The following is a 65987-nucleotide window of genomic DNA, read 5'->3' as shown; positions in this document are numbered from 1 at the left end:
TGCGATTTAAAACTCTTAAACCTAGGTTTAATTATCGGAATATCACCCCCTGTGTTTAACTTGGCCTTGGGCAAAAAAAATGGAAAGATGGTAGCTAGAATTACCACACTGGTGTGTGAGAGCCTTGACCAATTCTGATTATTTGTTGAAAGGAAACAATAATTTTCTGTCTTTTGTGACCAATGAAATTGAAATATATCATCAGAAGTTCATTCAAATTTGATATTTTTTAAAGTCATATGATATACATATAATCTTCTGTCATTGTAAATTGAAATTACTGTGAGGAAGTGTTTGATATCAATGCTGATGAGAATGTATTTGGATTATTGGTGCTGCATTAATGACTATGCACCTCATTTATTTAGTATCAGCAATTAAATGTATTTGAGTGCAATCGTGAACTGAACTGTGACCTAACATGTATACTGCCCTATTTGACTAAAGGAAGCAAGAAATAATGTATTTCCTGTAATACATAAAAATCCAAATGTGTTAGTCATTTTAAATACATAAATGCCAATGGATTGGTGGTTTAACATGATGGTTAATCAACCATATCTCATAGCAGATTGTGTGTTTTTCAATGAAGTGGAAAAAAAATATATTAGAATATGAAAACATCAAAATTTAAATTTGGTTTTCATGTCACTTGCTTCCTTTTGTGTGTCAATGCAGGGCAATATAGATGAGGGCCTTTGAAACCACATTGTTTATTATGATGACACAAAGTGTTCTTCTAAATGTTGTTTGCTTTCTGCAAGAAGGTTGTTAGTTTAATGTTTTATCTATGGCAGTATGTTTAGTGGTCAATTTACATTTGAGGAGGCGCGATAGCCCAGTCGGTAGAGCGTGGGTTTTGGATCCCGTTGACCTGGGTTCGATTCCCACTTGATGCGCTAGTGCCCTTTGGTAATGCATTAATCCTCATAACCAGGTCCCTTGAAGAGGACCTTAAGCCGTCGGTCCTCTGGTTGCTTGCTTACAAGCATTCATGCTTTCTTAGCAATCGGGTAAAAAAAACACAATTTTACATGTATTTTCATTTTTGTAAACACATCATTTCTTTTGGAATGTTAAAGGCTTGCTGGGGAAGTTTCATGATATCGAAAATACAATTTATGACTTTCACCCAGTATTAGATCGCTTTGATCGATCTGATCTTATTTACTGGGTGAAAGCCATAAATTGAATTTTCAACATCATTTTATTTGGATGAAATTAAACTTTGAGTGAATATCTTTGCCCGATATTGGTTGACCACTAGGTCAATGATATGGTTATCATGTAATTCTGAATTCATTTTGATAAGTTGGTTTGGTAATAACTTCATAAATTGAATTTATGAACGATATTTGTAAAAATTTCTTTTTTATTTTGAGAAACGCAACCGTAATTAACCTTTCCTATTTCTTATTGTAATTGTGAACTTTTGCACCTCTCCAAATCTCTACTCCTGGGTATGTAATACAGAGAAAAGAAAGAGAAATTCTTTGACAGTTGTTTGCCCATCACCATTGAGCTTTTCTGTATTTTCTATGCTACATCATTTTATTTGAGTGTTTGGTATAAATAAAGAAATAAATTCACTGTTTTCAATTCCATTTATTGGCAAGAGAACTTGGGGAGAAAAAATCTTCTTGAAGATAAATGTATATGTCTTGATTAACTAGTTGGAGACTAATTGTCCCTTTTCCAATGTTTGCTTTTTGTTTCTTTTTAATCTCCCCAAAGATTTTTACAATTGAGTTCATGTCTATTGCACTATCAACATGTGTGCTTATTCTTTATAAAAACAAAATAGTAGACATCAACAGAGAATCATTTCATGCAACTGCGATGAAGTTTTTTCCTTCAAAAGGGAAGAAAATATGAATATAAAACTATATATAGATTAAATAAAACTAGAGAGCCCTCCAGTTGAAAGGTAAAACCCCAAACATGGAAACTTTCACACATTTTAATTTAATTCCAAGTTAATTGTGCAATGATTTTTTAAAAATAAGTATGCTGCTTTGTATTTTGTTATATCATTTCCATCAAATGGTTTTTATTTGCCATAAGGTATAGAGAGAAAATATTTGGAAGCACATGTTTGATTGTCGGTGTAGTCAATCCATTCCTTTCATGAATTATACAGATTTGCTTTCGTGCTGGAAATAAATCACATTGCTTGGTAAGAAATACATTTTTTTTTCATTCTAAAATTAGATTTTATCATGTCATTGTATATTTTACAGAATATTGGAATTGACTGTATGCTGACCTTTGAACATTTCCTATTTGCCCTATGAACAAATGTGCAAATGTACTTGGTTAATTAAAGGGGAAGTTCACCCTGACAAAAAGTTTACTGTAAAAGTACAAGAAAAATAATTTTAAAAATTGGTGAAGGTTTAAGGAAAATCGATTAAAGATTAAGAAAGTTATTTGAATCTTAAGTTTTTGATTTGTGACATCATATACCAGCAGCTGTCCCATATGTAATGTTATATAAAATGTATAAATTTCAATTTTTTAATGGTTCATGACTAAAAATTTCCTTCTTACAAGAGTGGGTGGGAACTAATTTGTTAATGTACTGAAGGTACAATAAAACCCATTTTCATTTTTTTGAGAAAATGGCATTTCAATAATTTTGTGAATTCACGATACATATGAAACTGTTCACATCACAAATCAAAAAATCAAATTGGAAATTCCTTGATGGAATTTCCAAACACATTCACCAATATTTTCTATCATTTTGTTATGCTATTTTTACAATAATTTTTTTGTCAGGATGAACTGCGTGCCCTTTTAAAAGTATGTGTTGTGTAAAAGTGATAATACAATGAATCAGTTGCAAATTAAGCTCTTTGTATTATAAGGCATTTGTTCTCATGAGTAAGACATCAGAATAAAATTGGAGCCTGAAAGCCAAATTTAAATTTTAAATCACACACATTCATTTTTTTTTTTAATCAGACAAAATAATCTTTAATATTAGTTCATTTGTTTATTCAACAAAGTTGTATTGGAGTTTGGTATGTCCAGCTCAAATTTTGAAGGTTTTATTTTAAATGATAATTGTCAAAAGTATATTTGCTTGCCAACTGTTGCTGTTGTTAAGAGGAAGAGTCCCCTTTTTGGGAGAACCATAGAGCATAATTATTTTCAGTAATAATGACACTATGTTTCAATGTTTGTAATAATCTGTCAATACCAGTGTATAGAATATCATCAGTGTACCTATTAAGATGATTCATATACCGATTTATCCTGATTTCTGTTTTCTTCCTAATCTTTCTAAGGTTTGCAAATATGAGACATACTTTTTTCTCATCTAAAAATATTAGAAAAGAATAAGAATTTGTCAAGTTTTGAGCATAATTAATATGAATGATTTAAAACATACATGTTCCTTATCTTGTTCACAAAACAAATTTTGTCTTCATTTAATACATGTGAACATGAAAGTATAAATGTAACCAGTCGAGTCAGTTACTCTTTTTGTCACAAAATTGCAAATCGTTCAGTATGTACAGAACAATTTTGATCAACAATGACTCAAGATGAATTTGACTTTCTAAAATTTCATCTCCTACACCTGTATTTAATCCAATAGGAGACTTTAAGCATAAGGAATAGCTTGGCATATCCCTCCAGTCAATATGCTGATAATACTTACATTAATGTACCACCACGTGGCATTTTCTCTCTGTTTTTTATTTTTTTTTATTTTTTACTATCTATGTTAACAAGAGCACCCTGCATAATAATTATGCTGGTACCTTTGTAATTACATAAATGGTAGCCGAGACAGGTTTTATCATTTAAAGGAAGTAGCCCTTTTAATATTTAAGAGAGATGGGCTTTTTTTTGTCTTGAGAATGCATCAACTTGGAATACACATGTACACATTTCCAACCAGTCTTTACTAACCATGGACAATTTGCACACAGTTTGTTTACACTGTGGCCCGTATTCTGAAGTGAGGTTGAACTTAGACCATGGTTTAACTCTGCTAAAATTATGGACAGCCAAAAAAAATTCAAAATTTTCTGTACATTGTATGTTTCCTATGTTTACAGTGCTCTTTCCTAACATGTGAATGGGGAAGAAAGCTATCTTATTTATCCTTCTGAAACAGTTGAAAATGATTTGAGAGAAAAATGAGGTGATACATTGAATTTATACTGTTAGAGATTTTTGCCACTATTGATTATCCATAGTTAAACCACAACTTTAAACCAGAGTTTAAATTAAACCGGACTTCAGAATTCGGGTCACGTACACACACTGGAAAGAAATCCAGGATCTGCATTTAAAACTGTTTTGTGAATTCAGGTCATCAAAGGTTATGTTAAGATATTTTACCATGTGCTGTATTTATTGAGAAAAAAAAAAACCCAGCAACTTCCTGTACTATATTGGGGCATATATGTTTTAAAAAGGGGTTGGTTGAAATCTAATTCAAATGTTCCTAATTTGTCCTTGAGTGAATGTTATTTAGCCGTTTCTGATTTTTCTATAAAAAAAACATACCCATATCTGGGTGACCCTGTTCTTTAAAGGAATTGCATTTTGGGAGCATATATTTACTTTTTTACTGCATTACCTCTTGTCATTGTAGTGTATTGAATGGACGAGTGTTGGTCCGTGAAGTTCATGCTTTTGTTATTGGAACAGAAATCAGATTATGTTTGCTTCCATTATGCATGAACAATTTTATCATAAATGGCCTAGCTATCCCATACTCTTTGTCCCTTTTTCTGCTCTTTCTTTTTCTATCTCTGTCTACATTTTCTCTTCACTCTCTCTCTCTGCCTTTCCCCCTTTCTTTCTCTTTCTGCATTTCCTCCTCACTCTCTCTCCTATCATCCCCCATTCTCTCTCTCTTTGTGCCTACCCCCCCCCCCTCTCTCTCAACCAACCAAATCAAATCATATTTACCATTGATATTATTATTTTTATTATACTGCGCTTTTCCCATGATGCCTAAAGCACCGACAATCTTTGAACTATAAGTTATAAATTTTTTTTTTTTTAATGCTTTTCTGAAAATTGCTAGTAATGGAGACTATTCTATGGAGAGTATTCTGTTTGCTCTGATTAGTTTGCAAAACGTTATTGGCAGGTGACGAATACTTGTTTGAACACTACACTGAACTAGGCGAGACTGAACTGTCTTCCACAATTGCTGCTTGCAGTACAAATACTGTAGGCCTATATGTGTACTGTTAGAACCTGAACCGATTATGGTGATTTTGAATTTCCAGTACTACCAATTTAGTATATTGTAAAAAGTTGATTATAATAATAAAGAATTATATTGATATCACATAGCAAACTTGATATAATTTGCCATATTTTGTGTGTGTGTGTGCATGGATGCGTTTAGTTTATTCCTTTCAATGCCTCCATTTTGCCAAAATGAATTGTCCTGATATTAACAATGATAATTCTTGGAATTTCTTCAAATATCCTGAAACTATTCAAAGAGTTGTTAGCGAGGTGAATTATCACTTTTAAGTTCCATCTACAATTTTTCGAGTGAGCAACCAAAATAAGTACAGGTACAGCACAGGGTTTCACTCTGAAATGGTAGATTTGTTTATATGTACATTTATTTGTTACGTATTCTTGAGTTGTCATTTAAAAAGAAACTTCTCAAAACTCCTGAAAATCAGGAGACATGTAAGCACTGCTTCTTTTGTTTAAAGCATGTATTTGCAGCAGTGGAATGTAGATATTTGAACAGAGGGAATGGAGTCTGTGTGTGATAAAAAAAAAAAAGCAGGGCATACACATGTAAAGAATCATCCAGGAAAAATAAGAATTTGTTATGAAAAGCTTTTTTTTTTATTCAACATTGTATTCATAGACATCATTCAGAAAGACCTGGTATAACATGAAAATAATGCAGTTGGATATTATAAAGAATATAAGTGTTACAAAGGTGACAGTTAACATAATAAAAACAAAATCCAACTTAATGCAATTATTTCCATTTTTATGCCAGGACAAAATTGGAACATAATAATGTTTTATTTACTCAGGTAGCCACTTCAGTTTAATAGGAAACGGCTCTACCAACTGGCCCTGCATATTAAACATTATCTTGTCCAATTTCATTCAAATTTTCAATCTCACATGAAAATCACTTAATGGAGGATATAATTTTTGGTCACTCATCAAAATACAATTAAATGTCATTACAAGGGTTGCATGCTATCATCTTTATAGACTATACAAAAATTATCCCATGTATGAATATGTTGAACGGTAGAATTAGTATTCTCCTCTCATTGGATTTGCAAATTTCCAGTTCCCATGAATTATGTCAAATCAAAAGTGATCATTTCAACTTTGAGCCAGCTGAACAATGTTTTTGAAACCTAATACCTACAGTACATGTACTCAAGAGCATTTTATGAAACTTTACCAATGTTTAATAAGATCATTAAATTGACCTTACATGGCTGTATAATTTTCTATATCATCTTCAATCATTTTGTATACAGATATGCACAATTCCTGACCCCTGTGGAGTGTAAAATTGACCTCTACTGTTGAACACAGTATTTGAAGTATGGTAGAGAATGCTATACATGAATTTTATCCATGATTTCAAATAACTATCAATGGTTACATTTATAAAGCTATTAAAAGGCAAACTGAAAAAAAATAATATCTTCATAAGTATCAACAACATGGCTATTAAAGATCTCTTACAATTTGTATACAGTAAGGTACATTACTACTTACAAAATAATCAATACAGTGTTTGCAAAAACATGTTAAAATATACATGTAGGAGCAAAATAAGCCAATTAACAAATTTCATATACAAATCAATAGAGCACATAAAAATTATCCAAAGAGTACAAAATATATGCAAGTCATACAAAATAGGAGACAAAATTTGGAGAAAGTGAGAAAAAATAGCTATAAAAAGAAATACAGGGAGGAAATTGAAAGGGTTATTCTAAAGATCATTACAATGTCATCACAGTACATGTACACTATGCAATCACAATAAATTTTTCTCTTACATGTACACATCAACTTCTTAAATGAACCGACACTACAATAAGCAATATACGTATCTCTAACAAGGTGGTATGTTAAATTGTTCACACGAAACTAATAACTAAGAAGACAAGACAACATTAGCATGCATACTTTTCAGTTTTAATACCAAATTCATTAATGCCATGGTAACGGTTTAATTATTAACACCCCATGTATATCACTCCTATCTGGTCAAGGTGCTAAGTTTATTTCATTAACAAACATTTCATGCCTTTTTAAGAAATAAAGGTCACCATTGAAAGTTGATAAGAAAAATAAATATAATGAATGAAAGAAACTAGCCTCGTCAATAGGATGACCTTTTAAAAAGGAAAGGAGATATTTCAAGATACTGCAAGAAAGGAAGGACTTCTTCATATTCTGGACTATAGTCATATGAAAGATGCCAACAAGAGAGTATGGAAGACATACTTATGGAAAGGAGGTGGAGATGAAATAGAACATGTATTAAGAAAAGAAGCGGATGACATTACAAGGACAGCACTGCAATGGACCCCCGAAGGAAGGAAAAAATGAGGTCGACCCAAGAACATCTGGCGAGGGACCGTGGAGGGCAAAATGTCTAACATCCGACAGACCTGGGGATCCCTACAGAGACTAGCCTATCTGATATGCGCCGAGCTATAGTGGGCAAGTTACTGGTCGCGCGAAGCAGACTGACGGGCGAGGGCGAAGCCCACTAGCCCGACGCATATCGGATAGGCTATACAGAGACTGGCCCAAGACAAACAGGAGTGGAGAGCTTTGGTTGCTGCCCTACATGCCAGGAAGCATAACGGGCAGTAAGTTAACCAAAAGCCACAAGGCCATTGCCAAGGAAGCCCTACTGAATGGCCTCGATGCTCCCCCATTGGCCATCAACATTTTTTAGGCCTATCCCCCCCCCCCCCTCCACCCATTTGTCATGTTATACCGAGGTTTTTTACCTGACTGCTAAGAAAGCACGAATGCCTGTGAGCAAGCAACCAGAGGACCGACAGCTTAAGGTCCTCTCCGAGGGACCTGGTAATGAGGATAAATGCCTTACCAAAGGACACTAGCGCACCATGTGGGAATCGAACCCGGGTCACCGGAATCCGAAACCCCCGCTCTACCGACTGAGCTATCGCGCCTCAGTAAGTAATTTCATTTCATTTCTATGAATGTGCCTTGCCCAAAAAATTTAAAGGCTAGATATCACCAGAGCCAATCAAAAGAACCTCTTCATGTTGTGCAACATTGCATTTTACTGTTGTATAAATACCCAAAGTTACTAGATTACCAAACAGTGGCAGTAATAAAATGGACATAAATAATATCTTACACTGTCTGTGAACATGTAGTATATCACTAGAAACAGACTTAAATGTAACATATTGCTTTCTATGTTCAAACATACATTATACATCAAACAATACCAGACTGATAGCAAAGATTTTTTAATCGGGTCTTTCTTGGGATCAAACGCAAATCTTACTGGTACCACTATCCGAAAAAAAATTTCCTACATTTCTTAGAAAAGGCTTTTCAATGACTAGGCCTATATGGTGTACACGTGTACATGTACAGTATAAATGCCTTTCACTACCAATCTTTCAATTCCCATGTTTGATAGGATGGGGGTAGCAGATAAACGCATCACCTTTTGCTCTGCTTTGTTGTTTTCCAACATAGTAGAGTAAATGTATCAAATTTTGTAAAGATTTTCGCTTTATATTATTATCTGATAATACTTTTGAATAAAGTAAAAAAAAATACAAATTTTTCATGAAGCAGAACTTTTGAAATTTACACGATTGATAACTTCCTTGTGCTAAACAAATTTTAAAAAGTGAGGTGCCAACATAATGGCTACCCTGACATTCCTGCTTTGATACATCTTTATACATATTGCATAGTCCAGGGAGTGGGGGGAGGATAGTCACACACACATGTACACACGACTAGTTCTATAACAAATGTGCAACATATATTGTCAGATCTCAACAATATACCAAAATTGTTTTCAATAAGCCAGTTCACGGTTAGCTCATGATCAACTTTTCTCCAAATGACCTTTGTGATTTTTCATTAGGATAAGCACTATCATTTTCAAATGTAGATGTTGCGTAAGCTTTACGGTAGAGTATTCAAATTCTAAGAACAAAAGGCATTGTATAGACCAGGTGACTAGAATAGTACATCAGGGATAAAGTTTGGAAATCTGTTTTATTGTCTGCCTTTGGCACATTTGACTATTGTTTAGGCTACTGTCAAATACCAGTGATTATGAAGGCTCTATTTATTACTCTTCAACTTGGATGTGATAAATATTTTGAAAGGAATTCATGAATAATCATCAAATCACAAATGCCTATGTCAGTGAATTTGAAAGCCACCTTCATGGTTGTCTCCAATGACCTTTTTCTGCTCGTGCGCAGTTTACAACCGTGAACAGGCTTATTATTTGCACCCATTTTATGCATAGCAGAAGGGTGTACATTTTTATACTAAATCATTGTTCACAATGGTAAGACAGATATTCAATTCACAGTGCATAGAGGGAAATCAAATTACTTTCCTATACAAAAGTATGCAAACCTGCAGAAATAATAAAGTGGCAAATGATATACATGTATTAAAAAATGCCTTAAGGTCCCTAATAAGGCCCAACAAAAAGTACCTCTTCAAAAAATCTCCTACCCTGTACCTGTTTGACTACTGTTTTCTAAATGTTGACACTACTGTTTTTTAATGCATCTTAATTAATAAAAGTGATGTACAATTTAGAAATAAATACATGACTGAATAAAATTAACAAATGACATGAATATCAAACTCAGCCTAATACAAGATATTAATGAGTTGCATAATTTGTAACCTCTTGCATGGGGGAAAAATATATGTATAAAACACACTACAACTACATCTTGAAAATATCTTTTCAACAAGTAAATGTAATTACCAGCAAAATACAATGATGACACATTTACTTACATCAAGACATAAATTTCATAGCACACAAGCTCAAATCATTGAATGATTTCACATTTATAAAAATTGATGTCCATATTGTATGCATGAATCATGTTATCAACATGATTCTATTGAGTATTCCATACAAAACATTTTATCCACAATATGCTGTCCATTTCTTTCAAAATCAATGGCAATTCATCAATTATCTACAAATTCAACATGATTCAAAGTTAATATTGCGGCATATTTCCATCACCTCAACTCTAAGGCCTGATTCCTGAAAACTAGAGCTCTGAAAACCTTGCTTAACTACAGCCTAAATCAGTTATTTTGCTACAGGTAGCAAAATGGGAGACAAAGCCGTAATGTACAAATTTTTAAATTTATCAGCCCATTTGGCACTTAAATGATACCTGTAATGATTTTCTTCAATGTAATCACAAAAGTGTCAAGCGAACAAAGAAAACATATTTTTAAGTTTAGAAATTTGAATTTCACTAATTTTGACATACATGTAGTTAAGACATTGGTTCAAGCTAGAGTTCAAGTGGGTGTTTCATAAAGCTATTCGTAAGTTACGAGCGACTTAACGAATGACGGGTGACCTTTCCCCTGTGGTAAATTATGCACACCAGATCGGTGTTTAGTTCCTAAGAAAGGGTCATCTGTTGTTTGTAAAGTCGCTCTTAATTTACAAATAGCTGTATGAAACACCCACCAGACATCAGGAATAAAGAGCAATTCAACATCCTCAATACGAGTCATCTTGATTCATGATTTCATGTTGCACTATTTAATTTATATTTTGTAATTAAGTCTCAAGAAGAAACAAGTTGGGTGTGAAAATATCCAGGTAATGGTACTGTATATGTACATATTTTTTTCTTCTCAATTGTAAAAAAAGGGAATATGATCTAAACACAAAAATACTTCATGGAGTACAGTCTGATTCTCGGTACTAATCAGCCTACTTACAGTATAGCTTCTACATCTGTCATTCTAATACTGCTAATACATACATACAGTAACATTGCTATACTTAAAGGCTTGACAACCACTGTGTCACCTTAACTAATAATTTAGTTACAATGTATATCATGCGTAGTATAGTTTTCATAACAGAATTTCACCTAACGTTTTACATGTGACATGATTAGGCCTAGTATAGTTCTTAATTCATTTTCTTACTGCTCCCCCCCCCCCATTTAAATTTTCTAATATACAAGGCCTCAAACATACATCTACATACTCGGCTGAACCGATACATGAATTAACTAGGCCTAGATTTAACATATCACAAAAACAAATGAATAAATATTCATTACAATGCATATTCACACGCAACAAACAATAAAAAGATTCAAATTTACACGACTTGTATATTAGTGTGGAGCTAATTCAAAGGCCCGAATTCACAAAGGTGGTTTTGAAAACCCAAGGTTGAGTCAATGGTTTATGCAGATTTCCTGTGTAAATCACGCTTAATTTAGCGCGTATCAAGCGCTTGTATAAAAAAATGTCCAATGCTGATGCGCGCTTTTGTCACAGTGCGCCAATTTGACGCCTGATACCATGGTTAGATACGCTATATTATTCATGAGTCCACTGTTTGAGAGTGGACTCATTAATACAAAACTGTGGACTCATTAATAAAATAGTGTACTTAACCATGGCAACAGGCGTCAATTTGGCGCACTGTGACAAAAGCATGCATCAGCATTGGACATTTTTTAATATACCGGTACGCGGTAAAATAAGCGTAATTTATACAGGAAATCTGCATAAACCATGGACTCAACCGTGGGTTTTCAAAACCACCTTTGTGAATTCAGGCCAAAGGGTATTATATCATACCAGTACAAGTACATATATACATATGCAGATGTAATGGTCAAAAGCACCATTGAGTTTTGAGTCTTTTGACAGGTCAGAAATACACAGATTCATTTAGGAAGCCCAACGTGGAGGGCTGACAGGTGGTTTGACACTTTGACTCATACTAAATTTCACTCTTCCTCTTTCATTGCCTTCTCTAACCACTTCCTCTGAAGTGAGCTCAATAGCAAGTTGGTAACAATCAAAGGATTAATAGTTTTTCATTTTCCCAGGGTATTCATATCTGCTATAATGTGCTGCACCAGTGTATGCTATGATAGTCATTTTCTTCTTTCTTTGCTCCATCTACAAATAAACCGACATTACATGTAGGTCCAAAATATATGTATGAAATAAAAGTGTGATGTTGAAGGTCAATTTGGACGAACAGGTACCCACCATCATGAGGCAATAACTAGTTAGAACAAGAATAAAGCCATATGGAGCCATGTTTTGTAAATTGGTCTACCCTTAGCCGTTCCCAATATTTTCATTTTTTTTATCTTGGCGTGTCATGGAGACCAAGTTTCAAAATAATCAAAAATTATTCTAACCAGACTAGAACCTCCCTGCTTGGATGTCATGATTATTCCCTAACAAAAATGAAATCAGCAGGAGCTGAAAATGCAACTTCCTGTTATTCCAGTTCATTGAACATAAATGTACATTAAGTATTACAACAAATATTAACACATAAGTTATAGTACAGGTGGGATGGTACAAGTGATTGAATTCTGAAGCAAATGAAACACAAATCGTCTTCCAGTGATGTAAAGTGAATGGCAGTTATCACTACACACCAATGCATGTACTAGGTGGGCCTATTACGAGCTAAATCGACTTGCACCTGTGAACTATTCTCTCTTCCTTTCTTTTCTGTGGGAAGATGACCTTGCTCATTTCATCTTCACACTATCAAATCACCGTAATTCACTGCCCACGGTGGACACTGCCTCATACATCAGTAATACTGACTGAAATACTGATCAAATAAAAAAAAAGCATCCTACATGTAGCAACTAGCATCTAGCATGCCTTAGCATCAAGCACAAAACTGGCCAACCCCTACATTGCATGGGTTTGCCAGTAGAAGATCTACATGTAGGGCTTGCTTAACTACGATTTTCCAAATGAGGTCATGCAAAACTGGGCTTTTGCTCAATCATCAGTGTTCCCTGGGAGACATACATGTAAAATAAAACATCACTTGCAGGGGCCGGGAAACCGGTAGGGCTGCGGGGCTTCAGCCCCCGCACTTTTTCCATAACCATGTACAAAAACGTAAGAATTTCCATCAGATTATGATATTTTGCATGATCAGCCCCCCCCCCTCCCCCACTTTCAAAATCGTTCCACTGCCCCTGACTTGTAATGCATTTTGTACAAATAATGACATGAAAGTTCATTTGATAAAATCTATGAATTCATGGACACTGTACATCAAGTTTGTGTCTTGAATAAATTTTGTGTTTCATCATTCATGTAAAAAAAAAAGATGTATTCCATGTATTTCATCATTAAATTTCATAAATTATAGATGTTAAGACACGTCAGAATAGAAGATGCAAATAATCACTGATTTAAAGTTCTCACACTTCAAAACATTCATGTATGTTTGAAATCTATATATTATCTATAAATATAAATATTGTTTTTTAAGGATACGCTATCAAGTGCAAAATACATGTAAAAATATGGGCTGGCTAATAAATCTGTCTCAATTGCAAATCTTGACACTAATTTTAAAGCTAAACTTTTAAAATGTTGCAATTATCACAATTTGAACTTTTCTACAGGCTTCAGGTGCACTACAACACAAGAAACCTGGTTCACTCACCAGAAAATACTTGTTTTCTATTTCTTTGCCATGTACCAGAGAGTGGACTTGGACAAGAGTACTCTCATAATGATTTGTGCTTGCAAGTATCAGTTTTACTGACTATTCTTACCTCCACCTCAAACTATGATTAGTACAGAATGAAATGCATCAATATGCTTACATCTTCGGACTAGTTTTCGTTCACGGGCATGGACTTTGTTTCTCTGATGTAGCCAAGCTGTGACATGACTGGCCCGCAGATCTGCTCAATCTCGGTGATCTGCTCTGTATTTAGCTCCCGACGCCATATATCGATGGAACGCTCTGAGAAAGCCAGCTCATAAGGGACTTTGTAGACGCTGCTTTTGGCAGCTTGGATTAGCTTCTGGAGGGTGGTGGGCCGCAGTGGAATACCTGTTATACAAAGATGAAGAAAGAGGATTTGATTCAAATAAGATTATAGAGAGGCAGAGCATGTTCAAATTAAATGGAAATTGAATACAACAAACATGAGTAAAATATATAAGTCAAGTGGGAGAAAGGAAAGAAGGAATGAAAGAAAAAAAGAAAGAAAGAAAGCCAGCCAGCCAGACAGACAGACAGAAAGAAAGAAACAAAGAAAGAAAAAAAGAATGAATGGTGAATAAAAAATGAATGAATGCATGATTTTATTACTCCATCTATCCATACAGCCAGTCAAACTGTCACCTGCATACTGTATCTATCTAATGGATTCATCGGGGGATTCATTTACCTTTACCTAAATGGATAAATGGATGACATTTCATAAACAAGCAATGATAATTCCAAATATCGGTGATTTCTGTCAAATTGGTGCACGCCAAAATCAGACAAGCAATTGAGCTAGCCAACACTGGAATGGATAATGGTGCTCTGGCAAATGCACCCATAAATTGATAAAATTAAACAATACAAAAAAATATCTCGAAAGGAAATGTGTATTAGGTGTTTTTAATGAAATCATTGAAAATAGACACCATAAGAGAGAAGAATGTCAGTCTACGAATACGAACATAATGATATAGTGTGTGTCTCACCTATATGTTTGTGAATAGCTTCAGCTGTTCTCTCCGACTCTAGTACAAGGTCTTCCACCTTCACCATCAATAAGGCACCAATTGGTAAATCTGATGTTTTCCGCAACATGGCTCCAGTGTGAGCCGCCCAGATAGCGGACAACAGACGCAGAGCAGAGTTCTTGTTGGTTCTGTATTCTGCCCGTAGCTTTTCAAACTCCCAGGCATACTGTCCATCATTTACACAAGATTTTTCTGACTGGTCAAAAAGTTCCTTGATATGTAACTGGACATCCATGGCTTTGTACAATTCCTCAGATTTCCGCAGATAGTTGGCCACAAATGCTCTAGGATCGCGCACAAAATGAATGGAATGGAGGGTGTTCTTGAGAACACTGTTGATCCAGGGAAGCTTGAGAGCCCATCCACCACTTTTGAAAAAGAGGGCACCCTGGGCATTTGGGTACTTTTCAAGATTTCTTCGCACACTGTCAGGGGAGAAGGTCTTATAAATGATGTCATTGAATTCCTCTCCCTTTGGTTGCTCTTGTACAGCGAGGAGACGACGTCCGATCTTTTTAGCTTGGATCATTTCCTGGGTGAAATGCACGTCTGATTGAGGATTCTTGTCTGTTATAGAAGACACAAACAACTCTGGACTCCATCGAAGATCCTGTACCCACTGTTTGAGCTTAACAGAATGAAGGGACTCACTGTCATTCCACTCGCAAGCATCTGTGATAGGATTGACTTCAATGCCATCACCCCTAGGAAGGCGAGCATAACTGGAGGGAGCAACCATGTAAACAAAGTCAGGATTCTCGTGAAATAGCCAGCTGATAATCTCTGCACCTGACCCTGGCAGTGACGTGATCACGACTGAGGGAAGCATATTCTTGTTCAATGTGTTGAGCGGTGGTTGAGGTCCAGATGATCGGGCAGAGTTCTCGGTGTCCTCATCAGTATCACAACCGAAAATTGCACAGTTGTTGATATAGCTAACCCATATAACTACCCACACAAAGCAAAGGCCCATGCCAATGGAATTTATTCTACTCCTTGGCCTCAATCTTGTTTTCTTGCCGAACCAGAAAAAGCCAAGAGCTGACATAATGAAGGCAAACAATAAGATCCATTCAATAGGACGACCTTCCAATTTAGGGGGATCCTCTGTAAAGTAAGATTTTGACACACCAAACTTCACTATTTCTGATGGCTTACTCAACCTTTGAACTGTCGCATGACCAGGATACTTGAGGTACCTTAGACGAGCAACGGGATCTGAATGCTTGGTGCTGACCATTATCTGGTAGTCTTCATCCGAAGTCCCAACAAACATGGTGACCCCATCTTCGATGCTTTCCAGGAACTGCAGATTTTTCAACTTGATTGATGGGCCGCAGAGAATGTAGGCAAGCCTTGTTATACGAGGTGATAGCTTGAAAGTCATATTTACAAAGCTTGTAGGACGTGCCTGATACTGAGATGGTTTCTCTTCTTGGACAGCTGCCACTGTACTCCTTCCATCTGAACTAATCCAATACATACTATACTTTTCTCCATCCATTGTTATACTCGCACCCTGAAGTAATCCAGATAGCTTGTCAAGCTCAAAACTGTATTGTACATTGCGAAAGTATGCTGCCAAGTGGGTCACAGGTGATGTTTCGCTTGCTTCCACATGATCAAACACCAAGAGCAGGTTTGGATTCAAGAGAGTTAAAGATCTATAAACAGATTCAAGTTTCATTGATGGATTGTACGCAGTCACTGCTTCACCGGCGATGAATACAAAATCATTAGAGGTTGCAGTAGTGATGAGGTCACCATGGTACTCAACCAAGTCCGGATTCTTCCAGTCGAGCCATTTAGCACATTCACCAAGTTGTCCCTCCCATGGTTCTTGGCAGTGGCTGGTCGGGGACGGAGCGAATGAAAGAATATTATTGTAATGTGACATCTTGGAAGAATAAAGCCCATCGGTTACAAACAGATGTCCATTGGGCACAAACTCAAAAGTATTCTGATCTGGATGTTCGTGCCCTGGATTAAAGCTATTCCATCCATTCAAAGGCCAAGATTTGTACATGTTTCTTTTAACCACATCACTCATAGCAGCTCCCATCAGTGCACCGGACTTAAATGACAAAAATGTGTCATTTGGATTATTGGGATTTGTACTGCTGTATGTCACTACTCCCCAATCAGAAAATAAATGCATGGTAGGTGTCCCACTAGAGGGTGGAGGGACAGCTGGAATAGTAGCATCATACCAGATGTACTCAGTATGTAATGTGCACCATCTCTGGGAATCAGCGGATTTAAGCTTTTCTGTGTCTGCCAATGGATCAGGACGGGCATTCCGAATCTCCCTCGCCAACCAATTCCCCCAGCCATTCTTCATCACATAAGCATCAAGGAACACGACCTGGCTCTCTGGACCGTAAAACCAATTGTGGTTAGAATCAGCAACACTAAGGGTTCTCTGGAACTGCGGTTTCACAGTGTGATAGTAAAACCAGAAATGCTCCTTCACCCAGATGTCTTTAGTGTGATCAATCCTGAAGTGTCTTAAAGCAAGAAATATATATTGCATCATTGATCTCGATGTGTAAGATCCATAGGGCACCCCTTCATCTGATGATCCATCTATAAGGTGATTGAAAAGCTTCATATTCTGTTCCAACTTATAAACCGCTGTTTCTACCCATGTTTTGGCTTCTTCAAGATGAGCATGCACTACGAGGGCTCCGTGTAAGAACGCCAGAAGATTAGTCGCAACGTGATTCTGTAGGTAAAAATGTCCCCAGGAGCGAATCTTTATATATCGTGCAAAGTCTTTGGTCTCATTGAATATACGCTGTAGGTATAGCTTCTGGCGTTTGCTATCCAGTGTGTTGTACATCCAGTCAAATGCAGTAGCAAAGCCAGTCAGTGAATGGGCCACAGGAACTTCATCAGTAGCTGCAGCAATAACTTGCCATTTAGGATGTCCAGCCATCAAATCCATGTAATCCAACAAAAATATCTTAGCCTTTTTATCTTCTGGATGAAGTAAAGTATACAATGCTAGTGGAGGAAGATTATTGCCGTAATACTCGTTCCATATTCCTCCAAACTTTGCATAGTCAGTAGGGGGTAAGAATCTCTTAGGATTCCCCATCAACATGGTAGCAGCTTCATCAATGACCTTTGATATATGTTCATGAGTTGTGCTGGCTTTCGCGATGAGGTCTGGAATGTCTCGCTTGTTAAAATAAAGCATGGGATGAGTAGTATATTTTGGCTTGTAGTTTGAAAAGTCAACTGTTAGTGCATCTACTGTGCACATAAGTACAGACAATATTAATGCTGATATCACATAGATTTCCATGGTGAATGTACAATTTTCCTTCTCTCTGGCTGTGTGAGTCTATTGATTCTGCTACATTTATCAAGGCTTGATAAATTACTCCAACAGGATTTATCCAATGTATCCTTGGTTAACACAAACAGTATTGTTTCCACTGTCGCTGAGAATGCTGCTAGTTCAACATGGCCGAGGAACCCCAGAATCTCTGGAGAAAAAGAAACAAGCAAAAAGAAGATTATAAAATACAAGTACTGGGATTCGTATGTTAGACCCCTTCTATATACATGTAACTCTAGAACACTCAGGAATTATAAATGGCTGTATTAGGTTACAAATGTACTGGTACCATGTAGAATAAAATTCACAGCCTTGTGTTTGATCTAAGATTGACCGATCAATTACCACCCCCCCCCCCCCCTTTGACTCCAGGGTCTCAATATAAAGAGGCCATGGCTGCATGCCTAACATTTGACTACACATATGTAATCAACTGAATGAATATCTTTTACACTAATATTCCACTATATAGCTTCATTGTTTCTCACCCTCTGAAGAGTTTACATACATGTAAGTGTGCCAAACAAGATTTTTAAATTATGACAGCCTTATGAAAAATCACGGCCCTTTATTACAAGTTTTAAAACATGATGGTTCCCAGTGTCTGTGCCACATTCATTTTTTGTACACTTCACAGGTTTGATAAGGAACACTGCGATTTAGATTTAGGTTAGAGAGTAAATCTCTGGGAAAAATTGAACTAAATAAATTTCCTAAATTTTTAACATTTGAAACAAATGTTCAATTTGCTTGTTATATCTGTGAATGTGCTAACAAGTTCAGTAACAGGACTTAGGCCTAATACAAGGCCATTTCATCATGACTTTCATGAATTTTCTTTTGGTGAAATAAAAAGATAAGTAGGTTAACCATACAAATGAATTATGGCTTGGTGCCCTAGTGCCCCTTGTCCATGCATACCGGGTACATGTATCTGTGAGAAATAAAATGAGATATGCAGCGACCACAAAATTTACACGTACACTTGCAATACAAAGTCATAGACAGATATTCATTAAAATATCTGAGCCAAAATGGTGAAATAATATTGAATTTCAGGAAATTCCTATCAGCCTCAAAATGCAGCCTTTCACATTAAAATTCCTAGACAAAATCACGTGTAAAGTGAATGGGTGCACGGAAATGGGGCACCATTTTTTTTATAATCTGAAAATGACTGGCCATGTTGCAGGAAAATTATAATTAACGCAATATTCAATGAGATTTTTGGCACTCATAGTTACTGTATACCCTTTGAAAGGTATGGAACAATGACAATTGAAAATTTGTGGAGTTTGAAATAGAGGTCTAAATTTACTAAATCCATGTTTGATTAGATCTAACTTGGGCCTAGATCTAATTCATGGTAGGGGGTCCTAAAGCTACATCGTACATGCATATCAATGGCAAATTTAATGCGCACTCTGTGGAACAGTGACTTTTTTCTAAAGTCTGCAATAAATCATTAAATGCATAGAAAAACTACAATTGTTTGGAACTTTAGAATTAGATGTAGCCCTTATCTTGTATAATTAGGCCTAGACCAAAAGCTTTGGTCTCTGTGATATTGGTCGTTTTGCCAAACTCCATTGGCTCCACTCACCAATTACAAAGACCGAAGTTCTAACTCAATCTGTACAGGGACTCAATGGCGATGAAGTTCGAATAAACCGGGGAAGTGGAAGATGCGTGACAGCCGAAGTAAGTCACTGTTTTTTCCTTCCCGTTTTGGTGCACTTCAGGCCAAAACAGAATAATAACCTTCATTTTGGTTCAGTTCTCTTTATATATTTTTATGAAATAAAGACAAAATCGATAAGCCCCGTCGGGGAGAATTTCACGATCACAAGCTGTCTGTGTACGAGGAGAGAAATAAATAACAAATTTAAACTGTTAAAAAACTCCTCGAAACAGACGGTTGCCAGCTGTCTATGGGAGATCGGGGTTAGTTGGAACGCGGGGTAAGTTGAAACATTGTAATTTTCTTTAACACCTGTAAAATAAATTGAGGGCAGTATTGCATAAATTCATTATACAGGCGTTAAAGAAAATTACAATGTTTCAACTTATAAACCCGCGTTCCAACTAACCCCGATCTCCCCTAAATAAGGCCTAGATCAATATGAACTTATTTTAGAAATTGAGGCACAGCATGATAAATCGAGTGTATGGTAGTGGATCGTATTACCGAACACTTTTCATGAATTCAGTCATATCAAACACATTATTTTCATAAAATTCATCAAACTTTCACCATAAATACACAATTACCTACAAAATATAAATATGTAAAAATTTTGCCGAAATCGATTTTCTTTTTTACGATATTAGCTTCCAATCGGACCCCTCTTCGCATGTGAAATATTTTGGTCACTTGAAAAAGGTATCGTATTACCGAACGTGTGTTTTCTATGGGAAAATTGAGAAAACAATAAAATCACCGATGAGCTATTTTGACCATATTTTATTATTTTTAGAATATTAAGACTTTGAAAATGTGTTTTTGACCATTTTTCATCATCTTTCTATTCAAGTTCCCTTTGGAAGGATGTTGCAAAGTTTTGAGCGTATGAAATTATTTTCTGACGCGTACGATGTGCGCGTTCGGTAATACAAGGCCAGTCGGTAATACAATCACTCACTATACCTTTAGGACCCCATCTGTTTCTTCATCAGGCGGAGAAATCAAGAGTTTGTAAAACACGACAGGATTTTCATTGAGTTTTGTGATATTTTCTTTTGGTCAATGATCTTTTTCTTTTTTGGGGGAATATTCATCACAAATTAGGGTAAAAAAATCCGTAAGAATATTAATATTGTCATGGTTTTTATCAATTTTAAACAAAGTGTGTACTTTAAGGTTCCCCCGGCCCCCTGATCCCCCATCATAAATTTTTAGGTGCGCAGACACACAAAACCATTGAAATGAAAACAGACTTGAACTTTATTTAACTTACTAGTAACTTGGCTTGCAATAAAAAATAAAATATTGTGACTTATCACCTAATAATAAACCAGCAACTAACTCTGTAACTATAAGTGTTAGTTCTAGCTCAAATCAAAACATTGGTGAAATTATAATAAGGTCAACTCAGATCTTCTTTGACAAAAGACAATGTTTGACTTTGTTCCAGAAACTTTGTGCGAGAAAGCAAACATGAAACAGATAAAAAGATATGATCATGAGACATTTGTTGTATTAATGAGATTGAGAACAGAGCTAAATATTCATATTCATACCGGTAGATATCATTAGGCAGACTCAAATCCATGTTTATTATAAACAATCAGTCCATAATATCAGTATCAAATCCAAATGAGTTCCACTTCCATGAACAAATGAGGCGGGGTTCCATGAATAACTGATGTGATGTGCCCGTGCTGTTCCAAGCCTCAGGCCTCAAGCTAGCGGGATTTGAAGCGAGAATTCGCGATCGGTGATCGGGGCTACTCTCGGCTGCAAATGGCAGTGGTCTGGAAGAGTTCAATAAAAGTTATCCGCTGCTGGCAGATTTTGCGCATGTTGGTGCCACATCAACATCGCTGATCAATCAACCGTGGGATTGTCTCGCGATATTTGCGGGTAGTGCAATGCGATATTTTTACGTCTGTCTGAATTTGAAAAACGTTGAGTAAAACCCGACAACTTTGTGTGATAATCATGCGAGGAGTCATCGAGCCCATCATGCTATCATTTTTTATTATCTTTTTGAAAAACTTTTGTTACAAAGTGTAAAAAGATAAAACATTTTATGAAGGAAAGTACCCAGAAAATAAGTACCTATTAGCAAAATTATATTTTTGCAAAAAGCGCAAAAAGAAACCTTGTGTTGTTAATGTTAATAAGAACCTTTGTTATGGTTCAACACTGCCAACGACCCATCTTCTTCTTCTGGAAACAGTACAGTCCACCGTCTGGTGTATTAGGTGATCAACAATACAATAAAGAATTATTAGGCCCAAGGCTATAAATATATATTTTTTTCTCTTCGAAAGTTTGCAGCTCAGACATAATTTGATTAGCAGGTTTATTTTTTACCTCAAACCCTCTGGTAGGTGTTTCATAAAGCTGTTTGTAAAGTTATGCATGATGATTTAAAAGGTTAAATGAATATGAATCATTTATACCATAAAAAAGTTACGCATGACTTTATATGCATGACTGATATAGGGATATCACATAGCATAAGAAAGGATCACCAGTCGTGCGTAAAGTCATTTGTATCTTATAAACAGCTTTATGAAACATCCACCTCAAACCGTGTACACCGTGTAAAAATTACCATAAGATTGTGATTTTTAGCATGGTCAGCCCCCCCCCCCACTTTGAAAACCGTTCCGCGGCTCCTGCACCTGGAATTCCTTCCATGCATCTCGATCATCTTCCTCTTGAAGCATCATGTCTTTTTTCAATCTCTCCTTATCAATCTCCTCTTTCACTCTCTGCCTATACTCTACCCCTCTTCTCTCCTGACTCTCTCACAATCTTCCTCCAGCACTTCCCTCCTGATTTCTCACCCCCCCCCCCAGGGGGGGGGCCACTTACATTGACGAGTGGATACCATGCACGACCAAAAAACATGTAAAAAGGATGTCTATTTCAAGATAGGGCACGTTACGTACGTAACGCAATAAGGGTGTCAAAAACACTAAATTAATGAAAAAATAGTAAGGGTATCCATTTTCGATAGGAAAGCTATGTGTTTAGGGTCAAATTTGCAAGGGTATAAAAAATCAAGACTAAATGCTTTAAAAAGGGTGTACTTTTTGCCCCAAGAGTCAACACTACGTGTTTAGAGTACGATTTGTGAGAGTGGGGCTGTACCATATCTCTATGGGCTGTACTAAACCCATTGAGACCTCATGGTTGCGCATGGTATCCACTCGTCAATGGAAGTGGCCCCCCCAGGCGCGAAACCAGCATCAGATCCTACAAAGCATTTCATGGGCCCAATTGTCTGGGGACAAAAGTGACTCTATTATGCTTGTGCATGGGCCAATACTCAATAGCTGATGCTGGATATGCTAGTGCCCCCCCCCCCTGCTATTCAGCTTACCTTTTTTTAGAACACTAATTAACCCAAAATGATACAAAACTCATCACCAGATGACAAAGTACAGCCAATTCCATTTGAGTGTCAAGATTTTAGTATACAAATCTAGATTTATTATCAGTACTGTTGCAAACAAAATTACAACAAAATGATAAAAGAGAAACTTACAAAGGGCTCACAATGAAATTTACATCAAAATTTACTACATGTACAAATAAGGTTTTCTATTAGAAAATACATTAAGAAATTGGTTTAATTGAATAAACTTCATTGACATGGCTGTGGTTTGGATCATAAAAGGTGAAGTTCACCCTGAAGAAAAGTTTGTTCTAAAAATACGAGAAAAAAACATTGGTGAAGGTTTCAGGAAAATCCATCAAAGATTATTAAAAAAAGTTATTGGTATCTGAAGTTTTTGATTGTGAAATCACAAACGAGCACCTGCCCCATAATTTTTGTGATATGAAATGCATAAATTTCAAGTTTTTAGTGGTTCATGATGACTTTTTTTTTCTTCCAGGAGCAGGTGAGATAATTTGTCTGTTGATAAACTGAATGTAAAATAACAAAACATTTTATTTTTTTTTAGAAAATTACATTTCATTGATTCTTTAATACACAAGATATATCACATATCAAAAATGTAAAATTCTAATAACTTTCTTTAATCTTTCATGGATTTTCCTCAAACCTTCACCAATATTTTAATTATTTTTTCGCTATTTATACAATATTTTTTGTCAGAGTGAACTTCCCTTTTAACAATCATTTCCTACATTACCCTAGGAGATAATATATCATGCATCAGAGAATGAATATTTTTTAATCTGATTTTTTTTAATGTGTGAGTGTGCGTGTGTGTTTATGTGCACATTTTGTAAAAATGAATGGTTCCTATAAGATGTCAAACAGGATAAATGTTTGGGGTTTTTTTTGGGGGGGGGGGTGCTTGGACATTCGGTATTAGCAAGTTTTTTTCATTTTTAAAACAGGTTGTTTGATCGATCAATAAGTCTATAATACACATTGATGCTGTTCTGTTTGTTACAAATGACTAGTAATGCTCTATTCAGTTGCAGTTCAAAATAATTGGACTGTGACTATTCCTACACCATGAATGACAATATATAAATGCAATGTACTGTGTAGTTCTATATATATGTACATACACCACACCTGCACAGGTATATAGTACTAATGAGAGCTCATCTCACAGGACTCATTTGAGAATGAGAAAGCACATGGCAATATTTAACATCAACATTGAATAGAAACTAGTCTAACACTTTGATAAAACAACTATATTGCACTTAAATAGTTGTATTCTGCATACACAGTCATTTTGAGGATAATTTCAAGGTCAAGTCCACCCCAGGAAAATGCTGATTTGAATAAAAAGAGAAAAATCAAACTAGCATAGTGCTGAAAATTTCATCAAAATGTAAAATAAGAAAGATATGACATTTTAAAGTTTCGCTTATTTTTCACAAAACAGTGATATGCACAACTAGGTGAGTCAGTCGATGATGTCCATCACTCACTTTTTCTTTTGTTTTTTTATTGTTTGAATTATACAATATTTCATTTTTTATAGATTTGACAATAAGGACCAACTTGACTGAACCATATAGTATTAAACAATGCTAATTCCACATGTTCAGGGAGGAATTAATGTTGTTTCACTTGATGAGAAAATTAGAATATTTCATATAATAAAACACAAAAGAAATAGTGAGTGGATGACGTCACAGTCTCCTCATTTGCATACCAGTCAGGATGTGCATATACCTGTTTTGTGAAATTAAGCAAAACTTTAAAATGTCATAACTTTCTAATTTTACATCCGATTTTGATGAAATTTTCAGTGTTATGCTTGTTGGATTTTTCTCTTTTTATTCAAATCAACTTTTTGTTGGGGTGGACTTGTCCTTTAAGGGGGAAAAACACAACACACACACAAAAATCACAATGCCAGTTTTGAGGCAACTTACAATTTACCCCCTCCCCCCCCCCCCCCCCCCATCCTCAAACTACACACCAATTTAAAGGCAAGACAATGTTTGCAATGTGCAAAAATTCAGTAAGGTCTCATATCTAAAACGAAATTTCTAAACATGAAATGAAGTTTTCTAAAAGACTATCGCTTGGCAAAATTTGCACAAAGATATCATTCAAGACCGTTTCATATTTCATAGCATGATGAAAAAGATTGCCAATACAAAATGTAATAACAACTTGATCATGTGGTGCTAAAGTTCAGAGAGAGAAAATTGCAGGATTCAGCAATTGAATAGTATTTTGAGGTTAAGAAAGCTAAGCAATTCCATGGTTCCATCTTTGCTAGTGGCATGCCATATACAGAACATCACCGCATTTTATCAAACCATGCTAAGTGGAAAGCACTACTGTGTATTAATCAATAAGACTGCACATTAAAAAATCATTTGCGTGTCAGCACTAAGCATGACTTTAAGTCACAATTAACTTGTTGTGAAACACCCCTCTGATTTGGCACCTGGGATCTTGGAAGAATTTCATAAAAGGACTTGTGGAAGTTTCATCCGACAAGTCTCATTTCATCTGACAGTCACCATAGTAACAGTGCTTCTCCACCAATCAAAATCAAGGAAAGTTGTCAGATCAGGGGCCCGTTGCAAAAAGAGTTGCAATCAATCGCAACTCTAAAAATCATGCGCAACTTGAATTTCCACCAAACAGCACGCATTTGGGACTTGCGATTGATTTTTTTACTTGCATTTAAACGCAACTCTTTCTGCAACGGACCCCTGACAAAAATGTTGATGAAACGCTCCCCAGGTCACCAGTCATACTTCAAATTGTTTTAAGTCATACTTAATTTACAAAAAGCTTTATGAAACACCACCCAAGTATCCATTCAGTTTTTCATATTCAAGTGATATGATGAAAACATAATGCACAATCTTCATACACAGTGTTACAAATCATCTCTGCATACTGTTGCATAATGAATACGAGATCAAGTAGCAACATGCACAAAGATGGGCATTATAATGACAGTGGAATGTTTCCTAAATTGTGAAATAAATACACAAAGCTATCATACATGTAGCAATTAAATCTTTTTCACATTATCATCTTAGAATTATGATGATAATCCTAAAAGTTGCAAATCATTCAATTAATAGGCACAATAGCTCAGTTGGTAGAGGGGGGTAGGCATTGTGGGATTGCATACCAGCCCAGAAATTAATTTCTCCAACAAGATATTCATCTTTCTTATGATGCACTCATTACAAAGTCCGTCAGAAAGAACCAAACTGGTCAGACAGGTCAGTCCTCTGGTTACATTATAACACACATTTCTGCTGTCTTACCTGTCTGTTATCAATTAAAACTAAACAAATGTAACTATACCATCATTGAAAAAATAGATGTAATATACCAAAGTCCCCATTCTTCATTAAAAAATTGTAAGATCTATTTACCATTGGTTAATCTGATCACAAAATTCTATAATATACTCAGACCCAGAAAGCATAATTGCATACGTAACATGTGAAAAAATACAACAAACAAATCAAAATTACAAAAGACAACTAAATGTATTAAAATGAAGTAAAATCTAAAAACGTCTCTTTCATGATGAGTAAGAATTCATTTTCATAGCAGTAAGCCAGTCATGCCTTGGAAAAATTCCAAAGAATACCTTAGGCAAAAGCAATAGTAATTACTCATGTAAATTGACTTGAGAGTTGAGACCATCAATGATAAAATTCCATTAATTCCTAAAGATGCCATTAAAAGTTGCATATGTGCTCATAATTTTTTGTATTTTAAAAATACCAGTACTCTCCAACCATTTCGAGTTGTCAGGATCCTCTAAATTAAAAATCTAAACTACGATTCCATAATATCTTGCTTTAATACACAAAATTACTTCATAAACAATCAATATCTGTTGAACAAGTTTTCACTGCTTATATTTTAACTTTCAGTGGCTAGAATGATATATCTTCTTGACACAAACATACAACATAACGAAAATGAAATCAAGAATTCATCTGACAGTAATTTGTACGTTCTGCTATCCAAAACTTTCAATCTATAACACAAATATATCAAGGCTCAGTGTACATTCAAATAAAAGAGGACATAACCAATTGACAAACTTATATCTTGCATTCGAAAGACAAACTATAACAAGTACAACTATGCCTTTCAGTGCTGTAGTATGCATTCCATATAACTCTGTAAGGCTCATTAATACATGATGCAACAAAGCTTAAAAAGCATTTATTGTGAACAATATCAATGGGATATATGCGGTGTCACAAAATGTTGGAGAAAAATAATGGTGATATTTTTTCTCTTCTGTTGCCTGGCTAAAAAAAAATGTTTACATATCAATTTTGTGCAAGGTTGCACATGCACACAAACTCATTACACCATATACCGCGACTCAGAAATCACAATGAATTCATTATCATTAGGTACTCACAAAATGATATTGAAAGTGTTGTGATGTCAAAGAAAAAAATTATGTGCTACTTCTAACAAATTTGTCGGAGTTGAAACATACATGCATTTCTTCAAATAAGCAAGGTGATTTATCTCTTGTCTGAACACTAAAAAAAATATTTTTGAGATTTGTCGCACCTTGTCAAAACTAACATAAAATGCTTGGGTACTAAGTTATATTCTTTAGTCGCAATATGAAAGTTATTATTTAACACTGAAAAGGTCTTTATGAACAAGGTGACAAGCCATTTATTATTCTAAACCATCTGAACTTTGAATCCGATTAAGCTGAAATATGATATTTATAGAATGCTATCCAAGTTTAAATTGCGTGAAAGCAAAATAAGATGACTTCCCACAATAAAGCTTTGTTGATGCATCAGGGAAAACTTTGTGCATTTTGATAGGCACTTCATCTTCCACTCATTTTGTTAACGACTTTAAGAACAGCCCACAGGTATATGAAACCAAATATTTCATAACATAACCAACTTTCTATGTCACTATATCCCATGATTAGTTTGTTCACAGCCTACCTTTCATTTTATGTTCTATTTCCGAACATTTCAAAATCAAGAAGAGACATGAATATTCAGAGTTTTCAGACTCAGCACCATGAGGCTCGACTGTCTCCAGTTAATATGAATTGCACACTAAAGCATGCGAGTCATGTGACTGACAGCACACATGATCGGTCACATGACTTGCATGTCAGCAGAGACTATAAACTAGATATGTTACTCTGTCTTTTGATGACCTGATGGATCTTCGTCATGTATTTCTTCTATCTTTGGACCATCCTGGTCCCTTTCTTCGTCTTCCTCCTCGCTATCCTGGAACTCTGCATCCTCATCCATGGGTTCCGCTGTGCAGATGCTGTAACAGATGAAGGTGATGAGCACGGTCGGCAGGGCAAGTAGAAGGGTCATCAGGATTGGATTAGCCAGCCACATCATCTATGAGAATAAGAAAAATTGACCAATCAAAACAATTGTTACATTCCATATTTAATGTTAGTGCATGGTAAACATTCTCAACAATTATTTTTCTCCCACTTTTTTTTTCCTTTTTTTTCTTGGGGGGGGGGGGGAAGGTATCTCCTTATAAAAAAATAACAGTTCATCTTAGAATATGTACTTAATTTAGTATGAAGATTACTATTTTTTATTCATTAATTGTATTTCTTTGAGCAAATCATGCAAACAAACATGAAACAAATCATGAAGTTCTTTTACATTGTATAGAGCCCCCCCCCCCAAAAAAAAAATAGCAAAGCTAAGTTCAATTTGATTCTTTGTTGCTCGATCCATCCAATCTTTTCACTCTCCTCCTTCACCCATTACATCAAGCAATGCTCATGCACACAAGACTCTTTCATCCATGCTAATGAGACCAAGACATGCAGACATGGCTACACACCTGACATGGCTTGGTCTCATCCGCATCTCTCAATCCCTCCTTCCATCCTTTCCAATCTCTCCTCGTCCTCTCCTTCCTCTCAGACATCATGCAGCTTGTGTCGAGGCCTCGCCCTCTGCCTCCTCCTTATATTGCGATGTGGGGCAGTACGGTAGCAATCATAGCAGGCCAAGCCAACGAGCCCCATAGGGAATAGGACGGCTATGCAAGCAATGACGGGCATTGTGTTCCAAAGCATCTAGGATTGTGATACCATAAAGCATAGAACAGATGCACAAATCACAAACTTGTAGAAAGCAAGTCTAACCCCAAAAGAATCAAGTCATTTGAGGAATTAAAAAAAGCATTATAGCTTCATACTACAGTCACTACTAGTACAGCACACTGGACTGAAATCAAGATCATAAATATACCTGGCAAATTAACAGTATAGCAAATAATAATATCAAGCCAATATTTTCAGTCTAGATACTTTAGATAATCTCAGATAATATTAAAAAAAAAACAAGTGGAATGCCTCTGGCAGTCTTGCCTGCATTACGCAATTCAATATAGTAGTAGTGCTGACTTAGAAAACAACTATTGAATAATTATTCACTAAAAAACATTCATAGAATAGAATACTATATTCATTAACCTCTGACCTTGATCATGTGACCTAAGTCTCCTGCACAACGATCAGTGATACTTGATTACCCTTATATCCACTTTTCATGAACTAGATCCACAAAATTTCAAAGTTATGAAGCGATTAACAAATACCCCCAACATGGCCAGAGTTCATTGACATTAATTGACCTTTGACCTAGGTCATGTGACCTGAAACCCATGCAGGATGTTCAATGAAACTTGATTATTCTTATGTCAAAGTTTAAACAACTAGATCCACAAACTTTCAATATTATGATGGCAATTTAACAAGTACCCCTAACATGGCCAAAGTTTGTTGACCCTAAATGACCTTTTACCTTAAACATGTGATCTGAAATTCAGATAGAACGTTCAGTGATACACCATTACCCTTGGGTCTAAGTTTCATGACCTAGGTCCATATACTTTTCAAGTTATGATAACATTTCAAAACCTTAACCTTGCTTAAGATTTCAATGTTGACGATGCCGCCATAGGAAAAGTGACACCTATAGCCTCACTGTACTATGCAGGCAAGACAAAAACGATGTTTGCATCATTTTCAAACAAAGTTCATGCACGTACAAAATTATACAATGATAACTTCAAACTATAACTAAACCTTTAACATTCTGTAATTCAAAGCTGTAAATCATCAATGCATCCTGATAAAATCTGTACCTGAAACAATCTCTTTTATTAAGTACAACATGAAGTTCTTGTCTAAATGTTAACCTAAATGCATGAGAATTCAACATATTCATTTGATAATACAGATCTTACACAGGACAAAATTACGAGATATTGCCCCTTGTTTAATTTCAACCATCTCCACAACCAAGTGAAAAGCTATTTGCATTTGATCAAAGCTTATTAGATGAAAGTCTTTTAGATTTTGAACAGCAATGTAACGTGTGTACTTAAATCTTTTTATTTTTCTGTAAGGTGCCAGAATATAATTCATTGATCCAGTAGAGCAGTAAAACGCTGTTAGGTCAATAAAAGTGTTCATAAATGCTATTGAATTTCTGCACTTTGTTTTCCCTGCTTCATTTTACAATGCAAAACTAGACTAGTACTGTGAATTTAGGTGAGACCCCCCCCCCCCTCCCACCACCAGTACGTTTCCAAAGATGCAACCAGTCAGCATTGAGGCATTTGTCTTCATAATGTTGAGGAAGGGGCTCTTTGAATGGGTTCATCCATTCCACAAATAAAGGTAGGATTAAAGTTTTTGTCAAAAGAGCTTCATGAACAAACAATGGCCATTCATAACATACAGGAGGGTACAATAAAAATGGGTGGCAGTCTAGTGCTTATCACAGATGAGTTCACAGAAAAAAGCTGATGAGGTATTTTAATCCCAGTCCCCATTGATCTTGTGCAATGATGATCAATCTACAGGTAGGTTCTTTTCAGCTAAAATAGAGCTGTAAAGCCTCTGTGATACATCTCATTTCCCATGCCATTAACTGACAGGTAAATCTACAAGTTCATTTCACACTCTATTTATACACTGGTTGTCTTACAACTTAAATTCTACTTTCAATCCATCTATGGAAATCCATCAGTGTCATAATTTTTTGCACTGGAAATTTGCACGATGTCCTTCGTAAACAAAGAGAAGCAATGAATTTTCAAGAAAACAATGAATGCATGAATATACATCATAGTTAGAACATATTTTGAACAAACATGCATAAGAGATGTTGACACTGCTGGCCTTCCGTAGTTGTAATTGATTGGATCAATCGCAATTCTTTGTAAGATGGGGCCCAGGAGAAACAAAGAGACTTTGAAGTTTTAAATTAACATCAGACCCAGAAGCCACCTGTACAGCTCCAACTACAAGTCATTTCACTCATGCCATGAAAGGAGAACTACTGTTACATACATCTTTGGGTTTTCTATTTCATGTCTATGACAAATAATTCTTTTATATTATTCATTTATCCATCAATCTCAATATCTATCTATCTATCTACCTATCCATCTACCTATCTATCTATCTATCTATCTATCTATCTATCTATCTATCTATCTATCTATCTATCTATCTATCTATCTATCTATTTATCTATCTATCTATCTATCTATCTATCAATCTATATGTATATTATATATGTGTTCTATTCATTTATCTTATGGCATGTTATATGCTTTTGAAGGTGGGGGAACTTTCAGCATGCCTAAATGACACAATATCCTCTCTAAAATTGCAGCGAACCTGACTCATTGTAAAGCTACATTCAGACAAATTATGACAGAGCTAAGTAGACACTGGGTATACTATACTTCTATCAATGGGATATGAGGGGTCATAAACTTAGGAAGGAGACATTTGCCTGGATATAAACCAGCAAATCAATTAAAATATCTGAAAGGTAAGCACAAAAAGTAATCGCACCTGTTTGACTTTAAAAGGAGTGTATCCATGTGCACTTACCACAACACTCTTGATGATTTCATAGAAAACTCTGTAGATCTTTCTGAAGAAACTATTGCCTCCTTTCGCCTGAAACCAAGGGGAAAAAAATACCACAGCATTTAAAGCAATTTACATATAATCAGCTTATATTGGCAACACTCTTGGAATTGAAATAAACTAAAAGGAACACTAATGCAGTTCCATAACTAATATAAATCAAGAAAATTAATATTTAATCTGAACAGCAATTACATTAGGAGGATACCAAGAACCATGTAGTACTTATTGGTTTATGTTACAACTTGTATTGCTATGCATCATTCATCCAGTAGTACTTTGTGTTCCATTAAACCAGATTACAACTTGCAATACTGTACATCATTCATCCGGGAGTACTTTGTGTTAAATTAAACCATATCACAACTTGCAATGCTGTATGTCATTCATCTAGTAGTAATTTGTGTTAAATTAACCCATATCACAACTTGCAATGCTGTAAATCACTCATCCAGTAGTACTTTGTGTTAAATTAAACCATATCACAACTTGCAATGCTGGACGTCATTCATCCAGTAGTACTTTGTGTTGAATTAAACCATATTATAACTTGTAATGCTGTACGTCATTCATCCAGTAGTAATTTGTGTTAAATTAAACCATATTACAACTTGCAATACTGTACATCATTCATCCAGTAGTACTTTGTGTTAAATAAAACCATACCAGGTTCAAATCATCTTCACCAGCAATAAATTTTTGCTTGAACATTAACATTGCACGCTACAGCCAAATTTACCGAAACTAACCCAACCCTAAATTTTTCATGTTCATACATGTAACTCAGAGACTTTGAAATAGACTAACCTGTACAGTGCCGTCGATGATACCGTTCATGAAGTTAACAAAGGATTCCTCGGTCTGCTTAAGAGGTTCGTCCAATTCATAATACAGGTATGTGACTGGATCAATCACAAAGATACCTGGTACTTCTACTGACCTACACACAGATGGAAATAAAAAGAAAAATGTCATCGATGAAAGCTCTTTCATCATAGGAAAATATGAAATGAATTTTCAAGAACAATGCCCAGTAAGAATACTTGGTGCTTTTTTTTATTGTTGTACCACTCAGCACTAGCGTACCTACGGGGGGGGGGGCAGTCTGCCCCCCCTGATGAGCCTGAAGACCTTTTTTTTTTTTTTTTTTTTGCTTGTCAATTTTTTTTCTGGTACGAAATCCTATATTTGTGATTTGAAGACCTTTTTTTTTTTAATAACAACCCCTCCTTAATGTAGTTGCAATGATATCTAATACAAAGAGTCAGAGATCTGTTAAAGACCAACAACAGAGGTAAAATTGACAAACAGAAACTCTATATAAGATGCGAAGGCACAACAATGTAAGTTTTGTAGCTCACAGGCTTTCGATTGAGTATTACTGAATGCTTCATTATTTATTATAATAAAACAATCACAACAAATTATCAATCTAAGAGTCCATACAAATTCATTGAATTGTAAATCATTCATGCTAAGTTACAATACCAATCAAATCAATAATATTCCTGTAAGAATATCATTGGTGGTAATAGAAGGAGAAAACAAATTGTTTAAGAAAGTCATATTATAAAGTCATACCTTAGAATGATGTCACTCAGCATATTGCTGTCTTCCATGTATCCAAACTGGACTTTCCTGTAAAAAACAGAGACAAATATAATCACATGTCACTGACAAGATACAAGCATGGTGTTAATAGTCTAAGCTTTGCAACACTTGAAAATATCCTAAATTTTTAACCCCCAAAAGTAAAATTTCACTTGGAACTGGAGGATAAAGATAGTGCGAGGGGGGGCACCACTACTATTAAAAAAAGAAAACTTCTGCATATAGACATACTTATATATTCAATTCTATTATCTTAATGTTTATTTTTTCAAATAGCAGGAACACATAAAATGATTAAAAAGAAACATGGTAATAAGAATAAGAAAGTTAGAGATGACATACATATTCTTTGCGCATTATTGTGCTGCAGATGGGTGTCGAGGTAATGCATCCTTTCCAGATTAGTTTTGTATAATTGCAATACAATTTTTATGGGAAGCTTTAGGTCTATTTTTAAATGATTAGATGACCTATACAGTGCGTATCAAAAAAAGTTTACACTTTGAAAAAGCCCTGGGAATTAAAAAATATACAACATGTGGGTAATTTTTTCACATATAATCTTGGGTTTGGGTCTCATCTATCCAATGGAAGTAATAGTTTTGACAGAATGTTACACTTGAGTGAGCACTGTCCATTTTTGTAAAGCTCGCAGAAATCTGTTTGCGCAGAAATGCTCATTTTCATGCTGTGTCAAGGGGAAAGGGCAAAATCAAACTTAACCTGCGAAACATTTCTCATACATTTCCCTTGCACTTTTAGTCAATTGAAATAAAACGGATACATTCAAGCATTTTGTAACAATTTTGCCATCCAAATTGAAATTTCAACACTTAGTAAGCACAACCTTTACCTTTTTTGTGCCAGCTGGATCTGAGGACATAACTGAATCTGAACAAAAGTTTACATCAGACATCTCCAGCATTTTTTCACTAAGTTTTTATCATTTAAAGTGGGTTTACATTTCATTTTTCATTCAATAATTGTTTCTCCACACTTTTCCCAAGCTTGACAATGATTAACAAAATGAAAATCAAGCCTAAGCCATTTCATGTAAATCACAGCTCAGTGTAAAGCAAATATCGTCACAATGGCCTCGGTGTGTGGGGGAGTCGGGTGGGGCGCAATGCACTCTTTGAAGTGTTTTGGGCAAGGAAACAAGTTTAAAAAGGTAAAAGATATCTTCAAATTAATTTTACTAGCTAAATTCCACATGTTCTTTATGATTAAGGTCTACTTTTATTCGCATAACTATTTAAAAGTTCTACGCAAATCATTATTCATTAACTTTTCAAAAGTAAGTGGTGCTCGCTCAAGCGGAAATATTTTTCGACAGTTATATCGTCATTTGCTTAAATAGATCTGTACCAATGTTAAAATGTGTAAAAATTTTCAGGAATTTACAAATGTATAATTTTAGAGGATTTTTTCTAAGTGTAAATTTTTTTTGATACGCACTGTAATGCGTCCATGGACAAAATAAATTACGCACCTACATGTTTATCTGAGGAGTTCTAATAAGATCCCTAAAAATAAACCCCCTTACAATTTCCATCCTGAAGCAGCAACATTAATATATTCAGATATTTTCAATGGACCAGCTACTTTGTGAGATGTCCTGTTATTATGATACTTACTTGTAGAATGCTTCTCTGTGATCAATTGCCACTTTCTTGATGAGTTCTAACATGAGATTATGAGGATGATCCTTTACGCTGGTAGCACTTGGATAAACAAGACCAACTGCAATAAGTTTTTCTGCAGATAAAAAAAAAAAAAACATGATATTATATTTAAACCATAATCTTTAAAAGGAACTGCATCATATTCGTGGAACATCCAACCATTTCAATTGATAAATATTATATCATCTCATTACCCTCACAATTACAAACACCGAATTGTAACCATCATCATCATCAATACCATCATCATTGTCATCATCACCACCACCATCACAGTCATCACCATCATTAACACCATCAAACATAACCAATATCATATGCATCATCACCACCACCACCATCTTCAGTATCTCCATCATCTTCATCTTCACCATCATCATCAATATCATCATCATCATCACCAATATCATCACCACCACCGCCATCATCTTCAGTATCTCCATCATCATCATCATCATCACCATTCTCATCATCACTACCACAACCATCACCATCTTTGGATCTTAAATGATTTGCAAAATCTTGATTACACTCACCCGTTCTGCCTATGTCATTGATATTATCATTGCCAATCCTCAAGAATGCCGGAAACCTTTCTGCTCCGATCCACTCTGATAGGTGTTCTTCTGAAAGACTTCCTTCAGGTGCTGTACAAGGAAATCAATAAAAGTGAAATTTAATTGACAGTAAAAAGGTTTTGATAAGAGATTACATGCCCCTATGTTTTCAATTCAATACGCTACTTACCACAGAATGCACCATGTACTAACTTTGCAACAGGTGGGGGGGGGGCATGTAAAATGTTCAGCAGTTCGAAAGAAGTTGTATTTTTCATTCTATTCTTTTATATATTGATTTTAAGCTTTTTTGTTCATACTCACACTTTTATCTGCTTTTGCTTTTATGTAAGCGCCCCCTGGATAGGGTCAAATGGTCTTTAGTGACTACAGTAATTCAGTTAAACTTTCTTTGACCCTGGAAGTCCAGTGGGTGCTCAATCTATACTCAATATATACTATAGCTATAACAAAATAGAGAAAATTAATATTACTTTATGAAAATATGAATAGGAAAAAAAAAAATCTGAATACCATACCAATACTTTGGTTCATTTTTTTTGCTATTTAAAGTGTTAGAGGAAAATGCTAGTATATCTACTAACCTTCATATTGATAATGATGATCATCTTTAAACACCATGATGGCTGGTACATTCTCTGGCATCGCCCCCTCCGGTATGACATCAGGTTTCACATGGTAATAAAAGGCATCTAGAATACGCTTATCAGCAACCTTTGAGAATAACGTCTGCAAAAAGAAAACCCCAAGAACCTAGTTAAGAAACAGGGTTTCTTTTATAAGAGGTGATCCATGTCTGAAAAGAGTTTATAGGCCAGTGAATCAGAAAAACATTAATAGTATACGCTTAATAATCAAGGTTTATCCCAATTCATTCTACTTACCACATGGGCATGGTCAGTATAGGAAATACATGAAGGCGACGGACGATTTCATCTTCATGACAGCCAAAATCACACCTAAAACTTGCAAAGCGGAATGCGTTGGGTCAACCATCTTTTCCAAAGTTTCCCCAATATCTGCCCCATAATTATTCAAGAAAATTAATAAAATCAATATTCTACATATGTGAGAATAATTATTTTACATTTCCAAGCTAGTTGTCAACAAATCAATTTGGGGTAAGTACACAGTTTGGAGAGGGCTAGCCTTATTGACCTGTTCAATACAATTTGAATTCAGTATAATCAAGGAGGTTCCACTTTAAACCTCCTTCGTATAATACATACAAATACTACCATGACAAATTTGGTATGAAATAAAAGAGCGTATTAAGCTCTTAATTCACATGATTGGGATGCAGCTGGGATTTAAGTATATTTCAGGTGTAATTTTCTTTGAAAAAAAAGTAATTCGTGCCAAATATATTCTATTGTTTGTTATTATATTTTCAAACATCGTTTCATAGAAATATATAAATGTCAATCTATGATTTATATTACATTTTCTATCATGATATGTCACCACTAAACAAAAAAGTGTAATCTGAAATGTTTGTGTTGAGAAGAAACTAGTACAAATATGAAATGTATTTGTCAAGTCTTTATTTTTAATTTGTCTATTTATGAAGATTTTTTTGGAAAAAATGGCACCTAAATATTTTTCAGCTCCTGATGACAAAGCAATGTGATGAAGGGGCATGACATACTCATTTGTTAGATACCAAATTCGTCATGATAGCACAAATCCTTTACAAGATACAGTAAATTTCATGATGTTTGGCAAGTGTCAACTTTTCTTTAAATTTCCTGGGTGTATGTAAACTTCTGGCCTCTACTGTATTTCCCTCAGACCCCTGCCTGAGTTATCTCAAGCATCGCGTTCAGTTGGTAAAGGTTGAAGAATATAGAACTTGATACATACTGCTAGCATGATTCATTAAAATCTAAAAATAAGCAGATATCTTTGTAAAGGCAATACATGTATCACAAATAGAGCAAACATTACAATGCAGCCTTGACAACCCCCCCCAAAAAAAAAAAAAAAAACATTCAAAATTTCATGCTGGAACAAAAGGCACATTTTTTTAATTTCCCTGTTTTTTCATTAAAATGCTATTGAGACCCAAAACACAGGATTTGATATTTTCATAGGTCTTTGGCAACAAAACATCTGTTGTTACTGTATGCAAAGCCGTTCACTTACCGCTAATTCACTAGAGGTATCTTCAGCAACTATAACAAAGAATACAAGTTTTCTTTTTCTGTACTGTTGTAGAGTATTGGAACTTGTGAGTTGTTTCACTGCAGGTCTGCAACAAGGAAAAAAAATCAAGTAAAACTTGGTTAAAAATGAAAAAAATTGCGAAGCCTGGAAGGGGTAAAATGGCTGAATTTGGTATTGTTTCATATCCCAGGCAAAGCAGTATGAATCACTAACATCAAATATTTAAATCCTTCCATTTTTTTTCTGGTTTTATATCAACTCCTCACTAAATAAACTGTCATTAGTGATTTTCCTCCCTCCCTATTAAATACAAAATCAATAAATCATATTGTATATGATTTCTGTCCACCAGATTTATTTTCATTCCAATTTACCTAAAAAAATGTGTGAATATCAAATCTTTAGATATGACAAATAAACCATGGCCCTTATCACTAACAATAGAGTCAATTGCACAATTGATAGCAACTCTATATATCATGTACAAAAACTCATGGTTGATCATAAATATCTATAGTACTTTTTTTATGTTACAGGACCTACAGTAATACTATTGTTGGGTAATTGCAATCACAGGCATCTGCAAATGACAGAAGCATATTGCTGATTCAATTTTCATATCATCCAATATAATTAAGGATTGAGTTCCTCATGAAGGCAATGACTCACCCTTGTGCTTTTACTGCAAAATCAATGATATCTTGAGAGGTCCTTCCACCAGTATGTGTAAAAACTTTATCTCCTTCAATGCTGAAATTCAAAACATTTCAAAAATCAATTAGAACTGAATTTGAAAGGGGAAAAGTAAGTTTATCAGTATTCGAAGTGCACTGATGTGTAATTTCATAAAATACTGAAGTCAGTTGATAAAATTGGCTATAAAAATAATTCATCAATGACATACAATACACATAATATACATATTGTACATTTTTAAAGTACAGGGATTCCATTAATAAAGGACATCAAGTTTTATCTTCCAGTAAGCAAAAATGAGGGAGGGGAATATAAAATCCCTTTGTACACTTTGTATAATTTTAGTACTATTAACATCAACATGTAATTTTCATATTATCTTGTGGATGAAAAATATCATTATATACTTCTACACATTAATGGTATTGAATGGAGTCAAAACAGTTGAAGTATTTCTGACATTAAAAAAAAATCCTGGGAATTTTTATTTTTTTATTTTTTACATCCAACTTTTCTAACTTACTATTTGATAGTTGGAAAGCCCCTCACATCAAACATGTCCATCGCCTCTGTAATAAAACAATCAAAAGTGAAAGTGACATAAATAATTCAAGTATGAACAAAGCGAGTATTTACAATGTACCAGTAACTCTTCTTACACATATGAATGGGGGATTGATAAGTGTTTTAAAGGCAGAAATCAATGTACTTCTAAGAGAGAAATAGCTATGTAATCCCAACTGAAAATCTCTTCTTCACAGTAATATTCTATCGTACCAATCGACAAACACTTTTATTTTTGGCTCATGTTTTTCACAGGTTGTAGTATTTGGGGGTGGCAAAATTAAAGTTTGATATAATTGGGTCTTTTTTTAAAAGCAAAAAAAAGAGGGTTTACTATAAAATAAAAATAATTTGGGGTTGGCTCCAAAATGTAGGTCATTACTTTTTTATATTTGGCAGCCAAAGGGGGTATAAACCCTCTAATCACCCCCCCCCCTTGGATTTGGCACTGATACAAAGAGAGAATCAATCTTATCAGAAAGAATAAAATTAGAGGAACTATTTAAAACTTGTTTCATCATAATCGGTTATAGAATAGGCGAGTTATGGAAGTTTGAAAAGTCTTGTACTTTCTATGGGGATCCTCAAATTGGCAAACATGCTTCGAAATGGCTGATTTTGTGGACAACTCTCTATTTATTTTGTACACAAATTTTCCCCTTTATTTTACATAGTTCCCATTATCTCTTCCTGACCTTGACATATGTGGTGTGAATTATATTTTCCCATGACATATATGTTATGCTCAGAAGGAGGCAAGATGCAATTTGAAAGATAATGGGGAAAATCTGAAAATTTGTGTACAAAACAAATGGAGAGTTGTCCACAAAATCTGCCATTATGAAGCATGCTTGCCAATATGAGGATCCCCATAGAATGTACAGCAAGACTTTTTAAATGTCCATAACTTGCTTATTTGTTTACCGATTTTGATGAAACTTGGTTTGAATTGTTCCTCTCATTTCACTCTAATCAATAAAATTGCTTCTCTTCTTGAAATTTGGTTTCCTATATAATGCACTTACTTCCATAACGCGTCCCATCTAATCTAGCTACATGAAGATTAGGATGACTCTTCATCATCATAAGTCCAACGTTTGCCCATACTGGCTTTAACTTCTGACAGTGACCACACCAAGGTGCATAAAACTGGGGAAGAATGATAATTATTTTATAAATTCAGTAAAATGTATAGATAAAAGACAGCAAACCGTTATCAGCAACATTATGAAACTGGGTCAAATGCAAGAATAAGAATTACAGTGCATATATTATGAAATGTGAAAGTACCGCAAATTATTCAAATATAGTGAAAATTATTCATGCATAACAGAAATTTGACAGGTATTTCAAATGAGAAACCATTTTTAAGGACTGCTGGACTGGGGACATTGGGTCAGATGCCTAAAAAAAAGAAAATAGCAACGTCATGCTGACAGAGTAAACACGACTCGCAGAACAAAGGTGGGACTTGAATGCAAAGGAGTGGCAGTGCAAAATACTGCATCACTCTTGTAACATTTTTTCCTTAGACGTGGTGTCAAACTATTTTGTTTTACTTGTTTCTACATGTAATTAATAAATTTATAGTTGGCATTCGGTTCACACTTATAAAGGTGTATACATGTAGGCTAATGTTCACATTGGGGTTCTCTCTCAGGTGCATAAACATTATTATAAAAATGTGAATGCCCTGATCAAGCAAACATCTCAAACTGCTATGACGGAGCTTGAAAAAAATGAAGAATATGCAGAAGCAAAAGGTTCGTTTTATGCATAGTTGCATATGCTTTTTCGCAATCTAAAATATATGATCTAAAATATCTATAGGCCTATTTCTTTTGTAGTGTAAGAAATCAGACAGAGTTCACTTTTTAATGACTTTGACTAGATATTACACTGGATAATAAATGGATTACATTACTTTTTATCAACACATACTATTATAACGTGAAAAAAAAAGATTTATTCAGTTACCTCAACAAGCCACTTTCCATGCTCTTTTGCTTCAATAAACCTGAAATTAAAGAAAGAGCTTCTGGTGAATTTCAAATCATACATCATATCAAACAAAATCCATTTTGATGTTGACAAATAATCAAACAAAGCTGTTGAAAGAAAAGAAAGTTAAAAGTTTTCTCCACAACAAATTACATGAAATATTACTGCATGAACATAACCAATAATACACCAGAGAATAAACAAAATAACATAAGATAATTTATCAATGAGAAGGATGGCTGTTAAAAAGTGTAAAACTAGTTAAACAACAATCAACTGGCATAAAGACTAACTATATATACTGTGATATTAAGTGGAATTAATACTTACAATTTTTATTATGTCTATTCAGAAAATATATATTGAAATTTCATTTGAATGAGGTTAATTAACAAAAGCATAAATTAATTTAAGAAAAAAGCAACAAAAAGCAAAACATGCTATTACATTCTAAGAGGAATACAAAAACAATAATTTTGAATATTCAGTTTTGCACACAAAAAGTATACCGGTATATCTTTTTGATCGAATTATTCTGGATTACATGAAGGAAATATTGTTGTTATTTTGTTTTAAGATTAAAATTGTCACTTCTTTATACACACTGTTGATTAAATGTAGAACAAGAGATAGAGTATTGTCCAAAAATAATTTTACAGTTTCCATAAAGGAAAGATACACCAAATTAAACTTTCAATGACTATGCTAAAACCACAGTAAACCATGTTTTTTTATATAATAACACAGCACCAATTACATGTAGCCTTATTTCTTTGGTTCAGTTTGGAATGAAAGCACTTTACACGTGTGTTTGAAAAGAGGCCTTGTTTAATAGTGAATGTTCAATCCTGCAAGTCATTTTGTTTGGATTAACTTCCTGGTTCATGACCTCTTTTCCTCCTAGTACTTCCTGGAAGCATTATCTCTCCTACATCCTGGATCACTGTTTAACCACATGTTATACAAATTGCATCCTATCACAAATGTACATCATGCATCTCTTATATCAGCCGCTGTTTTTCTTTCATGGGAAAATCTTTACTTAGAAAACCGAGTAGAATCTAAACATGAAAATATGCAAAAAGAAAAATATTAGGGTTAAGGTAAATAGCAAATGTGAGTGTAATTGACTCCCCACCCCCCCCCCCCAAAAAAAGGGTGGGATTCTCAACGTTTTGTATGTCAAATTGTCAAGACAGCTGACTAGAAAAATAAATCTCAGCAAAGTTGAATGGATATTTAGTTAATTAAACCAAGGACTTATATTTCAGACATATGACTGACACAGCAGTGCAGTGCTGCTAACTTAATTATATGCACGGAACTACCCCCTTCAATAACGATACTGTACTTGCCTGTCATCCAGTTCAATCACGTCACTTCTGACAATGTCCAAGGATAATAGGATCAGCAAGACTGCAGAGTATGAAAATGAAAAATCAATGAATTCAAACTGAATAATCATATATAAAATTGAAAGATGATCAATGGAAAAATAGAAACAGAATCTAGCTGAGGGCCTATTGATACCATACACCACAAATATAATACCATACACCGTAAAAAAAAGCCAGATTTTGATAATCATTTTGACAAAACATGCGGAATGATTATTGCATTTCTACAATTTGAATTTTACCATTAACTGGAGGGAGATGGTTTCCAGACTTTGTTTACTTGCATTTATTCCTTGATCTGCGCGAAAACAAGTGCCAAACGCTTTGAAGTGTAACCTTGCAGTCGCATTAGCAAATCATTTTTACTAGAAAGGCATCTCCAGTCTAGATGCCAGACAAGCATAATAGCACCCCTAGGGGAAAAAATTACATGGAAGCCACCTACATGTAGTAAAAAAGATAAAGAAATAGAAATTTGCCTGGCAACCCATCTTCTCCCCCTCTTACAAGCCAAGCCCAAGGAAAATTAAAAAGAAAAACTGAAAATTTTTGGGACCAAAAGAAAATGTTCAAAAACAAAATTGGAACCACCATGGGCATCCGAGCAAGTTACACTCCAGTCTCTGCTTTGTTGGTTGTCTGCTAGCCGGACAAGACGCATATCGAGGATATGCGTCTTGTCACTTGGCAAAAAACAAAGAAAACAAGATGGCGACGTAAACATCGCACAATTTTTCCCTGCCTTTTCATAATATTTTTTTGTTTATTTAATGAATTCTTGTTCAAAAAGGAAATCAATATTGTAGAAATGTTGGAAATAAAGATGTATCCGATTTACACGATTTAGGGCTAGAAGGAAAGTAGAAATCTCGGGGGCCAAATTTTTAAGTTTTTTTCGCGATACACACACGCGCACATGAATGGGACGCAATCCCTGGCTCCGTGGAGAGTAATAAGCACATGTTTATAGTGAATGATTTTTACTATTTAGAAGCCTCCTGGCTAGTTCTGTGTGCGAGGTTACAAATGTCAAATAGAATCTAAACGTCTAACTTACTTAACTTAACCTCGCACTAGCTAGTGTGAGTGGGTGCCGTGGCCACGCCCATGGCGTGGCCGGGAATCGAACCCCAAACTTTTGACTTTTAAACGCCTAACCTAACGTTATGCTACGCCTACGTACTCTAACTTGACTATAACGTCTTATTTATTTCGGACGTAAGCTCAACTGCCTTTACTTTCAATCATGACTTTGTCTAGACCAAAAGCTTCGGTCTCTGTTATAATGTTGGTTGTTCCGCTGAACTCCGTTGCCTCCACTCACCAAAATACAGAGACCAAAGTTCTAGCTCGATCTGTACAGGGGACTCAATGGCCATTATGTTTATGTATTAAGTTCGGATAAAACAGGGAAGTGAAGTTGCACGACAGCCGAAGTAAGTCACTGTTTTTTCCCCTTTTAAGTTTATTTTTCCCCGTTTTGGTGCATTTCAGGCCAAAACGGAATAATAATCTTTATTTTGGTACAGTTCTTTTTATATATTTTTATAAAATAAAGACAAAAAATCGATGAGCCCCGTCGGGGGGATTTTGCATTGTTAACCCCCTCCCCTAATGGTGGCTGCACGATAGCAAGCCGTTTGTGACTGTGTACCGGTAAGAGAAATTATATATTTTTTTAATGTTAAAAAACTCCTCGAAACAGGCGGCTGCCAGCTGTCTAGACTTTGTTATTTGTATTGTAACTAAGTAGACTCTACACTGACACTCGACACGGCCGCCACCCGCATCGCGTTTGATACATGATAAGCACATCATAATAAGACGATTTTCAAAACCGGGAAGAGCTCCGCAAAAAAAATTAGCAGGGGGTCCGCCTTAGCCAGGCGGCTTCTTGAGAGTAAAAATCATTTACTAACGTAGGCTTACTCTAAACGAAGCCAGGGAGTCCTCCCTATTCATCTGCGTGCACCGCAAAAAACCCTGAAACTTTCGCCCCCGAGATTTCTACTTTCCTTCTAACGTTAAAAGATCTAGCTCTAAATCATGTATGGTTGGAACTACCCCTTATCGACCACCTAATCTTTTAAGCATTGTATCTGCGAAAATATTCATCAATTTTACCCAGTTTTCGTCTCATTAGTGCAGAAAATTGAGCAGATCAGATTCTTATGTTTTGCTCAGCGACTTCGATTCAATCCGCGTATATATCGACGAACAACGAATACGACGATTTCACATTTGCTAATTTGCACCCGTCTTTTGAAACCGACCACCCGCGATACGCTAAGTTTACGGCCGATTCTTGTCGCGGTGGCGAAATATTTTTACTCTTCAAAATCAGTTCTATGATGTCAACATGCTAAATTATCGTCTCACTACTTCCACTGCGAGCTCCGGCACATGATTCGACGATTGACGACGGATATTTGTTCTAAAGCCGTTTCCTATCGGATTTCTTGGTTTTTCAGCGGGGTTTGGGTCTAGTAAATACAATTTTGATTAGGGGGGCCTAATTCTACTAAATTTTTACTTTTTGTTGCTTCTTTTTTTCTCGTAAAATCGATTCATACCGTTTATATGGACACTGCGCCTACTCTCCCGCGCATATCGTTTGTAATACGCAATAATTTTAACGCGCGCAAGGTGGTCGGTTTCAAAAGAGGTGGTCGATATGTGGTAGTCTCACCATACATGGGATAAAAGTAAAACTTCATTTCCGACATTTCTACCGAGCGTCCGTAACGTTGGGGAAGTATTAAGAAACAAGATGGCGGCGTAAACATCGGGCAAGTCTCTTCTGTCTTTTCACAATATTTGTTCATTTTTTTAATGAATTCTTGTTTAAAAATAACAACGAGAGCGTAGAAATGTCGGAAATGAAGTTTGATCACATTTACATGATTTAGAGCTAGATCTTTTAGAAGGAAAGTAGAAATCTCGGGGGCGAAAGTTTCAGGGTTTTTTGCGGTACACGCAGATGAATGGGGAGGACTGCCTGGCTTCGTTTAGACTAGAGTTAGGGTGTCTGAAGCCACACTGAAAAGTGTCAGCATAAAACAGGCTAATTTAGGGGAAAATATGGCACATTTTTTCGGGGAAGTTCAGGCTACTAGAAAAATGTGATCTGAATTGATTATTAACTTGTGTTTGGCATGTATGGAAAGAGAAAATTCAGGGGCTTCTTTTGACAGTAAGGACAAGTTTATATGATCATTTTAAATAAGGATTTAGAGATAAATTGCAAACCCTTATTTTTGTGTGTGTTGAAATTGTAATTTCTCCATGCGTTTTCTATGGGAAAATGAAATTTCTGTTTTGCACAATTTTTTTCACTTTGTCGCAATTTTTCTTTGTGATCTGGTTTCCAAATCTTTATAAAAATCATACCATCAGATAGAGCGTAAACAATCCTATTGGACTCTTTATGGACAAGTTTTTGGCATTAATAATAAATTTATACCAGCTCTCGGAAGCTAAAAATTTGGATTTGTGTGTGTCCATTTCTTAACTACACAGTCTATGGCAGAGAAATGCTGAAAATTGACCTAATTTCATTCTTCTTTTTTGCAGCCAATAATTGGATTTTTTTTCAAAAATGTTACATTTCTGTCAGTCTGAAGGTAATTTCTCTTCAAATTCACAAAGAAAATGTGATATTTTCTTGAAATAAGAAAAATAATTTTTTTCTCCAGACACCCTACTATACTACTAGAGTAAGCCTACGTAATACGTTACCGGTACTCGTTAGTAAATGATTTTTACTCTCAAGAAGCCGCCTGGCTAGGTACACGCAGATGAATAGGGAGGACTCCCTGGCTTCGTTTAGAGTAAGCCTACGTTAGTAAATGATTTTTACTCTCAAGAAGCCGCCTGGCTAGTCCGCCTCTCTCGCCTAATCTCCCTCCTCATCCTCACTCAGCCTCAGATCTCACTCTCAGACTCAGAGTCAGACCTCAGTCCCGGATCCCAGAGAGATTTTTCCTCACCTCCAAATGCTACGCTAACATGCTTCATTAAGACGGGTTGTTTGCTATATATCCTCAGCATAACGTCATCCATATCAGCTGTAGTATTGTAGATTACAGTATATTATTGGTAAAAACAAACATTGACTCTTTACAGTATTTCGGTCCTACTTTTCTCTCTGTTTCCTCTTTGCCTTCTTGGCTCGTCGAGATAGGTATCGTTCGTGCATATCGCATATCGAATCTCAATCTCAACAACAATTGGTTGTTAACTTCAGCTTACGGTTTTACCATAGAGATGTGTTATATCATTATACTCGATGGATTCTACGAAGGAAAATAATCGGTGAAATTAGGATTGTATATGATACTTGTATAGTATCTTTAATGCGTCGTTTGTATTTATTCAAAATCTTATGGGCAGGGGGGGGGGGGGGGGTACTTAGAGTTGGTTTAGACGGGGAGGTGTGGCTGAAGGTTCAAAACCCATACCCATATTTATGGGTCATTTTGGCTAAAAAAAGTACCCATTATTAGGGATTGATTAAAATTTGACAAGCAAAAAGAAATCACCAAAAATTGGAGGAGAATGTGGGAGAATATGGACCCATGTTTAAGGCAAATATCTATAAAAATTGTGGCCATTGACCCATGTTTAAGGCCAGTATCTAAAAATTGGGGCCATGATTAGGGATTTTCAAGCTTAAAACGATACCTCATGTTTAGGGGTTTTTTTTCCAAAAAAAGCGACTCATTCCAGCGGCACATCCCCGTATATAGAGCGAAGGTGCTGCTGGGGGCTGCCCTGAAGTTTGAGTCATGTAAATATATAAACATATATATCATTATGCTTCGTTTGCCAAATTAACACAGCGACCATTCAGCATCACTAATCCCTATATGGCAGCTGCTCATTTATGACGTCACAAATCCAAAATATTTAGTGGATTTCCTCAAACTCTTTATTTTTTATTATTTTTTCTGCTATTTTTACAATAAACTTTCCCCCTTTAACGTTGATAGACTTGAGTATTTTCATCACAAATAAAAGGACAATTCGACATCCCCAACAAGAAGTTGATTTGAGTAACATAAAGAGAAAAATCTAACAAGCATAACACTGAAAATTTAATCAAAATCTGTTGTAAAATGAGAAAGTTATTAAAATTTCGCTTATAGAATTTCGCAAAACAATACGTTATACACTGTAGGGGCGGATCCAGCCTTATATTCGCCAATATGGGGGCCCGGATTTTTTTTTTCAGCCAGTATTTTCCCCGATCGGCAGCTCGAAGTTGATTTTTGTTTGCTTCATTGAAGGGGTAGTTCTAATAGTCACTTCCTAGCTTTCATTCATTTAAATCAACATTAATATATTTATTATCTCGGATAAGCCATATTTAAATAGTGAGAGCGCGAGCTGCATTTTTTTTTGAAATTTCATATATTTTGTCATAAAAATTCTGGGCATTGTTTGTGATCCTGTACAGATGAGTATGTAACTAAATGATTACTGCGAGCGCGAAGCGCGAGCAGAAATTTTTTAAATACATTTTTATCTTATTAAAGTGACCTGTTAAGGACATGCTTGCAGTTAGACATGAAGACGTTACATACTTTGTTGACATTTCTACCAAAAGAATGGAAATTCCAAGCACTTTTTGTAATCGTGAACCGGATAGGTATACTAAACAATTGCAAGCGGAAAAATTCGAGATTTAGACCTAAATAAAAAAAATCAAACGGGACACTTTATTCATGTTTTGTAAATCATGAAAAGGATAAGTAATTAAGGGTCTTCCTATATTAATAATGCAAGCGCAAAGCGCGAGCTGAATTTTTTTGTAATTTCTACCAAAAGAATGGAAATTCAAAGCACTTTTTGTAATTGTGAACAGGATAAATACATAACTAAACAATTGCGAGCGCAAAGCGCGGCGAGCGGAAAAAACGAGATTTGCACCTAAAAATGGGACATTCTATTCATGTTTTGTGCGTGTTTCAGATTTCGACCTAGAATCTGGGCATTCGAAATACCTTTTTTATCACAAAAATCAAGAAAGCGAGCGCGAAGCGCGTGCTTAAAATATTTGACATTCCGACCTGAAAAAGGGTAAATGTAAGCTTTGTATTTCAAGCACTTTGTAGGAAAATTGTGAGGTGGATATAGAACACAGTTATTACTATTATTACTTTGAGTTTTGACATAGGACATTCTAAGAAGATTATGTCAGATATGAAAATGATGAATATCTTCCTATTTCTCTACCTATAAGTGCGAGATGAAACTTGTCGATATTCCGTTCTGAAAAAATGGACAATTTGATTATTAGATTTATATCTTATTTTAAGCATTTTTGTAATTATGAATAAGATGCACGAATTAATATATTTTCAACAATCATTGCAATCGCGAATTGCGAGCCGAAATTGTTAATAAACTGTCATGAATTGGGGATTTTAGGTAAGTTTGTAATAGAATTAATATTGAGATATATACCTCACCAATCAAAATGCGAGCGTGCCGCTTGCTGATACGTTTGAAAATCTGACCTGAATAGGGATTTTTTTAGTACTTTATGGAATACAGGAAAATAATAGGTAAATGACAAATCTAATTTTGCGAGCGCGCAGCGCCAGCAGAAAATGTCAACATTCAGACCACAATACAAAATTTTTTACAGAGCACTTTTTAAAAATCAATTTGTAAATCAAACAAAATAATGAAAGTTCGATTTCCGAGCTGAAATATGTTTTGTATATTGACTACAAAATTTGATGTTTTAAGCTCCACATTGAGCAAGATATGTAAATCACGTAAAAGGCAAATCAAGTGCGAAGAGCGAGCGAAAATTTTATATACAGACATGAAAGATTTTTAAATATCATTTTTCAAGTCTTCCCCTCATCTTATTTCATTCACTCGTCTTCCTTCTCTTATGTTTCCCCTTCTTTTTCCTCTCCTCTCTTTCCCCTTCTGTTTCTTTTCTTCTTCCTCCCCCCTTTTCTTTTTTTTGCTCCGCCAATAGGGGGGGGGTGGGCCCCTCGACCCCCTAGATCCGCCTATGATACGCAAATCACAGTCGGTATACATGCATGAGGACATCACTCACTCACTATTTCTTTTGCATTTTATTAAATGAATATTCTAATTCTCCTCATTGTCCTGTAAAACAAAGTTTTATTTATCCCTGAACATATGTTACATTATCATTGTTTAACATTTTGTGGGAATTATGTTGAATTATGATTGTTTAACATTTTGTGGTTCAGTCAAGTTGGTCCTCATTGTCTCATCTGTAAAAATTGAAATATTGTATAATTCAAACAATAAAAAAAACAAAAGAAATAGTAAGCTTAGGCCCGGCACCACTCCAGGCACCTCTTCCTAGAAGTGGAAGATATGCAGATGGGTCCAGAGTGGCCTCGACTCAATAACTGAGCATTTGGTCATTTTGAGTTATGATCCTAGCTCATTTATCTTTCCCCCCCCCCCCCTCTCTTGCCAAAAAATAGTATTTTGCCCCCAGGGCCTGGATCCAAGTTGGGAATAAGGGGAGGGGGACTGGCCATATGCAAAAAACACAATTAAATGGTAATTATTTTTACCAAAAAAATGTAACATAATTAAGCCCGGGGGGCCAATCAATTATATTGCTGCACACGCGTGACCAAGTCATTTCCAAACACCCCCTAGAGTTTTTCTCTGTGTGCAAAATAACCCCCTAAACAAGTTTTTCGCGGGCTTTATTTACATATTTTGGTCCCTAAACAAGTTGTCGCCAAAATATGACCTCGGGGAAAAAGCTTGGGGAAAAAACATACCCTAAACACGTTTGGCTAGTCTTTAAAAAAAAGCTTTGGAGAAAAATAAATACCCTAAATACGTTTGACCCCGCGATTGACAATTGACCAGTTTTTTAAAACCACCCTTTTTCTTGAAAATCGGTATTTTTGATGTCCACGGGCGGACCGCGTCCAAAACTGAAAAAAAAACAGCAATATATTTGAAATAGCAGCTAGGATAATGGCAAAACTGTAAGACTTGCAAAAAGCATGGAGCTTTAGCTCCATGCAAAAAGTGGGATTGTTCTTCCTCCATGCATGATTAAACTGAATCAGAACCCCGGGAGGGGGGGGGGGGGGGGTTCCCCAAGTTTTTTCCCCGGGGTCATATTCTGGCGACATAGGGGCCATAATGTGTAAATTAAGCCCGCGAAAAATCGTTTAGGGGGTTATTTTGCACACAGAGAAAAACTTGTTTAGGGGGTATTTGGAAATAATTTGGCCACGCGTGTGTACTGGCAATACATTTGACTCCATTAATGTATAGTAAAATATGATAGGGTGGAAATATAAAATTTCACTTTGCTCTAGCATGAATGAGTGGATTGGTTTGTAGTGAAAGGAAGATGTTTATATCTAAATAAATAAGAGTAAAATTCCAGAGCAAAATGTCAAAATTTCATTAAAATCCGACAGCAAATAAAGAATTTCTTTAATTATAAAGTTAAGCAATGTTTTGTGAAAAGTTATGGGCCTATGCACGTCGTCATGAATATTCATTAGGTAGGCTGATGTCTCATCCGGACTTTCCTTTTTCTTCTATTACATGAAATCATAATAGTTTCATTTTTTCATACATGTGTAAATTATATCTCAATTATGATGAAACAAGTTGCAGCAATAAATAACTAATGTACTCAATCCGTTGTCAATCCGATTGTTTAAGTTCTTGGTAGAAATTTTTGAATAAAAATAATTTCATATAATAAAATACAAAAGAACAAGTGGGGATACATCATCAGCCCACCTAATGAATATTCATGTCCACATGTCGAGAACTGTTTCACCGGAATCATGCAAATTTTTTATCCGGTTTAGATAAAATTTTCAGCATTTTGCTCTGTGAATTTTACTCTCTTTGAGATATAAATATATTCAGCTTGGAGAATCCCTTTAAAAGAAAAATAGAATCGTTTCTCCCAAAATAGAACTCTCTGCTCCATATCGAGCCCGAAAAATTCCCTTTGTTCTATCCCAATGCATACAACACCAACACATACCGACATCCACATACACGCCCCAATACATAGGGAAATAGTTCACAAGTTAAGATCAAGTCCACCCAAGAAAAAATATTGATTTGAATAGAGAAAAATCATACAAGCATAATGCTGAAAATTTCATCAAAATCGGAAGTAATATAAGAAAGTTATGACATTTTACTTATTTCTCACAAAATAGTTATATGCACCATTTAGTCACATGCAAATGAGAGAATTCATGTCCCTCACTATTTTTTTTTTATTACACAATATTTCAATTTTTTAAAGATTTGACAATAAGGGCCAACTTGACTGAACCATAAAATGGTATTCAATGGTAATTCCATGTTCAGGGAGAAATACAACTTTGTTTTACAGGACAATGAGGATAAAATTAGAATATTTCATATTTCATATAATAAAATACACAAGAAATAGCGATGTCATCAGTTCCCTCATTTGCATACCGACCAGGATGTGCATATAACTGCGTTGTGAAATTAAAGGTCAAGTCCACCCCAGGAAAATGCTGACTTGAATAATTAGAGAAAAATCAAACTAGCATAGTGCTGAAAATTTCATCAAAATCGGATGTAAAATAAGAAAGTTATGACATTTTAAACTTTCACTTATTTTTCGCAAAACAGTGATATGCACAACTAGGCAAGTCAGTCGATGATGTCCATCACTCACTATTTCTTTTGTTTTTTATTGTTTGAGTTAAACAACTTTTCATTTTTTATAGATTTGACAATAAGGACCAACTCGACTGAACCATATAGTATTAAAAAATGCTAATTCCACATGTTCACGGAGGAATTAATCGTTGTATCTCTTGACAATGAGGAGAAAATTAGAATATTTCATATTTCATATAATGAAATACAAAAGAAATAGTGAGTGATGTCATCAGTTCCCTCATTTGCATACCAGCCAGGATGTGCATATAACTGTTTTGTGAAATTAAGCGAAATTTTAAAATGTCATAACTTTCTTATTTTACGTCCGATTTTGATGAAATTTTCAGTGTTATGCTTGTTGAATTTTTCTCTTTTTATTCAAATCAACTTTTTGTTGGGGTGGACTTGTCCTTTAATAATACATTTTATGTGCATGAAATAGAAAAATCATAATCACAACATTGAAAACTTCATTGAAACCGGATGTAGAAAATAGAGTTTTGGCATTTTCAATATCACAGGCATTCCGATGTCATACACTCGGTGTATTAGTTTTCTATTGCACTGAGATATGTAGGCCTACTTCGTTTCATCCTTTTTAATGGAAAACGTAGGTGGATTCCTCCATGAACACATTGACCTGCAATTTTTCTACATTTATTTAGGATTCAATCAAGATAGAGCTTCCTTCTTGTAAAATCTACAAAATTGAAATAATCTACATTTGTGTATAAAGTAATAACATCCGTGTTAAACCCACCAGCTCCCTCATATTGTCTTGTGATCAGGATGTGTTTATAACTGTTTTTGTGAAAATTAAGCTAAACATATTGATGTATCTCTCCTATTATACATCCAATTTAGAATTTTCAGTGCTGTTCTTGCCAGATTTATTTGTTCAAATAATTTCTTAATGGGATAAAATAGGCCTTTGGGTCTATCTCATTTTACAGATTATTCACCAAAAATCAAATTCAGAAGAGTCATCAACAAGATAACATGGTTTGGGGCAACGCCACATTTACTCCTGCGCTATATGCTCCTCCGCTAATTCCTCGGGAAATAAATAAGGAATATGGTAATGATCAGATAGGGTTTTTGATTAAAAATGATACGGACTGGAGATTAGGATGTGGATTTTCAGGAGCATTTGGGTTTTTTTTTCTTCCACTGGAACAGGTTTTAATGTTCATTATACTGAGATTGAAGATTCAGAATTTGCTAACCTTTACCACCTGGGTAGGGGATAAAAAATACCTAATTCATAGATAAATGTTTTTTGCAATGTGTTTGTCTGGTTTATTCTATCCACTCTTCATTACAACAAACACCCAGCCAACATTAATATTCACAAGGGTAACATGTACAAGTAAATAACGCACATATCAAGAATATCTTTGCTTTTATTTGGCTCTTCCAACAAGCCATATGTGTACTTCACAACTTTCACGATGACGAATTATATACAGATTTTCCGGTCTCTTTCTACTCTCCCACTAAAGAAACAAGGAAATATATTTACAAATGAAAATCTTATATGATCAAGATTCTGCATGAACAGAGAGAGCTAATTCCTACAATCAATAAGAGTAAAACTTGGAATGATTACTCTTCCTTCATTCACGAACAAGGACAAAAATAGGCAGAATATAACCTTTAGTGGAAAAAAGCTAACTTGATTTCAGTGAGAGAACATTAAAGGAACATAAAGCAACCCAGTATGAGAACAAGTGGAATGCCTCTGGCCGTCTCACCTGCATCACGCGATTCAATATAGCAGCAGTGCTGATTTTGAAAACTACTATAACTCGCACAAGATGTTCAGTGATACTTGGTTACTCTTATTTCCACGCTTTATGAACTAGACCAATACACTTATAGAGATATGATGGCAATTCAACAAATACCCCCAACGTGGCCAAAGTTCTTTGACCTTACATGACCTTTGACCTTGATCATGTGACCTGAAACTCGCACAGGATGTTCAGTGATACTTGATTACTATTATGTCCAAGTTTTATGAACTAGACCAACACACTTTCAAATTTATGGCTGTAATTCAACAAATACCCCAATTTGGCCAAAGTTCATTGACCCTAAATGACCTTTGACCTTGATCATGTGACCTGAAACTTGCACAGGATGTTCAGTAATACTTGATTACTATTATGTCCAAGTTTCATGAATCAGATCCATAAACTTTCAAAGTTATGATGGTAATTCAACAGATACCCCCAATTCGGCCAAAGTTCATTGACCCTAAATGACCTTTGACCTTGGTCATGTGACGTGAAACTCATGCAGGATGTTCAGTGATACTTGATTAACCTTATGTATAAGTTTCATGAACTAGGTCCATATATTTTCTAAGTTATGATGACATTTCAAAAACTTAACCTTAGGTTAAGATTTTGATGTTGATTCCCCCAACATGGTCTAAGTTCATTGACCCTAAATGACCTTTGACCTTGGTCATGTGACATGAAACTCGGGCAGGATGTTCAGTAATACTTGATTAACCTTATGGCCAAGTTTCATGAACTAGGTTCATATACTTTCTAAGTTATGCTGTCATTTCAAAAACTTAACCTCAGGTTAAGATTTGGTGTTGACGCCGCCGCCGCCGTCGCCGTCGGAAAAGCGGCGCCTATAGTCTCACTCTGCTATGCAGGTGAGACAATAAAAACCATGAATTGGCAGGTTATTTCACTGACAAACACAAACACGTTTCCTAAATTGTCACATTAATTTTTCTTATGTAAATTGCCGAGTACTGATTGAATTCCATGGAACACCATTTCTCCACTATTTATGTAAATTTTACCAATATTATTTTTAGAGGGATACAATCATCTATTCTGAATGTGATATTCCTTACAATACATTAATATACACTTAAACAAACCAAATACATAAACATCAACTAATTTAGAAATTATATTATAAATCTTAGTTTTTAGTTACAATTCATAAAATTGCCTCATATCATTTTGAAAATTTGAATCATTTTGTTTTCAATGTGAATAAGCTTAAAATAGGTCTGAATTCGAGGGCCTCATTTCACAAGCATGTGACTGTTATGTTAGCCAATATCTCAGAGGAAAGCATATTAATTCTAAGGGTTGTTTGAAAAAAATTAGGCTTATGGTGATTTCAAAAACTAGGCCCTGGCTGGTAAACTGAATGTTTTTAAATCTAAATATGGTTTCAGTAATCACTTTCATACATACTGTAGGCCTCTATCAAACATAAATTAAAATGTATCAATAACCAATTTCTTTTCATTTTAAAAGGACTCCATAGGAGGGATGTGTCACAGGTAGGATGTGGGAGAAATTTCCCGGTGTTTTGACTCTATACATGGACCCTAAAATACATCCCTGCTCCACAGTCATGACAATAAGACAATTTTTAAGTTATTTGTATTCCAAATCAATAGCACACAGAATTATACAAGGTATATGGCAATCTATGAATTCAATTCAACATGCCAACATTGTCTTTGTATCACTGTAAGATGAATCTACTTGTACCCTTTGACTAGAAACAAGGGGTCCTTGTGCAAGCTATGGAAATTAAAGAATTCAGCTATCAAGGTTATATTGAGTGATTGGTGGACATTTCCCCCAAGCGTCGAATTCACCCATTCTTAACCCTCTTCTCTCTGGATGAATATTGGGACATCCTCATGGACTTTGGGAATTAATTCTATTAAGACTATTTTTGGATTCACCCTACATGTTCGTCCTGTTTGAAGGACCATTACAACGAAGTGCATCTATTTATTCTCCTTCGGGTTTGGCCCCGTTGAGGTCGTAGATCTGTGTTTGATGAACGGCAGCAGCATGCTTCATCAATTCCCAAGCTGAAACACATACGTGCTTACAGTAAGAGCAGATCCATGTTGTGGGTTCTACAAGTGAAAGAGAGAGAGAGGAAGGGAGAAAGAGAGGCGTTCAAAGATCAGATAGACGAGTTTGATTTAATCAGTGGACTGGGACTGACATTTGGACTGCACAATTTTTGATCACCAGCTTAAAAAATCCACCAAATACATACAAGCAAACACGTGAAGTGATATATTGTGTTAAATTGACTAATTCATGCTTATAACTAAAATAACAGCATTTTAATTGATGAGCCAACTGTAAATGTGAACCAATTTACATTAATTGCGGCCTTATTAATGGTGTTACCTAGGCAACAAGTAGGAATTTAGCACTGTGACAAAAGTCTGCATTCATTGGTAATCCTTTTTCGATGACACACTAAATACTTTACCCTTCATATTCTCATCTTCATTTATCTGTCTCCAATCTGGAATTTTCAAATGTATTCACCATCATCTTATTTTGAATTATTGCAATGTACTATTTTATCATTACTGTTTTGTTCTTTCTTGCTGGATGTTACATTGGATTATTTTTGAGGTATAAAAATAAATCAATTGTATTAATCATGGTCACAATGATTGAGACATGCCATACATACCATCACCACTCTTCTTGTCCATCAATGTATTATCCTGAAATCTCCTCTTCTTAGCCTGTGCGGTCTGATACCCACCATCAAAATCGCTATCACTGAAATAAAAACGCAATCATTAAATTACGATCACTTACCTCAATTACTTTTCATGTTGACTTATTATAAGGTATAAATACAATTCACTATAAGCCTTCAATAAGTTGAAAAATTGCTTTAAGTCCAAGAAATTTTTCAGACAAGGTTTACATAACATGCTATTTACCCATCTCCTACGTTAAAGAGACATCTGTGGTTCAAAGGCGAAGAGTAACAGTATGATGAAGTATTTAGCAGAGTCGGACCGCAGGTGCCATGCTAATGAGCAAGTACTAGTAGAAGATTCATCCAAATCCTTTTACCCTATCTAGGCCGGGGTATTTTTGGAGATCATATGGCCGGGGGGGGGGCCTCCCAGGCCCCCTCTTGAGATCTCGGCCGTCGATAGCGCTGAAAATTGGCACGCAGCTTGCCTGGAACATAATCTACAAAATTCTGTATCAATTTATTTCATGCAAATCGTTATTAATCATGCTAATTTATGCATAATTAGTATGCAAAATCATACTTTTTCCTCTAATCCCCTAAATAAAACTCCACATGTTCTAATTTTCGGTGTAAAAACTCTTTGTGGTGTTCTCAGCAAATGAACATGAAAAAAATTGCGATTTCAGAACAATTTTTTATGTATTATATTGTTTTGTGCAATTTCTTATGTATTTCTTTGTTTTTTGGACCTTTTGTTTTTTATTGTTTTTTCAATGAACTTTGTTGGAGACTCTTTTGAGATCATAAACAGCATAAAATAAATCCATTTAGACCTGCAAAACTAAAAATAATCATACAATTATGATTATGGGTTGAAAACACAATTTGCATTGACTTTTTTTCCCCCCCCCAAATCACGTTTTTGAGCAATTTTTGGTCTGACATGCACTTACAAAATGTTGCGTAATTTCAGAACCGCATACCCGGTAGTCGTAAATTTGGTCTCAAAAGATGCGCAAGACTTGATAGTAAAAAGTCAGTGAGCGGCGTGGTCAAAAAATTTCGCACTGCGTAAATATTGCGCAAAGCGTTGAGGGGGGGCCTCCGAGGCCCCCCCCCCTCGGCCTAGATAGGGTTAATGGCTGAATCATTTTAGCAAGATCTCATGAATCGTGACTTTCTTTCGTTAAGAATTCCACTTTAAAGTAAAATTTAATACTTTTGCATCCTTGAAAAGTATGTTCTTTAACCGATCAAACCAAATCTTCTTTTAATACCGTGAAAGCATAGATCTTCAGCTTTATCATTATCTAAATATCTTTTGGGCTCAAGTAAAGATCTGTAAAACGACAACTTTTTGTGAAGTGCAAATAATCATTCTGTAGCATATTTTAGATCAAAAGCCACTTTCACATATGTTAAAAAAGTTTTGAATAAATTCAAACACATTTATTCTTCATTACAAAAACACCCAAAACACAAATTTTGATACATATGAAAATAGGTGTTTTGTCATTTCATGCACACCCAGCACAGTAAATTTGCAGAACTTTTCTAGTCATGCATACATACAAATTTCTGAGATCTGGGGCAGGGCTTTTATCATACATCCCCACCCCTTTAGGGTTGAATAAGCTGCTGATATACTTACTATCGCTTGAATCCACCACCTCCCCCACCTCCTCCACCAGTCTTATTCCTCTCGGTAGAGACACAAAGATCTGTCAGAAAGAGAGAGAAAGAGAGGAAAAAGAGGTCAATATTTGACAAGTTTATGTCAAAAGATCCATTGGATGTTTCTTCAGAGAAAATGATCATGTAGGTGGCTTTTTTTGTAGATGTGGTGTTTACGAAATATTGATATTAGAAGGGTTATTTTACAGAAATTTTAAAGAGTTTTGGATATCTATATCGGAAACAGAAAAGAACTGAGATATGACTAAACTTTGATAAAAAGTGGATTTAGCACTTATAAAAGTAACAAACCAACAAATATGGAGCTTTTGTAGCATTTCACCTCCCCTGTCGTGTTGAGACATAAATATTTGCTGTTTTAGCTTACATTCAATTATAATAAATCATTTACCTCTCAGCATGAAAAAAGCATTGTGTACCTGTATGTGATAAAAGAGTAATTCCTAGATCTCTCATACCATGCATATTATGTAATTATTATTTCAATATAGATATTAATGTTTATTTTAGTAAGTAGTAGACAGTAAGACATTTTTGGCTTTTTATATATTTTTTTGTTTGGGGGGGGGGGGGTGATTAATCATCCTGATCAAATGAGAAGTATGTCTGAACATCTATTGCAGTACATTCCATTAAAATGAGGTACCAAGGTCAGAAATATTTAAATGTGTAGTCATACCAGTTGGTCATAATAAAATAATGTACAACTGCATCAGGACGTTTCAACAATGTTTATGGTCAATCTTTATTGAACATAAAAAAATGTTAATTTGCAAAGGAGGTTAGTTTTCACATGATTGACTTGAAAAAAGTTCAATGGCTATCCTTATCACAATGGAATAACTAAGTACAGGGACAAAGAAAATTTTTTATTACAAGTAAAACAAAATTTGTTAAATTTGCTCGATATCCCCCAAATTCCCAATGAAAATAGGCCACGATTCTTCTGCCACTTTACATTTAAGAAAAAATAAATCAAATAATAAAATGATTCTGGAAGTATCCTTGTACTGCAGAGTGAATAGTATTGAAAATAGTTGCGTTATACAGGCCTCCATGTACATGTGACACAGGATTAAACAAGCCACAATGAGATACATTAAGGGTACATCTAAATTCTTCATTACCAAACTTCTGTGTTCCAAAGAGGTTGCCATTCTCCTCCGCTACTGCAAAGCGTGCCTCTGCTTCTGTATCGTACTGGACAAACGCATATCCCTTATGCAATGAGATAGCCTTGACGTTACCATACTTAATGAATATATGGTAAAGCTGCATTCTGTCGGTCACTTCCTTTGGATTGAGGTTTCCTACAAACACCCGGGATATCTTGGAAGCGAGGTCGTTGCTGTTGGTGTTGTTACTGACAGCAAAGGTGTTTGGTGGTGGGTAACCGAGACCGACGTAGCCTCCTGATCCATGATAGGGTCGATTCATCCTGATAACTTTGTAGGGGAGGGTTTACTCAAAAAGCTATAAAAAAAAAATGGGGGCAAAAAAAAAAGATAATAGGGCATCTCGGGGAACTTCCACTGCCCTGGAGTGGAATGACACGGCTAATTACCATGTCAATTTACACTCATCGAAAGTGTATAAGTTGGTTGAGGACAGCATTGACAAATAGAATGAAAGATTTTCTTGTAATAAATAAAGTGGGAATGTGGTTTCTAAAAAGACTTACAACACAACAAAACACACAGAGGAGAAATACTGAGACATATACATACAACCAAACATAGTTTTTGTTCACACTGAGAACCAAATATGAGCACATTCCAGCCGACTCAAATAAAATAGCTCAAGAGCTCTCAAATTGCTTCTGTAATGCAGAGCTGACCAAAGTTCACGAACATCCATTGGATTGAATTTGAATGCCGCCCAATTAAAAAAATAAATCTGGCAACTTTAAAGCCAGTTTTCATTTCTTATTGACCGAGAGCGTAACTGGAAAAAGATCAACTGGGAGAAAGGCATGTTACTTCTATCAGCTGAGCACCCTGTCTGCTATATCGATCATCAATCATCCCCCCCCCCCCCCAAAATGAGCCTGCTCATCTTATTCTCAGTAGATCACATCACCACACCATCTAAAAACATTCCACTCAATAACCTCCCTTACCTCTTCATCTTGTAGTCTCAAATTCACATAGTTGGTTTTTAATTCAAGGTTTGAAAAAAAAGTTAAAAATATAGTTATGCAGCTTAGCATTAATTATGCTTAATTTAGTAAACATTGAGAAAGTAGGTGTTTAATAATGAATGTGTGCTTTTATCACAGGGTACAAATCCACTTCTAGACTCAGCCTTGTTGCTGTGGTTTGACCAAATGTTATTGAGCCCTAAGTTCAGGGTCCTGGGAACGATTTTTTACTGGGGGTGCGTGCCGATGTGAATTTGAAAAGAAAAAAAAAAGTTTCACTACACAAATGAAGGTCATTTTGGCTACATTTTCCCATCTTTACACATCTTGTAGAGTACAGGCAGCATCCCCACTTCCCACCGCCATGCCCACGTTTTTTTAATTTTTTTTTTAAAGAGTTCACCATAAATGCAGATCAAGTTTGCATACTAAAATCATAGGAACAAGCATGAAATATAAGTGACCTCCGGCAAAAGAGCACATTCATTATTTGACCTTATACTAAATCAAGCACAATCAGTGCAAAATCTCCCACCCCAATGTAATGTCTTGAAGGTCAAGATCAGAAGTAGAATCTGCTGATTTTATAATGTTGATCAATTGTAGCTTGCCTGTTGTTTCAGTGTTGAGAATTCTATTTGTAATCAATTGTCTGTTGAGATCCTGTTCACCCAATCTGGAGTAGACAGGGACTAGTGAGGCCTGAGGTAAATTTATGGTTGGGAGCATAAAGGGATGCTCCGGGCTGAAGATATTTATATCTAAATAAATAGAGTAAAATTCACAGAGCAAAATGCTGAAAATTTGATCAAAATCAGATTAAACAAAGTTATTGAATTTTTAAGATTTGCAGTATTCCGGTGAAACAGTTCTAGGCATGTTTTGATGAATATTCATTAGGTGGGCTGATTATGTCATATCCCCACTTGTTCTTTTGTATTTTATTATATGAAATTAGGTTTGTTACTTTGTTCAAAAATGTTTTACCAAGAACTATAACAATTGGATTGACAACTGATTAAGTGCATTATTTCTTGCAACTTATTTCATCATAATGGAGACACATCATAATTACACACATATGAAAAATGAAACAATTATGATTTTCATGTAATAACATAATGAAAGTGGGGATTTGCCATCACCAGCCCATGTAATGAATAATCATGAAGACATGCCTAGAACTGTTTCACCGGAAAAATACAAATCTTTAAAATTCAATATCGGTAACTTTGTTATCAAATTTTCAGCATTTTGCTCTGTGAATTTTACTCTATTTAGTGAGACATGAATATCTTCCGCCCGGAGCATCCCTTTAAAGGTCAATAAAATACTCCATTCCTTTGATAATACAAGTCTTGTTCTCCATTCCACAAAGATGGCAACTACAATAACCATGGTTTCAATGCATTGACTTGTGAATTTGGGCCATAAGTTACACTCTCCAACGGTCACTTTCATATCTCATCAGTCCTACATTGCTGTCACATAACTTGAATTGTTTTTAGAACTAATTTGTAAAGATACTGATTTCACAATCTATTTTAACTAAGGTGGTACATTTTTTTTCTTTTGAAATGTGCAACCATATTTAAAGCCTGTCTAATGCTTTGGGAAAAGGGTCAATAATGTGAAGTATACTTGAACATTCCAATATTAGAAAAAAATTTAAAAAGGCATAGTTTGGGTCAATAAATGCATTGAATCCTTGATTTTGATTGGCTATTGATCAGAGTTAGCACGGGAGTTGCAATGGGACCCAGAAGTGATTCTTGTGATCCTAGATCACCGTTATTCACATACATTTTTTTTCATTATGTGCATATTTTGCAATGTTGACTATGAACATAACAATTCTTTTCAAATTTCTTTAAAAAAGGGTCATGAAAGACAACGATGACATGTGGTTGAATCGCAGGGAAATATTTTACTTAGAGACAGTGATTTTCCGTTTCAACTTGATCTAAAAATGGAAATTCTGTTTTGTCACTGAAAATGTACACAGCAAAAACCTGAATTCCGTCTTGCAAAGGTGAATTCCATGAATTTTTACATGAAAAGTATAACCATACAGAATTTCGGTTTTATTGACCAGTAAAACAGAAAATCACTGTCCCTATTTACTCTTAAAGGGAAATCCAACCCAAATAAAAACTTGTTTTTATAAGGAAAAGAAAAATCAGACAAGTTGATAGGCGAAAGTTTGAACAATATTGGACAAACAACAAGAAAGTTATGAATTTTTAAAGTTGTAAATATTGGTAATCACTATACACATGGAGACTTCAAATTTGCAGCATATGGGATGTCATAGTGATGTAAGGCAAGGACTACTCTTCCATGTACTCCAATTCATATTATGGCCAAAATGTCATTTTTCCCCAAAAGTTTTATTTTGAATTATATTTTTCTTTCATAAGGACATAAAACAATATACTACCTGGGTTATATTTAGATTACTGCCCCAGGGGATTGGGTACTTAGGAGAAAACCACAAATCCCTGATAATAAAGTACATGGCCTATGGGAAAGTTGTCCTTGCCCCTTGTCATAATTTACTTACTCAGTTGCCAATTTGAAATCTACATAATATTAGTGATCACAATCTTAAACTAGCTATAACTTTCTTATTGCTTGTCCGATTTCTTTCAAACTTTCACCATTCTGTTTAATTGATTTTTCTCCTTCCCAACAACATTTTACGGCCAAGGCTGGATTCCCCTTTAATGAAACACATGTACTTCTATTCTTAAAATTCTTTGTCAAATAATCAAGATTCTGTTCAGTAAAATTCTTAGTTCTCTTCTGAATTGGCTTTAAAAATATTTAAAGAGATACATGTAGTCCCGCCCATAGATATCATTTGGCAAAACACTAAAAAAAGGAAGAAAAAAAAAGAAATAAAGTTGGAAAAGGGATAAATCAGTAAATCACCCTTTGAATGGACGGAGGACAGGGTTTTAAAGGTCAAGTCCAACCCAGAAAAATGCTGATTTGAATAAATAGAGAAAAATCAAACAAGCATTATGCTGAAAATTTCATCAAAATCAGATGTAAAATAAGAAAGTTATGACATTTTAAAGTTTCGCTTTTTTTTCACAAAACAGTGATATGCACAATTTAGTGACATGCAAATGAGACAGTCGATGATGTCCCTCACTCACTATTTCTTTTGTTTTTTATTGTTTGAATTATACAATATTTCATTTTTTACAGATTTGACAATAAGGACCAACTTGATTGAACCATATAGTATTAAACAATGCTAATTGCACATGTTCAGGGAGGAATTAATCGTTGTTTCACACAACAGGGAGAAAATTTGAATATTTCATATTTCACATAATAAAATAGTGAGTGAGTGATGTCATCAGTTTCCATTTTTGCATACCGACAAGGATGTGAATATAACTCTTTTGTGAAATTAAGCGAAAATTTAAAATGTCATAACTTTCTTATTTTACATACGATTTTGATGAAATTTTCAGTGTTATGCTTGTTGGATTTTTCTCTTTTTATTCGAATCAACTTTTTGTTGGTGTGGACTTGTCCTTTAATAAAGATGGAAATTTAACACTGTCACTCCTTGGCCATTTCCATCCTTTTAGAATTTTGTGTTTTTATTTAGTGTATAAAAAAAATTGTATGTGTACGTTAGTAACTTAGGGCATCTTGAACAGGGTGAGCATATTGGGGGGGGGGGGGGGGGTTACCAGTAGACAAAAATCAGGGCATTCAAAAAATAATTTTAAAGACAAGCAATGGATAAAAGACTATTGTAACAGTAACCACACTTATTGGACAAGTTCACCCAAACAAGAAGTTGACTGAATAAAAGAGGAAATCTTGCAATAATTACACTGAAAACTTTGTCAACATTGAATGAAAAATAAGTTAATGACACTTGAGTTTCGCTGAATTTCACAAAACATCCTGTACTAGATCGCACAGAAACCTTAGCGCTAACAGAGGCCCTGTCACAACCCGGTAATGTGGCAGCGATGCCTTATGTTACAACAATGCATTACTTACACATTAAAATAAATGTATGGACTTCACAATACCAAAGATGCGACTGGGCTTACTGTAGCATTAGCACTCTGTTAGGCTGCGGCTCGCACTGGTCTGTATGCAAATTAGGGGACTAATGACATTACTATTTCGTTTGTATTTTTTATATCTGAATTATGAAATGTTCAAATCTTTTCCTCATTGTCCTGTGAAACATGTTTTATTCCTTCCTAAACATGTAGAGTTACCATTGTTTAAACACTGATGGTTCCGTAAAGATATTCCTTATTGTCAAATCTGTAAAAATTTGAATATTGTAAAATTCAGAAAATAAAAAAACAAAGAAATAGTGAGGGACATAGACTCTCTCATTTGCATAATACTGAGTTGTGCATTATAGGCCTATGGCTATGCCTAACTGTTTTGTGACAAATAAGCAAAACTTTAAAATGTCAACTTTATTTTACATCCGATTTTGAAGAAATTTTCAGCGTTATGCTTGTATGATTTTGATTCAAATATAACATTTCTGGGGTGGACTTGACGTTTAGGTCAAGATTGAAATGTTTGATAGATGATTTCACATTGAACCTTCAGAAAACCCAGGGGCCCGTTTCTCAACACCGTCATAAGTCTAACTTCTTGACTAAATCGAAGATAGTGAGCTACTTGTCCGCTATCCGTTTCACGAAGCCCTCTTTGCCAAGATCGGGGACAACAACCTGACTAAATATTTATGACACCTCCGAACCTGTCATAACTTCTTTCTTAATGACGTAGTGGCATCACGTGTGTAGACTATGACATGCAAAAGTGCCTCGAAATTTGAAAATTATAATCTTACGTAATCATTCATAGAAGTTGAAATTACATTACAAAACAGGTGTGATAGATCATTCAATAATTTTTGTAATGCACAGAAACTATAACAAGTGGAATGCCTCTGGCCGTCTCACCTGCATCACGCGATTCAATATAGCAGCAGTGCTGATT

The 65987-nt window shown here is 35.2% G+C and overlaps 4 protein-coding genes across 6 annotated transcripts in view; 1 reads left to right on the top strand and 3 right to left on the bottom strand.

Moving 5' to 3' along the window:
* The window catches only part of LOC129270816 (dysbindin-like), a 17703-nt gene extending 16248 nt beyond the window's left edge, over nucleotides 1-1455 (top strand). Inside the window, exon 13 of the mRNA XM_064095107.1 lies at nucleotides 1-1455. This exon is cut by the window's left edge and continues 1362 nt beyond it. The gene's annotated coding sequence lies outside the window, so the exon portion shown is untranslated.
* A 10662-nt stretch (nucleotides 1456-12117) lies between these two features.
* Nucleotides 12118-21747, bottom strand: LOC129254017 (dermatan-sulfate epimerase-like protein). The gene is made up of 3 exons (XM_054892463.2): nucleotides 21395-21747; nucleotides 14767-18302; nucleotides 12118-14122 (listed from the first exon to the last, which is right to left on the bottom strand). Exons 2-3 carry the CDS (start codon nucleotides 18116-18118, stop codon nucleotides 13899-13901), a joined length of 3576 nt encoding a protein of 1191 aa, XP_054748438.2. The 5' UTR covers nucleotides 18119-18302; nucleotides 21395-21747; the 3' UTR covers nucleotides 12118-13898.
* Nucleotides 21748-23298: 1551 nt separating this feature from the next.
* LOC129254018 (protein disulfide-isomerase TMX3-like) lies at nucleotides 23299-47166 on the bottom strand. 2 transcript variants are annotated; one of them, XR_010292648.1, is made up of 15 exons: nucleotides 46930-47166; nucleotides 42899-42959; nucleotides 41520-41559; nucleotides 40568-40691; nucleotides 39502-39547; nucleotides 38952-39032; nucleotides 38262-38367; nucleotides 36701-36845; nucleotides 36075-36185; nucleotides 35491-35611; nucleotides 33824-33880; nucleotides 33050-33182; nucleotides 32204-32272; nucleotides 26409-28664; nucleotides 23299-24156 (listed from the first exon to the last, which is right to left on the bottom strand). XR_010292648.1 is itself a non-coding variant. In XM_054892464.2 (14 exons), exons 1-14 carry the CDS (start codon nucleotides 47000-47002, stop codon nucleotides 28446-28448), a joined length of 1386 nt encoding a protein of 461 aa, XP_054748439.2. In that variant the 5' UTR covers nucleotides 47003-47166; the 3' UTR covers nucleotides 23299-28445. The 2 variants fall into 2 exon arrangements, 1 of the variants encoding a protein (XP_054748439.2); XM_054892464.2 differs by having other exon boundaries at nucleotides 23299-28664.
* Nucleotides 47167-54021: 6855 nt separating this feature from the next.
* Nucleotides 54022-65987, bottom strand: part of LOC129254020 (heterogeneous nuclear ribonucleoprotein C-like 1) — a 15091-nt gene continuing 3125 nt past the window's right edge. For both annotated transcript variants that reach the window (XM_054892465.2, XM_054892466.2), the window contains 4 exons: nucleotides 59971-60316; nucleotides 58800-58869; nucleotides 57128-57219; nucleotides 54022-56549 (listed from right to left, as the gene is read on the bottom strand). In XM_054892465.2, coding sequence (XP_054748440.1) covers nucleotides 56419-56549; nucleotides 57128-57219; nucleotides 58800-58869; nucleotides 59971-60280 — 603 coding nt within the window. In that variant the 5' untranslated portion in view covers nucleotides 60281-60316 and the 3' untranslated portion in view covers nucleotides 54022-56418. The remainder of the gene's footprint in view (nucleotides 56550-57127; nucleotides 57220-58799; nucleotides 58870-59970; nucleotides 60317-65987) is intronic.

This window comes from Lytechinus pictus, chromosome 2, assembly GCF_037042905.1.
Source record: "Lytechinus pictus isolate F3 Inbred chromosome 2, Lp3.0, whole genome shotgun sequence".
Lineage (NCBI taxonomy): Eukaryota > Metazoa > Echinodermata > Echinoidea > Temnopleuroida > Toxopneustidae > Lytechinus > Lytechinus pictus.
The sequence above is the reverse complement of the archived record's forward strand: the minus strand, read 5'-3'. Positions and strand labels throughout refer to the sequence as shown.

What these genes read in the sequence shown, in the direction of transcription:
- LOC129254018 (XM_054892464.2), bottom strand. Translation starts at nt 47,002, where the DNA reads ATGGATGACGTTATGCTGAGGATATATAGCAAACAACCCGTCTTAATG. An exon ending in TGTTAGCGTAGCATTTGGAG is followed by an intron (nt 42,960 to 46,929) that starts GTGAGGAAAAAT and finishes CATACTCTGCAG; the next exon opens with TCTTGCTGATCCTATTATCC. An exon ending in AGATGGGACGCGTTATGGAA is followed by an intron (nt 39,548 to 40,567) that starts GTAAGTGCATTA and finishes GTTTTATTACAG; the next exon opens with AGGCGATGGACATGTTTGAT.
- LOC129254017 (XM_054892463.2), bottom strand. Translation starts at nt 18,118, where the DNA reads ATGGAAATCTATGTGATATCAGCATTAATATTGTCTGTACTTATGTGC. An exon ending in AGCTATTCACAAACATATAG is followed by an intron (nt 14,123 to 14,766) that starts GTGAGACACACA and finishes TTTGTATAACAG; the next exon opens with GTATTCCACTGCGGCCCACC.